The sequence below is a fragment of the Lygodium microphyllum genome, chromosome 17 (assembly GCF_053477565.2).
Source record: "Lygodium microphyllum isolate KBCC chromosome 17, Lygodium_microphyllum_v1.1.10, whole genome shotgun sequence".
NCBI lineage: Eukaryota > Viridiplantae > Streptophyta > Polypodiopsida > Schizaeales > Lygodiaceae > Lygodium > Lygodium microphyllum.
In genome coordinates, this window is record NC_141151.1 from 58,058,583 (window position 1) to 58,130,671 (window position 72,089).

Sequence of the window (72,089 nt, forward strand, 5' to 3'; positions counted from 1 at the left end):
AACTTCTAAATAATTTATTGCTTTGGGTTGAAATCAAAAGTTTTCTACTTTTATTATTTTAAGGTGTCTTTAAAGTACCCCACTTTTCAAAATGTCACACATGTAGTCGAATTAGTAGAAAGTCAAATGTTACATTGGACCACACATGGCAATGTCCCATTGGCCTATTCACTAATCTCATCATTAGTGAACCCTAAATAAAAGTTCATTTCCCAAGATCGATCGAAATAGTTTTGTGAGAGTAGGCCCACATGGTGGTGTTGCAATCTAACTGATTTCAATGCGGTGCACCTAGTTATGCCCATGAGAGGATGAATGACTAGATTGTGGAACTTAAACAGTTGCATGGTTTTTGCAACTAAGTGTGATTAGGGTTGTACATCAACGTGAAAGGATGAGGTGTTCTAAGGGTTTTTCTGCATCAATGTGCTGTGTTCTAGGGGTGTGGATGGAATATGCACGTGGTGAGACTAAGGTGAGAGGAGATAGTGAGTACACTAATATTGGGGAATTATCTCCTAAGTTGTGAGTGTGGGTGTATAGGTACATGGATCTAGAGGAGATAGACTTCTAGCCTAACTGCAACATGGTGATCCTATTGTCAATATCGGGGGTTGCAAGTGCACCTAGGGCCAAATGTGTGGCCAAGGTGGAGTTATTAGGTTAGGATTAGGTGTGTGACTAAGTGGCAAGGGTCTCACTACCTAATTCAGTATGTATGTTAGAGAGTCTAGTTTTTGAGATAAAGTCCTAGGCCTTAAGTTGTGGTTCTTTTTGCACATCTGGATCTCTTATTTGTTCTTTTGAAGTGATGTCTCCTCTCCTTCACCAAGTGGAGGCTATTTCTTCTCCACAAGAACTTATAATATCAAGGGTTTACTACTAGAAGGTTATGGTTCCTTCAAGGCTCGTGATTAGACTTTCTAGTATTGAAATAGTCAAAATTTTGGCTTTGAGAAGACGTTCTTTCTTGGAGTTCTTTCACTCCTTCGTGAGTTACCTAGGTGCTTACATTCATAAATCTTTGACAAGGTTTTAATGCCATTTGAGGTGGAAGCAGGGTGTCACAAAGGTAGGCAATGAGGCTCCTCACATAGTGCTTTCTACTTGGGTGGAGGATGGCTCTTCCTTACAGTATGTAGGGTGAGGGTTACAACCTAGAGTGTGTGTGCTAGTACACCACCATGTGTATTGGTTTTAGGTATGTGATCAACTCTAAATACCCACTAGGTATCCCAATATGTCCCTATGCCAAGGTCACTATGAACTCCACTTGATGTCAATAATGTGCATGGTCAATTTGGGGTGTCTTTACCTAGGGTTATGGCCATTAATAGTAGTCCTAATGTCCAATCTCTAATGGGAATTCAAGCCCAAATAAATTTGTGTATGCTAGAATAATCTATCAATGCATGAATAGTAAAGCACAGCAATTCAAGTAATACGTCTTTCCCAATTGTCAAAAGCTATTACATGATCAAAGTTACAATCCAAGTCTTCTTCCCCAAGCACTTGAAATACATTTGCTAATTTTTCTAAAAACTAAACATTGATTCAATTTAGCCTTCTCATTATTTTAGAATATTCGAAAGGATTTCTAATCCTTAGTCTGAAATGCTTTCAATCTAGTTGTAGTCAATTATCAAGCATTCAAATGCTATTTGATCAAATGTTCAACAAGATTCATGAATTTAATTTGAATTGGTCTCTTCTTGAAGGTTGTAGACTTGATGCTCTTCTACTATTCCAATGGCCTTTCTTCAAATTTTATTAAACGATGGAGGCCTCTCTTCTCATCAATGGCTTTTTGCGGTGGTGGTGAGAGAGTTCTCCATCACATGTATGTATTTGACACTAGCTATTGTCCTCATCTTTCCCTATGCTCTCTCTCACTTATTCCTCCTGCTTCATCCCTACTTTTGGATCTTGTCCCATTACAACTCTCTATCTTTCTTTCTCTCGAATGCTAGTACTACAAATGCCAAAAGCAACATCCCATTTTGTCCCCCTTGTTAGCTTGATTCTAAGTGCACATTGCGTTCAAGTGTCATTACCATCCAAATAATTAGTTCCTATTGAGAATTCTAGTGATAGCATACTAGTTCCTAGTGAGAATTCAAGTGTTAGAATTCTAGTTCCAAAGACTAGCAAGAATTTGAGTATTGGTATATTTGAGTGTCTATTCGAATTCGTCTTTCTAGGCACTCTCTTTAATTTATCACTCAATTCTTTAAGGGTCACTCATTTAATGGCCATCAATGTCTCTTTATTTTCAGAGATGCTAGCTTTATGGGGTCACTTGAATCTAATTGTATTCTCTTTGAAAAAGGTGCATTCTGCTGCTGCTGCTGCTCTCTCTCTCTCTCTCTCTCTCTCTCTCTCTCTCTCTCTCTCTCTCTCTCTCTCTCTCTCTCTCTCTCTCTCTCTCTCTCTCTCTCTCTCTCTCTCTCTCTCTCTCTCTCTCTCTCTCTCTCTCTCTCTCTCTCTCTCTCTCTCTCTCTCTCTCTCTCTCTCTTCTATTCAATTTTTACATTTTGTACATGGATATTTCCACATGTATATTATAAGTTTGAACCCTATTTCACATGTCAAAAGTTTGAGACACCCAGTTTTCTACAAAGGGAATAATACAATTTGCATGCAACCATCTCTCACCAAAAGTAATTACATTGTGAATTTGCAATGAAAATTTTATGAAATTTTTTGAGATATGGTCTCTCAAAAGCACTAATTCTCCTATTGTCGCTCTTAGTGCTAATGGTTGATAGTTAAAAACCAAGAAAGCCAACCTAATCATCCTTAAGAATGCATTTTCTCAAACCCTTCAGGTCTCTAATGCATCTTTATATGTTAAAGAATCCTACCCTAAGCTAGAGCTATAAGCAATTTGTAAGCTTTAACACTATTTGTATTAATGACACTTAAGACTAGAGAGAGTTGGACTTAAGATATGGCTTTTCTACCACAAAACTATATGTATTGTCTACTTGATCCAAAGTTTTACTCCAAGTATCAAGCTGTGGTGGGAGAGTCGATTAACAATGCCCTAACTTCTACGTTCTATACACCTCTCCACCAATCATTATGGTGAACCAACCCCTAGCTCCTATCCAACTTTGTGAGCTCCTTTTAGTTGCATGTACCACAACTTTAGGTGTTGATAAATGAGTTATTTGATAGATAGTCTTACGCCGTTTAACAAATCTAGGGATAAGCTTAACTTTTGGGTATGATTTGACATAATAATCTTTGACCATTAGTAAATTGTAACAACACAATTTCTAGCATGAATGTTAGTTTCTTGTGCCATTACTATTTGCATTCTAGTTTAAGGGTGTGTAGCCATTTATGGGGATTGAAAAACTACATTTGAGTATCCATGTAAGACTAGCCAAATCTCCCATTGCCTTTACACAATCCTTATTTCATATAAATCTTATATAGCCCAATACATAATCCAATTCATCTCATCAATGTCTCATGGACCACGATACTTTGTTGCATGTAGATAGCATGTGTATCTTTTCTGACCTATCTCTAGCTCAAACACTAATTTTGTGGTTAAATCATGTCACTATATGATGGCAAAATACCTTGAAATGCATTTGAAGGTAAAGCTCCCCATGACTTTATTTCATGGGCTTTTGAAAAAATGGGTAAATGCTCATTCAAGCTTTATGTATGCACACCATCTAATCATGCTTGAATCTAATTGCAATGGAGAGGTGGATAGGTCTTCCTCAAACCTATGGAAAGAGCAAAATCAATGTCTTTCTTCAAACAAAAAGAGACTCAAAGATATAACACGGAAAACAAACATTATAATGTAATTATTGCATGTTGGATTAAGGGTTCAATCGATTGATATTCAATGGTCCACCGTGGAATCTTCTTTAGCAAGGTGAGTTAGATATATTTTTTTAATGTGAAATTGCATACACCATTTTACATTCCTATAAATTGGAAAAAACAAATGAGCATTTTGGTATTTGTATCACATACTTGGATATAAATGAAGGATTCACAAAAGAGTGACAACAAGAAGCCAATAGAGTAATCTCCAAAATGCATTGTTTTGAGATTTTGCAAAATATAAAGAAATTTGTGGGGCTCACTTGTTGGACTTGCATGAAACACAACTAATATATAACAATTTGTCATAACTTAAAATGGCTAAAAATGATGCCTCTAGTGCAAAATTGTCACTAAATTAGGGTGGGATGCATTTTGCTATTAGGGGACAACCTTTGATTCTACTTTAGATAGTAAATGTATCAATATGCATGCATGTTTATAATGTGTGCGCGCGCATGCGTGTGGATACATTTGCATGCTTGTATGCATGTGAGTGCACAATTTGATGTATCTGCATATTTATGCATGTACATGGGTGTAGAGGAAGAGAGATTCAAGTTATATTCACACTTCATATATGCTCTCTTGATCTCATTTGCTAACTCCTTAAGTTTGGATGTACTTTATCACGAAACAAACCCTCATATGACATCAAAATATAAGTTTAGTGCTTGCATGTGTGAATATTATGGAAACTTGCACATACAGATGTTACAGGAATTTTGGATCTCAAGATCACTAGACATTTTGGATCATTGACCCCTTTCCACACTAAGTAAAGACACTTGTTAAATACCAATAATCACTTTTTACATTTAGGTGATCGCAATGTCTACTTAAATGCACAATTAAAACAAAGCCTTGTTCAACCTAGCTAACCTAAATTGTGAAAGCCCAAATATTTGCCAACTTCTCATGTTAAGAACAATTACGCTTTCTTTGTTGATACACCAAGAACTTTTTAATTGAAACAAATCAATTAGTTGGATTCACTCTCAATATGTTTACTACTATGAATACTTTTAACACACTAGTACAATTGAGATTTCAACCCTATAACCACAATTATATCCAAGAACAAATCCTTTCTTCCCAAATATTTTAGACCACATAGTGATAAGCACCAAGATGTGCAAGTAAAGAGACTTCCTTTTCATTCAACAATTGGTACAATTGCTCTCTTATTTATTCAATTAGAGAGGGGAAAAGAAGTCCTTTAGCTTTGAGACGGTGCAATAGCCAATAGCAATCACAAACTTTTGTTGCCATGTCCTAGAAAATTCAAGCCAATGCAGCCATAGCCCAATTGGTCTGTGTGGGTTGAGTTTCATGTTCTGTGAGTTCAAACCCTAGGCTGCACTCCAGCAGCACAAATAACTATAAACAGCAAACAGGAAATTCAAAGTAACGGATGCCCAAACATATGCACTCCTAATCAAAATGTAGTACACAACTGATGAGGACCTATGTGTTACATTTGAGCATCCCATAGCAGCATCTTTGAACAAAATAATATCCCTATGACTAGGCATTCATAAAATTAACCAGGACATTAAGCCAACACACTCAGCAATTTTACTTGGAATTGTGGCACAAATCTCATCAGTCTGGAGTTCTCACTTTAACTCAACACCGGGTTACCCATCTACCATGCCAGGCAATGCTATGAGAACAAGTCTATCTTCATTGCAATAACTTGCAACAGTCACATGTCCTGGCCCTTTGTTGGTATAGTTGTTATAGTCATAGAAACCTCTGCTATGAGAACAAGTCTATCTTCATTGCAATAACTTGCAACAGTCACATGTCCTGGCCCTTTGTTGGTATAGTTGTTATAGTCATAGAAACCTTTTGTGCTGTGAGCAGACCATTTCACAAATTGCAGAACCTTCCCTCCTCCAAATTCAGTTTTCGTTTTAGTGCATTCTCCACACATCGGAAGGATAATATTTTCTCCTGATTAGTGAGGAGGCATGCTTGCTTTGGTAGGTTCAAGGTTGATAATGAAAACAAAATATTGATATTTCTGCTCCCCGTTCAAGCAAAGCTTAACCCCCTGTTCCAGTGGCCACATGCATTAAAGGACACTACCATATGTGGTCACCCTTCAATACAAGCCTTGCATAATTCCATTGACAACACAACAAGAAGCCTCTAACAAACAGCTCACAAGACCTGAACACAAGTAAAAAAGAATTGAACCTGCACTCCTTAACATGAATTAGAGACTAAACCTGCAAAGCAAACCTCTTGAAACAAACGCGGGAATGTACTGTTTGCAGTCACACTCCTTTTCTTTGTTAACAAAAAGAAAGTCTCTCACAAAATAAGTGTGCCACACAACAGACCTCTCTAAGACATCTCCCTATAACAGCACCTGCGAGGAGAGAAAAACTCATGCTTACCTAATTATGTTTTATGCTGAATGATGCAACACAAGGTAGACAAAAGACATCATATGTATGAAACGAAAAGCTTGCAGATTAGAGGAAATGCATAAACAAATAGAAGCCATTCAGAGCTTACTGGAAAGGTGCACCACTAGCTTTATTGCTTTTTCTGTACAACCCTTGTATCCATATTTCATTTTAATTCTTCATGGACATGCAAACGCTTCATTGCAAGAACTTGCATATTGCATTTCACACATCGAAATGATGAACTTGCTATACACCTAGTCCTCAAGCAATAGTAGCAATATTTATGTTCACATGGCATTGCAAGGAAAGCAACTGTAATGGGGCTACTTTCACAAATGGGGCAAGCATCCTCCTTGATTATAGCTTTTTGTGATTGTGCACTGGAAAAGGGAAATGTAAGCGCTTTCTTTATAGAAGTGATATTGAGCAGAGGTAGAAGCAGCAGCAAAAGCTCCTGGAACAAAAAGAATGTGACAAGATTTAGATTTGTAAACATCTCTGAGAAATCTTACTATATCAAGGACAATCTCTAAATATTAACATGTATTAAACTCTCTGAAACTGCCACACACAAATAGCAATTTATCATAGGAGACTGGTGCAACAATGTAAAGAACCTCACATGCTGCGTGTCAGGTTAGTGTTTTCATACAAAACATCTGAGTGGCATACCTAACTCTGGGAAGTCAAGGGCATTAATGAATCACAGGCAGATAAGGCCTTGTTTCTGTAACAGTAGATTATCCCCAAAACGGAACTGCAGTGAAAAGGAATTATATATATCATGAAAGCAGATGAGACCTTGTTTCACTAAGGGTAGGTTCAAACTAAAAAGGAGCCACAATAAACGAGTGTGGTGGATTAGTTAAAAACATGATGCAGGCATCCTTTTCACACACGCTAGAGTCTTAAGACGTCTACAGGCATCCTTTATCCTCCTCGTGCTGCTACTTGATGTGTTTAGCTTAGTGTTAACCGGACTTTCAGAACCACAGAATCCATTAATTTCTCCACTCAAGTAATTTAATGTGTGATTTTCAGCTTCACCCTATTGGGATGTACAGTGGGACATTGGAGGAGTATTACCCCCGCTGATCATGGCATGATACACACTTGCCTATTACCACAGCTGATTCATGGCACGATACACACTTGCCTATTACCACAGCTGATTCATGGCACGATACACACTTGCATTCGTTTTCAAATACTTCACATTTATTTATTTTTAATAATTCATGCTTAAACATTCAGCAATTTGAGGTATTTGAAAAAGGTAAAGAGGCATTACCGATAACTCATGCCAAACAAGCTGTCTATTCATGTACTCAAAGCTGACTGCTCGATTCATTTTTGGATTCTCATACACCAGCCTTGCACTCAAAAAGCGCTCAACTAGGCTCCGATATCTGCAATCATAGCACATCCATAAGTGGAAAACTAGCCCTCTACTAAACTTTGAAACACTTGACAATAACTGTACTACTTAAATAAACTATACCGCCCAGTACGAAGGAAGAAAAGAAGATTTAAAAAACTTGCAACTTTATAAACGTTTTCCGCCCTCTGTAGAAAAACCCATGCTTTGCGTGCCCAAGAACTCTGCATGTGATAACAAGGCTGTTAAAACATAGAACCTAAAACAGGCAACTTCAATGACATTCATCTGAAGCATTCAAGCTACAAATAGATACTTTAGATCAAACTATAAAATGCCACTGAATTTATAAGAGGATAATACAAGCTCAAGAAGATAATCAAACAGAAATTAACATTTTTCTTCAGATCACATTTATAGGCATAAGTTCAGAAGCAGAAGCAGCATCCACATAGTGTTCCCACATATTTTGGCAAAAGAGGGTAAGAGTTTGTCTTAATTTCTCAACAATGACCTAAGAGGTACCATCTGATGTCAATATGTTATGGAATAAAGCAGCATTAGCAATTGATATAGCGTGTGCCCAACTCTTAATATTACAGAGCTTTATTAGTATGTTCTGCATTTCTTGCTCACTGCTTCACCACTAACCCAGATATTCCAAGTACCACTTGTTTTTGTTTCCTTTGCTGCTCACTGCTTTCAGAAAACAACCAAGCAACTTATTGCAGCCCCTAACACACACTAATTGTTAGAGATCTGGGTGCATCTGGCTGGATGAAAGAGCAAGTTCAATCTAGCTCATGTAATCTTGTCTTTATCAACCACTCTTACATGCAGGATCTGACGTGCAATCCAAGTCTCTACAGTGAACCTATCACTTTCAAGCACATGTTTAGAGGGGTAAACATGACAATGAAACGAGTGTAGGTGTAGAGATAAAAAAAATAGTGCATGAAGTCTCAACAACCCCCTGAAGCTGTTCCACCCCCAAAGAAAAAGAAAACTTCCTGTCCTTTACTTGTTGGAGAACTGCATTCGATGTTCAATGACAGGAGCAAACCATTGACCAGAATTGATGACAACTAGCCTGAATGCTTAGTTTTGAGCCCAAGGAGTGCTGAAAACAACTGAAACTCAACTCAGTGACATATCATGCAATCATGCACATGAAGCTAAATGAGGCTGAACTAATGTAAAATGCAGTACTTGGCAGTAATGAGGATGCAGGCAATAAAGCAACTTGCACAGAAACAAAACCACATATGAAACCGAGGCAGAACAACACACAAACTATGAAACAAGCTGAAACAATAGCATCAACACTCATGGAGGAGGGTGTTGAGAAACCATTCACCCATAGTTTGTGTTTTTGCGTTTCTGCATTTTGCATTTAGGGCTTGCAGCCCCAAAAAGGGGCGCCACCCTAGACCGACTATGCCTGTTTATAGGCCACTCTCTCATTCATTCCTAACGGTTGATCCTTCAATCTGTCACTCCCACTCTCTTCATCAGTCTTCTGACACCCTCTCTCTTCCATCATCTCTCTCTCCCCTCTCCTACCACCATCTCCACATTCTCCTGGAGCCAACCATCATCTCCAGTTGGCTGTGTTTATGGTGGCAGTGTGCTCCTCTTCAGCTGGCATCCATCCTCCATTGTTGGTGACAGCATCTTCTGTGCTCCTACACCTTGCATTTGGAGTCCACACTCTCGTGGTGTTAGCATCCACCCTATCTCGTGTCATCCTCCACCCTTCTGACGGCTCCACCTTGCATTTGGTTGCCAAGGAGGTTCCTCACCATCTGAAGTGTGTCTCTCTAGCAAGAGTCACCTTCATCAGAGGCAATTGCACCTTGCATTTGGTTCCTAGCTGCTTCCCACCCTTCAGACATCACTCCACAGCTGGCATTTCACTCCCAGAGGCTATCTTCATCTATGTTTTCAGCATCTGGCTCATCCTCACCACCTGGCATCACTCCCTGCAACTGGTGTCACCCTATCAGGCTTGCATTTGCAGACGGAGGCTTCATTAGTTGTCTCCCTGCTCCTAGGTACCACTCTTCATCCTTGCATTTGCAAACTCAGTGGCTCCTCACCCTTCGACGACAGTCTCCCTGCTCCAAGCGACACCTCCTCATCCTGCGTTTGCAGATCTCACGCTTCTTTGGCAATCTTCCTGCATTCCAGGGCTTCCTTTGTGCTACGACACCCTTGTATCAGATTCACTTCATCAGCATGATTCATCTTTCATCATCTTCTATGTTACTTTTCTCTCTCAGTGTTTGACATACACAGTGTTTTCCCTCGCAAACCCTACTGTCTCTCTGGTCACTTAGTCATTTTGACTGAGGGTGCAACCTAATCAAGCTGTTCCAAAGCAATCAGGCTGACGACAGCAAACAGACTCAATTCAGGGCAGACTAGAACTTATATTTGCAGACGGCTTTCGCTGATCACTGCTGCGGGCAACTAATCAGTGGACAGGCCAGATAATGGCTATGCAGCAGTTCCTCATTTGGGCACCAACCTGCCATGAGCAGCAATCTCAACTCCTTCAAGTTAGTGTTGAGAGTTTGTTTAGCTCCATTCTAGGTTTCCCCGTATTTTGTGGCGGAGCATCTTTTAGGGTTGGACCATTTTTTTTCCACCCACTTATTCCTATCGAGTGCATCCCACACCACTCCCAAAGACTCACTCCACTATTCCAACCTTTCCTCATTGTACATTCTGCTCATTCACGGTACATTGTTTATTCATGCTTCTTCCTCCATTCTCTGTGTTCCTCTCTTCAACTGCACACACACCTCCTATGGGCCAAGCATTCAAGAGTAATGATCACACAATGATGTGTACAATAGGGCCTTGAGTCCTATAAATAGGCCTCGGTTGTCCTACTCTAAAGAGTCTCTAGTACATTCACATTGAGTCACTTTATGACCACTATGACAAATGCTACTTGCAGCCATCCGGATGTCCAAGGATGTAAATATACTAACCCTACTCAACTATTTATTCCTATCATATGGAGATAATTCCTCTTGCTATGTTATAGAGACTCAAACAGTGTACTAGATACATGTTTTCCTCTTAACACTAGTCTTGTAATTTGCCACAAAGTGGCTGCAAGCCACTTTAGTGGCTCGGGTCCTATTTCAGTATATCTGAAATAACATATGCATATGATACGGAAATTGAATGCAACTTTAACAATATTGTAAGATAGTGAAACTAAAAATATGGAACAATTTTCAAGTGGAGATTCGTCTTCTATAAAAATTGAATTTTCAAAAGTACATGAAACAATGCAATGCTACTTGAACTCTTAAAAAAGTTGACAATTTTTATCTAATTGCAATTCTCTTAATGGGAATGCATGCTACACATATCAAAGTAAATTTCATGGAATTTTTAGCTTGATTTGAAAAAACAGTAATAGTAATCTAAAAACTACAATTCAATGTGATTCCATCCGCCTTTGTAGGACATAGTATGCCATTGGGTGGCCAACATGCACCCTTTGTCCAATGCCTTGCTCCTGGGTGATCAATTGGACTCCCTTGGCAAGATAACCATCTCCTTTGTAGTCTTGATAGGCCACTAGGTAACTGACGTGCACCCTTTGTTCGATGCACATCATTGTCTAAGTCTTTGTGTTTCAATCATGGTCATACTTTCTATGTTTCCTTGGTGCAAACCCTAGCATATCTTCACAGTGGAGGTACTTCCAAATTTTCTCCCCAATCACACATTATGCCTTGGTCTTGAGACTTAGCTCTGTCAGAGTCTAACAAAGACAAAGGAGCTCTAACTATTTTAGCTCCATCCAGGTGTGTGCATTTCCTTTTTCATTATGTGTGGAGTACAGCTGAAGCATAGGGTATCTTGGCCATTTCAACCTTTCCATCATCTAATGTAGGGCTATCATCTGCACTAAGTTTCAAATATGGAGGCAATGGTACACTAATAGCTTTCTCCCCCTCCATATTGAAACACTGCAGAACTTTTGTAACATACTCCTAAAGTGACAGATAAAAAAGACCCTTGGATTTGTCTCTGAGTATATGCATGCCAAGAATGTGATTGGTCTCACCAAGATCTTTTATATCAAAGCTATTGTGTAAACTCTGCTTCAAGGGTCCAAGGCATGAACATCCTTGCATGCAATTAGCATATCATCCACATACAAAACCAAGAGAATAAGGCTACCATCTACTGCCTTCTTGGTGTATAAGCAGTGATCAACTTGAAAACGATGAGATCCTTGAGATTACATGAATGTATCAAATTTATGATACCATTCTCGTAGTGCTTGCTTCAGCACATACAAACTCTTATTGAGTTTACATACCATGTGCTCTTTTCCCTCTACAGCAAAACCTTCAGGCTGCTACATATAGATCTCCTCAATTAGATCACCATGTAAGAAAGCAGTTTTTACATCCATCTGTATGAGTTCCATGTCTTCAGATGCAACCAAGTCCAAGATGGTTCGCAAAGTAGTCATTTTGACTACAGAAGAAGATTTCATCAAAATCAATTCCATGTTCTTGCTTGTACCCTTTAGCAACCAAGTCTGCCTTGTACTTTGACAAAGAACCAAAAGTCACTTTCATTTTGTAAACCCATTTGCAAAATAACACTTTTTGTCCTTTTGGCAAATGTACCAAATCCCAAGTGTCATTCTTTATGAGGGATTCCATCTCTAATAGCATGGCTTTGTGCCATTTCTTACTATCCTATCTGTCCATTGCTTCCTGGAAGCATGACGATTCACCACAATCTATCAACATAAGATAATCAGCCACATAGTTTACACCAGGAACAAACTTATCTGGTTGTTTTTGCACTCTGGTCGACCTACGAATCCAATGTTCAAGATTTGCTAGTTGTTCAGCCTACAAATCTGCATTAACAGCTTCCCGTTCTGCGGGTTCAACATGCTATACAGCTGGTTCAGGTTGTTCCAAAGGCATAGCACGTATTTGCTGCTATCTAACAGGCATTCTTTGCTATCCTATTGGTACGTCCTCCCAGAATACAACCCTTTTGACCTCCTCTGTTCTTTCGGGCTGTTTGTGCATGCAACCTTTCCAGAAGACAACATTATTGCTACGTACTACTTTTCTTTTCTCAAAAACCCATAATCGATACTCCATCTCACCTTCATCACCATATCCTAGGAAAATACGTTTGCACGACTTTGGCTCGAGTTTACTGCGTTCTTTCTTGCGAATGTGCACAAATGCCTCACAGCCAAACACTCTCAAGTAAGCATACAAAGGTGGCTTGCCCAACCACTCTTCTTGAGGGATTTCCCCTCCCAAAGACCTGTTTAGTGACCGATTAATCAAGTGTACAGCTATCATAACAACCTCTGCGCAAAATCCATGGGGTAAAGCAGCATGTGACAGCATTGTACGGACCTTGTCTTGAATGGTCCTGTTCATACACTCTACAACACCATTTTGGGGCAGATTATGAGGGGCAATAAGCTCCTTTTTAATCCCTTTGCTGTCACAAAAGTCCTGAAAAGCTTTGGACACATATTTTCCACCATTGTCAAAGCAAAGGCATTTTAATGTATTACTGGTCTGATCTTCATTAAGTGCCAAGAATTTTTTAAATTTATCCAAGGCCTCGTCTTTCCTACATATTGGATAAACCCATGCTTTGCATGTGGCATCATCAACAAAGGTAATGAAATACTTCTTTCCCCCTAAAGATAATCTTGGCATTTGACATACATCTGAATGTACCAACTCTAAGGGTGAAGACTTTAGAGAGATTTTTTGTGTGATGTTTGAGCATGTTTACCATAAATACAATGATCGCACTGTTCAAAATCAGCATAACTCAAGGACGGTAATAATCCCAACGAGAGAGCACTTTCATTCCAAATTGACTCATGTGTCCCAACCAGCTATGCCACAAAGAAACACTTGGCCGCTCAGTTATAGCAATTATATGGTCATGCATACTAGATACATGCAAAGGATACAAGGTATCACTTTTGGACCCCTTGGCAACGATGTGAGAACCCTTACAGATTTTCCATTTGCTATCTCCAAAGGTGGTGTGATAGCCTTCATTGTTACACTTGAGTGCTAACCAGAATGCGAGATTGGAGTGAGCAGAGAGAGAGCAGAGAGCTTAGAGAATCGTGAGTGTGTTACACGGTACACAAAGAATAAAAATGTATTTATATGTTAGGGTACAAGTAAAGGGTGTGTTCACACCTATAAGTTTATACACGAGGGAGTTTACATCCGAAGGGGCTTTATACCCAACAATCTCCCACTTAAAGGCCCAAAGTGGTGTCTGTAAACTATCCAACTCCCACTAGTCGAATACAATGCGCATACTGAGCCTTTGCAAGACTTTTAGTGAGAATATATGCAGGGTTATCTTGGGTTTTGACCTTGGTCAGTGTGACAAGGCCATCGTCCAAGACCTGTCGAATGAAATGACACCGGACATCTATGTGTTTAGTACGGGCATGAAACATGGCATTTTTAGCTAGACATACTGCACTCTAGCTATCACAACCAAGCACTGGAGTACGAGAAGAAAGACCAAAATCCTTAACCAAACAGCCAAGCCAAATAGCTTTCTTGGAAGCTTTTGTGGCTGAAATATACTCAGCCTCTGTAGTACTCAGTGCTACAATTTTCTGCAACCTTGAACACCAAGAAATAGCTCCATCAGCCAAAGTAAATACATATCCACTAGTAGACTTTCTAGTGTCAAGATCTCCTGCCATGTCCGAATCACAAAACCCCTGCAGCTCTAGTGTACCCTTTCCATAGCATATACATTTGTCTTGTGTACTGTTTAAATATCTAAAGATACATTTCACTACTTCCCAATGTGGTTTGCCAGGGTTAGATATGAATCTACTAACAACTCCCACTGCATAGGCAATTTCTAGACGAGTTGCAACCATGGCATACTTCAAAGAACCACAAGCTGATGCATAAGGTATGCCTTTCATCGCAGTAGCAACTGCATTATCTTTTGGGCAATCAGCTTTGCTAAGCTTTGTACATGGTGATAAAGGTACATCAAGAGACTTAGCATCAGCCATATTAAATTTGTTAAGTACTTTACTAATGTACTTGTCTTGTGAGAGAAACAACAAGTGTTGTTCTCTATCTCTTTTAATGCGGATGCCCAAAATGTGTTCAAGTGGTCCCAAATCTTTCATTGAGAAGGCTGAACTCAGCTGCCTTTTAAGTGTATGTAAAGTACTCATACTTTCCTGCAATCAGCATATCATCCACATATAAAACTAGCACAACAAGGCTTCCATCATCAGCCTTTTTAGTGTATAAGCAATGATCTGCATGACTATGTTTAAATCCACGGTTGAGTATAAAGGTATCAAATTTTTTATACCACTGTCTAGGAGCCTTTTTCAGCTCATATAAGCTGTGTTTTAGCTTACAGACTAAATGCTCTTTCCTTGGAATAACAAAACCTTCGGGCTGTTTCATGTACAGCTCTTCATCCAGGTCACCATGAAGAAAAACAGTCTTCACACCCATCTAATCCAACTCTAAATCCAAGAATGCAGTGAGAGCAAACAAAACACAGAGTGTAGTCATCTTCACCACCGGTGAGAAAACCTCTTGGAAGTCTATGCCTTCCTTCTGTGTATAACCCTTAGCAACCAAACGTGCCTTGTATTTGGGCTTCCCATCAATACATTTCACCTTATAAGCCCATTTGTTAGAAATAGCCTTTCTATCCTTGGGCAAAGATACAAGCTCCCATGTATTGTTCACATATAGAGATTTCATCTCTTCCTGCATAGCAAGCTCCCACTTTTTCTTGTTTTCACATGACTGTGCCTCTTTAAATGTCAAAGGCTCACCTTCATCAATCAATAAAATGCAATCCAAAGATGGCTGAAACCTCTGTGGCTGCCTTCTGACCCGCGTAGACCTTCTTACCCAATGATCCGTGTTGATAGGCAATGGGCCTACATCCTCAGGTATGTGCACACCATCAACTAGTGGCTGATTTTCAGCATTTTCTTGCTGCTGTAACCTGTTTTCAGCATGTTCTTCTTGCTGTCCTAATCCATCATGTGCATCAATTTACTGTCCTATGTCTTCAAGCTGTAGCATAATAGGTTGCTGCTCATTTTTAGCATCAAAAGGGACAGTATCTTCAGCTAATGGTTGCTGAATGGCTGGCTGTTCATGCTGAAACTTGATCTTCTTTTTTTCAAGGTCACCATCTGTAGTATTTTTCAGCAACTTTGCCTCATTGAATACTACATCTCAGCTGCGTACTATCTTTTCCTATCCTGAGGAAGCCTGTCACCAAGTGGTGATACTTTTTACAGTTGCTTTTCTTATTTACTTATATAAATAGGTTGTTTTTCTTTTCTTTTGTTGCTGTTGCTTTTTACCCCCAGAGTTCTCTTGGAATAAGCGAGATCTTTGCATGGCCAAAAGAGGCAGCCATTGGAACAAATTGGACTAATGGTTTGTCTGAGCCTTAGGACCAGTTCCATATTGAATGGGCACTGAAGAATAGAATGCTAGTGGTTTGGGACTCTGTGCTTAGCCACCGGAGATGGTGCAGGACAATGAGCCTAGCCAAGATAGAAGATGCACATGTGAGAATACTCACGGAATAAAAGTCATTGTAACTGAGCCACATTACACTTTTGATGTGGTCGCAATGATAAAAGTTGCACAAAACAACTCGAGGAATGCAGGGGTCACCATCCCTAAAATTTAGGGAGCTACTATTTTTGGACCCCAGAATCTGTTCGCGTCATTGTTTTCGTTTTTACACGAGGATTAATTCTCTGGTCTGTGCCGAGGTCAAATTTTGCACCAATCATGGAGAATTTTAGACCGAAATGTTTAAACAGGAAAATTGTTACATGTATGCCAGAGAGAGAGAAAGAGAGCATTTTTAAAAAAAACGTAATAGGCATAAGGGGCAGATGGAAGAATGAAGTTTGGAGAAGCTGAGGGTAGATTGCTGCAAGAAAACCAGTCATGGAGAGTACTTCTACGTCTCTGACTCAAGCACAGAGGTAGAGCTTGCTCCCTCTGATCACCTCTCTCTCTATTCTCAAAAGAAATGCTTTGCATGATGGATTGATTCCATCAAAGGTACAATTCTGTGTTTTCTCTGCACATGCTGAATAAGAACAGTGAACTCTGTTCATGCTGAATAAGAACAGTGAACTCTGCTCATGCTGAATCGTAAGAACAGTGAAGTCTGCACACATTGAATCGTAAGAACAGTGAACTTTCTTCATGCTGAATAAGAACAGTGAACTCTGCACATGCTGAATTGTATGAACAATTAACTCTGCTCATGCTGAATAAAAGCAGTGAACTCTGCACATGCTGAACAGTAAGAACAGTGTGCTAGACAGTAAGAACAGTGAATTCTGCACATGCTGGACATTAAGGGATGTTGATCTGGACATGCTGTACTGTTCCTATGGAGCTAGGATTTACTTAGAAGAGATGAAAACCAACTGTTCACAGGTTATGTATTTTGGAACATTACCATTTTTGTAACGAGGGAGAGAGGTCTCTGTTTATGTGTGTGTATGTAAAGTCCAGGTGTTAATTGAAGGAACTACCGCTTTATGTGAGTCATAGACCGGTTGCAAAGCCAAACTCTATATCCCATCTCTCCCTCGTCTCCATATCCCATGAAGATGCCCTTCATGGATTTCATGTCTAGTTTAGTCCTTTGATTTACAGGAATATGCACAAAAGCATCACAACCAAAGACACGCAAGTGTTCATATCAAGCACGTTTGCCAAACCGAACCTCTTCAGGAATGCCATTTTTCAACGCACGATTGGGAGAGCGATTGCACACATGAACTGCAGTTTTAAGAGCCTCTCCCCAAAATTGTTGTGGGAGATTAGCTGTGGACAACATGCATCTGACTCTCTCACAAAGTGTGCGATTATATCTTTCAGCCACACCATTTGATGCAGGGTTGTAAGGGGTTGTCAACTCCCTCTCAATGCCATGCATCTCACAAAATCTTTTAAACTCATTAGAGATATACTCACCCCCATTATCCATTCTTATAGCTTTTAACTTAAGCCATTTCTGTTTGGTAACAAAGGCATGAAACATTTAAAAAGTATCAACACTTCCTTTTTTCTCTTTAGTTCATACACCCATGACTTTCTACTGAAATCATTAATAAAAGTGACAAAGTATCGTACACCCCCATGTGAATTAACAGGCATAGTGCACACATCTAAATGTACTAAGTCAAGAGCATTGGACTTCTTAACAACACCAAAATAATAAGGAGACTTCACATATTTTCCATATATGCAATCATTACAAAAGTCAAGTCCACAGATTTTTACATCAAATCTCCTTGAAGAGGAGAAAACTTAAAGGCCTTTCTAGCTCACATGACCAAGTCTTTTGTGCCAAAGTTCCATCAGTGAATGAACTTCAGCCATAACCAAAAACTTGCCAAGTAATACTTTACAATGCAAATAGTACAAAGTTCCCTTTTTGTTGCCTTTAACAATCAGCATAGAACCCATGTGGACCTTTCAAGATTCACCACCAAAGGTAGTAAAATACCCTCTTGCATCAAGCTACCCAATTGATAGTAAACTTTTCTTTATGCCAGGTACATATCTGACATCATGCAAAATCAGCTCTTGACCATTTTCAAGGGCCAAGTAAATGGTACCTACACCCTCTATTTCACATGCATGATTGTTGCCCAAGTAAACCTTGCCTAGACAACCTTAAGTGTATTCAGAAAATGACTCCAAAGAGGGAGTGACATGAAAAGAGGCACCACTATCCACTATCCATGACTGAGACACCCCATCATGAGCTGAAAGTAATACATCAATCACCTCCTTTTTAGTGAATCGCATATCACCTGCTGCTACCATAATATCTCCATCATACATGAGGCTACAACAAGTATCTCTCCAATGTCAGAGAGTTCTTCAATAACCACACTAGATGCAACATTTACTTTTGCAACTTCTTTGGAGAAAGAGCTGTCATCCGTCTTTTTCTTTCCTTGTTGTTTCTTTCTTTCTTGCTCTTTCTTACAATAGCGACAATCGGGATTTTTATGCCCTTTACGTCCACATTGATAGCAAGTGACATCCTATTGTTTGCCCTTGCTTTTACTCCTACTTTTGCCTTTATTTCTTGCATTACCCCTCTTTTCTGACATGCCTCTCAAATGATAAGCTGAACCACTGCTTTCTCCACTGGACTTTCTTCCATAGAAACAGGGAACGCCCGTTCCGGCGCATAGGAACGGATTAACGCGTTCCGGGAGGTACGAGCCCAGGAAACGCCGGCGAAACGTTCCAGCCCGTTCCAGCCCGTTCCATCCCGTTCCCTGGCCGTTCCCTGGCCGTTCCCTGTTTGGAACGGCCGTTCCAGCCCAGGTATGTAAATTTTTAATTTTTTTAAAAAAAATTGTTGACGTTTCGCAGCTCGCTCCCACCTCCCGCTGTCGCCTGTCGCCTGTGTCTGTCCCCTCCGCCTGTCGCGTGTCCCCTCCGCCTGTCGCCTGCGTCTGGACTTGTTCCCTGTTCCCTGTTCCCTGTTCCCTGTCGCCTGTCCCTGCGCCTGCCCCGCCTGCCCCGCCTGTCCCCTGCGCCTGCGCCTGCGCCTGCCCTGCCTGTCCCCTGCGCCTGCGCTTGTCCCCTGCGCCTGCGCCTGCCCCGCCTGTCCCCTGCGCCTGCCTCGCCTGCCCTGCCTGCCTCGCCTGCTTGTGCTCCTCCGCCTGCTCCTGCTCCTCCGCCTGCTCCGTGCACCTGCGCCGCCTGCTCCTGCTCCTGGGACCTGCTCCTCCGCCTGCTCCTGGGACCTGCTCCTCCGCCTGCTCCGTGCACCTGCCCCACCTGCTCCTGCTCCTCCGCCTGCAGGCTGCTCGGCTTTGACTCTCCCACCTGCCTCTAAGTCTCCCGCCTACGTCGCGTGCGGCACACGGTACACTTTGGACCTTGGTTTTCATTGAACTTTGACGCATGGATGTTGAAATGTTGGCTGCAAATTTCTGTAATTACTAATTTCATTGAAGTTTACAGTTTACTGATTATTTGTCACTTCTATATAGATGGCAGCATTGACATCTATGGGATCTTCATCATCCTCAGCAGGTACTTCGTCAACAACAGGACGAAGTCGAAGCACTACTTGGTCATGGTGGGATGAGGTAGATGCAGGGGTGCCATTGAGAGGTGGAGGGGCTCGCCCTTGGAAATGCAAACTTTGCCCTTATGCTCGCACTAGTGGGGCTGATAAAGTGAGAGCCCATCTTCTACATGAGGAGGGGAAAGAGGTGCGTTTTTGCACCAATGTATCAATTGAGAAAAGGCAGGAGTTACTTGACCGCATAGCCACATCTATGGGGAATTCACATGCCAGGAGGACGCCAAATATAGCAGTGGATCCAACAACATGGACTCCAAGACCAGCAGGGCATGGTGCTTCATGCAGAAGACCACCAGGATTAGTGGCTACGCAGCCTTCTCGTGGGCCATCAATGGCAACAGGTCGTGGTGCTAAACAGAGTTCATTGCACACTTCATGGGAACCAAAGAAAAAAGAGGAAACAGATGCAGCAGTGGCACGCTTTTTTTACCATGACCATATTGCATTCAAATCAGCCAGGTCACCTTATTTTTTAAATATGGTGACAAAGATTGCAGAGTATGGACCCACATATAAGCCCCCTTCATCAGAAACTATCAGGACTACATTGCTTCAAAAGGAGAAAGTAGCCATAGAGATTGCAACAGCAAATATTCGCAATCAATGGGTAAGAAATGGAGTGACATTGATAGCAGATGGATGGAGTGACACACGCCATAGGTCCATACATGGTATTGTTGCATATTCTCGTGGAGATGTATACTTCATTGGTAGTCATGATGCTTCAGAGACTGGAAAGAGTGCAGATGTATTGGCATCCGAGTGGTGCGAGGCAGTGCAGGCTGTTGGGGCAGAAAATGTAGTGCAGTTTGTGGCAGATGGTGAACCTACAAACAGGGCAGCAGGAAACATTTTAATGGCAATGTATCCACATATCACCTTTAGTCCATGCATGGCGCATTGCTTGAATAACTTGTTGAAGGATATTGGGAACTTGCCATGGATTGCATCTCTTGTTGCGAAAGGCAACAAGATTATCACATTTATATGTAATCATCAGTACTTGCATGCTGAGTTTCGCAAGAGAAGTGACAAAGAACTTCTTAAATACTCGGATACACGATTTGCATATAACTTTCTTATGCTTGGTCGATTGCACTATTGCAAAGGTGCAATTAGGGAGCTATTTGCTAGTGATGAGTATGAAAATTGGACTGGGGCTGCCACTGCTACTGCTGTGTTATGTAATGCATATGTTTCTGATAGAGATTTTTGGGATGAGGTTAATCGCACCAACCAAATGGTTGATCCTATTATGCACATGTTGAGGCTTGCAGATGGCATGGATCCATGCATTGGGAAGATCTATGAAGGTATGGATCGCATGATTGAGAGGTTAGAGAGTTTGGAACCAAATGCAGATAGGTATGAGCAAATCAAGGAGTTATGCATCAGCAGATGGAATGAGTATGACTCTCCTATGCATGCTGCAGCATATGTGCTTGATCCTGAGTTTCAAGGAAAGATGCAAGAAAGAGACCTTGAGGTGGTCAAGGCTTGGAACACATTGCTTGCAAGGCTTTATCCTAGCCGTGAAATGCAACGCAAAATTAAAAATCAGCTCTCTGTATATCGACAAACATTAGGGATGTTTGGTACAGAGGATGCACTAGAGGACAGGACAAATATTGGGGCTGCTTTATGGTGGGAGGACTATGGGGCAGAAGCTCCAGAGTTGCAGAGTTTGGCTATTCGTATTCTTAGCCAAACAATTAGCTCTTCTTGTTTAGAGCAACTATGGAGCTCCTTCAATCACATTCACTCAAAGAAGAGAAATCGTCTTGGTACAATGAAGACGAATGACCTAGTTTATGTGAGCTCCAATCTTCGCTTGCTAGCTCGTACATCAGTTGCAAAGGCTGATTCTTTTATATGTTGGGAAAAAGATGACGATGATGATGATGGTGATGATGATGGGCAGGATGTTGTTCAGCAGGATGAGCATTCAGGCACAGTGGAGCCATCTTCCATGAATCAGAGCACTTAGTAGCTAGCCTTTTGGAACTTTAGAGTATTGACTTGGAAATTGGAGCTCTTGTAACTTGGATCTTTACTATTTAGGCTTTAAAGTTTACTGTTTAGTGCATATTTTGTGTTTTTGCAATGCACACTTGTTGCCAGTTGGACTTATGCAACATTGTTGATTACAGTGTTGAATTATGAATGCGACAATCCATTGCTGGTTACAATGTTTTGAATCTTTATTATTGTTGAAAGTTGAAACTTGATTATTATGTCTCTAGAGTCTAATTTCATGAATTATAATTCATGGTTGATAATAGATATGATCTGTCTCTCTAGATTCTAAGACTAGTGTTGACTCTCTCTCTCTAGAGGATATATATATATATATATATATATATATATATATATATATATATATATATATATATATATATATATATATATATATATATATATATATATACCGTTCCCTCCGTTCCCGTTCCCTCGCTTTGGGCGTTCCCCCCGTTCCAGGGGGTCCCGTTCCCGTTCCCGTTCCCCGTTCCTGGTAACTATGCTTTCTTCTAATCTCCTCATGGAGAATAGAGCCCCTAACACCATCGAAGGTTAAAGCAAGATTGTTGCTCAATGAAACCAAAGACTCCTAGCTATCAGACAGAGTCATCAACAAGAAAATGGCCTTCAATTAATCATTGAAGGGCTGCAAACCAGAGTCCTGTAACTGGCTCAAAAACCTTGTGAAAGCACTCAAATGCTCCGATGCAGGCTTAGACTCATCCAACTCCATGTTTACAAGCTTGCGTATAAGGTGAACTTGAATTACTGGAGTTGTATTTTCATAAGTGTCCATCAACTTTTTCCATATTGCATAAGTTGTATCAAGACACTTAATGTCCGTAAGTACATCATCAGATACAGCCATTTTAATGTATGTAATGGCCTTCTTGTTGAGTCTAGCCCAGTCCTCATCTGTCATAGCTGCAGGCTTGACTTCCAAAAGAGTATCATCACAATCTTCGAGAAACAAAATGCCTTGCATCCTATCCTTCCACAAATCAAAACCAGTGCCATTCAAGAAGGGATTTTGTGTCACTGCTGCTTGAAGCATTTGCAGCCATTGTTCAGCAATGAACCCAAAAAAAAAAAAAAACTGCAATTTATAACAGCAAACAATGAGCTGAATGTTCAATTAATATCAGCCCAAATTTTCAAATAATGAGTACAAGGTTTAATCCAAGTACATGTACAGCAGTAGGACTGATGACTTTCAACAGTATAACTGAAATTTCAGCGCATACTCAAAGCATACATCACCCCCAGGTGACTCCCACTTCAGCAATATCACCAAAAGTACATCTACAATAATCCTAGATCTGCAAATGATCACTAAGACTGCTGCAAAATGATTGTTCAGCAATACATCAACTCAATGGAAGCTGCCCAACATATGTATTTCATACATATGTAACCAAGTACTTCTGATACACAAAAGAAACCAAGATTCTCTGCAATTTCTTCAATGTTTCATAAGTGGGGAATGAATCTCACTGGTTACAGCACCAAGATTGCATCAACAATGTTTCCAATGTACATTTCAGACCTTATTTTTGCCAAAATTTTCAAATTTCAGCAAAACCCCCAAAATTTTACTGACAAATCTGAACCGATTGCATCAATACATCATCACGACCATCAAGTGTGGGCAAATGTTGCAGAAATTTCACAATTTCTGAAAAAGCCCCAAATTCCAGGGTCCAAGAGTACACAAATTTCCAAGAAATTAGCTCAATCAAGCGAAAATTTCACTTGCATCTAAAAATCCCCAGATTTTCCAAGACTCCTGCACTCAATGTCTGCAATTTGTGTCTGGCACCAAATCTGCGAAAAGCTCCAAATTTGAAGGAACAGACTTGCACAGATTTTTGTTATGTGCTTGCTCACACAAACACCCGGTAAAGAAGAGAGAGGAAACCAAAAAAAATTCCAAAGAAAAAAAAACGTTGACTTGACCACATCCCGTCTGCCGCCTAGTGACGTCGACGATTTGACACCCGACCCACCTTGGACAGTCGCCGCGTTTTGGATCTGATCATGTGTCCATCACGAGCAACGTTGACCCTCCTTGTTGCGTGCAAGTCCCGGGCTTTGATCCGTCATGCAGTCGCGCTCTAGTCAATCATGTTGTCTACTAGCTTTGCCTGTCGCCTATCTCACGTTGCAATCGATTGTCTGTCTGCTCTTCAACAGCCCGCCAGACTGTTACGCCTGCTACAAGCGTTACCTCAACTATCGCCTATTTGTCCCAATGATGACGAAGAGCACTGTTTACAGTGATTGCCGCCTTGCACCGTCAAGCTTTAATACCAATTTGTTGCACTTGAGTGCTAACCAGAATGCAAGCTTGGAGTGAGCAGAGAGCTTAGAGAATCGTGTTAGAGTGTACTAGTGTGTTACACGGTACACAAATAATAAAAATTTATTTATATGTTAGGGTACAAGTAAAGGGTGTGTTCACACCCGTAAGTTTATACACGAGGGAGTTTACACCCAAAGGGGCTTAGTTTATACACGAGGGAGTTTACACCAGAAGGGGCTTTACACCCAACATTCATCATCTAGTTGCCTTGTGCTTATCAAGCTCTTCTTGAGCTGAGGTACATGTCTCAAATTATGCAAAATAAACATAGAGCCATGCTGAAATTCCAATTTCAAACTGCCAATGCCTGCAATTTTACATACATAGTTATCCCCCAAGTGAACAACACCATGTACACCACCATTGTAATCAGAGAACCACTCATGATGTGGTGTGACATGAAAGGATGCCCCTAAATCACATATCCAAGTGTGCATATCATCCTCAGAATCTGCAATCAATGCATGTGCACTCAAAGAAGACGCAAGAAGCACATCACCATCACTATCATTATCATGAGTGACTACATCAACCTCTTTGATTTTCACATTGCTCTTCTTTGCATGCTCGTTGTCCTTGTTTTCAGTCTTTTTGGCTTCAATGTTTTTGTTTTTGCCCCTCCCTTTCTTCAATCAAAAACAATCCCGTTTGTAGTGCTCTTTTTTGACACAATGATGGCACTCCACATTTTTTCCACGAGATTTGCTACTTGCTCTATTTTCAGAACTGCCCTTGTGCCGAAATCTGCCTCTAGTGTGTAATGCATTAGAAAACTTGTTTGCTGAGTTATTCTACCTACTGAGTTCTTCCATCAGCAAAGAACTCTCCACATCAAAGTATAACAGCTGAGCATTCTAATTACTCAAATCTATCTTGAAAGTATCCCAACTTTCAAGCAAAGTGCATAGCAAGAAAGTAGCCTTGAACTCATCATCAATATGGAAATCCAAAGCAATCAGTGTTGGAAATAAAGGATTACCGTGCCTTTTATTATGTTCGGGTGTGAACGCACCCTTACACTTTGTACTTTATATATATTCAAAACCTAAAATGAGGTACACAAGTCATTGTACCAAACATCAAGTGTCATGCTCACTCTCTACTGCTCTCAACTCCTCTCATTTGAACTCTCAGCTCAACTCAGCTCGCAACAGACTTGGTATCTACAAACCGATATTAGAGCACATAAGTTGTGCACGTTTCACAAGGCTCATAATAGGCGAGCAGGAACTTCAGGCATCAGCTGTCAGTGCATGATACGTGCAGAAGAGATGGCACGGGCAACAGGCCGCAGACAAGGCAACATGTTCGACAGTAGTCGACAGGTCGTAGGTTATAGAAAACAATCGCAAGCAACCAAGCTGCAAGCGAGGCGACCAAGCGCAGGCGACACAAAACGGCTTGTGAAATGGGCTACAGGCCACAGCGCGCAACCGGACGGGACTGGCTTCAACAAGTGCTCCAACGAGAAAGGCAGTGGCCTATCAGACAGGTCACACGTGAGGGCCATGACCAAGTGGGTCGTCACGAACTTGACGGTCAACGTTTTTTCTTTCTGAAATTTAAAAGAAAAAAATGAGGTTTCCTTTCCTTTCCCTATCGGACGTTCGCGGGTACAAGCAAAGAATACTAATCTGTGCACATTTGCTCCTGAAAACTTGGAGCTTTTCTCGGACTTGGGAATTTCAATGCAAAAGTGGAAAATCTCACAATTGCCCATGAAATTTTGGGGTTTTTTCACATTTCGGTGAAATTTCTTCAATTTCAGTGAATTTTGTGCACACACACCCGAAAAATTTGGGGCTTTTACAAAATTTCATCAATTTGTGTAAGAATTTCCTACTCTATGCACTTGGGTACTTGAATTGATGCAATTTGAACAGATTATCTTCTTAAAATTAGGGGCTTTTAACCCAAATTGTCAAATTTGTGCTCGGGAATGCCCTTGGAGCAAAAATTGCAATGAAAATTTGGAGATTTCACATGTAACTCATGGCTTGGTCTCTAATTGTGTCAAAAATTGCTTGAAAAGTGCAGCAAACAGCATTTTTTAATTCTGAAAATTCATTTGCAGATCTGAAAATTTCTGCAATCTTAGGATTTTCATTGTTGGTTGGTACTCTTGTGCATTGTGGTCACTTGTGTCATATTTGGACTTGCCTTTGGTGACTAGTTAGTCAAATTGGGGCTGCAAATTATGGTTGGAAACAGTGACACCAGCACATTAAGAAGCTTGAGGGTGCCCATAATTTTGCCGTCTGGCAAAAACAATGTTACAATGTCTTGGTGCAGAAAAAACATGTAAAGCCCATCAAAACAAAGGGAATCAAACCAGCAGACATGGAACAAGACGAGTGGAAAGACTTGGACGAACTTGCGCGCTCTACTATTGAGCTCTCAGTGTCAAAAAACTTGCTCTTCAACATTGAGAAGCTGAATTCAGCATATGCAACGTGGCAAAGGCTTGAAGAATTGTATGCTCAGAAAAGTACAGCCAGCAAGGTTTATTGGCTGAAAAAACTGATGGACTTTCGCATGAAAGAGGGTACAGCCATGTCTGTACACTTGAATGAGTTTAACTCAATTTTCAGTCACTTGATTGCTTTGGATTTTCATATTGATGAAGAGTTCAAAGCTACCTTCTTGCTTTGCACCCTACCTAAAAGTTGGGATACTTTCAGGACAGCTTTGAGTAATTCGAATGCTCAGCTGTTATACTTTGATGTGGAGAGTTCTTTGTTGATGGAAAAACTCAATAGGCAAAACAACTCAGCAAACAAGTCTTCAAATGCATTACACACTAGAGGCAGATTTCAGCATAAGAGCAGTTTTGAAAACCGAGCACGCAGTAAGTCTCGTGGCAAGAATGTGGAGTGCCATCATTGTGGCAAGAAGGGGCACTACAAATGGGATTGCTTTCAGCTGAAGAAAGAGAAGGATAAAAACAAAAACAATGAAGCCAACAAGGCTGAAAACAAGGACAGACAACATTACAAAATGAGCAATGTGAAAATAGAAGAGGTTAATGTAGTCACTCAAGATAATGACAGTGATAGTGATGTACTTCTAGCTACTTCTTTGGATACACATGCACTGATTGCAAATTCTAGGATGGCATTCACACTTGGATACTTGATTCAGGTGTGTCCTTTCATGTCACACCACATCATGAGTGGTTCTCTCACTACAATGGTGCAATACGTGGTGTTGTCCACTTGGGGGGATAACTATGCATGTAAAATTGCAGGTGTTGGCAATGTGAAACTGGAATTTCAGCATGGCTCCATGTTTGTTTTGCATAATGTGAGACATGTATCTTAGCTCAAAAAGAGCTTGATCAACACAGGGCAACTAGATGATGAAGGCTATCACACCACCTTTGGGGATAGCAAATGGAAAATACGTAAGGGCTTCCGCGTTTGTGGCATAGCCGGTTGGGGGACATGAGTCAATCTGGAATGAAAGTGCTCTCTTGTTTGGGTTATTTACCATGTTTGAGGTATGCTAATTTTGAACAATGTGATCATTGCGTCTATGGCAAACATGCTCAAACGTCACACAAAAAATCTCTTTCGCTAAAGTCTTCACCCTTAGAGTTAGTACCTTTAGATGTATATCCGTACACTTGATTCATCGATCACCAAATAGGTCTTTGGGAGGGGAGTTCCCCAAAAAGTGTGATCGGGCAAGCCACCTTCATATGCACACTTGAAAGTGTTTGCCTACGAGGCATTTGTGCACATACGTAAGGAAGAACGCAACAAACTTGAGCCAAAGTACTGTAAATGTATTTTCCTAGGATATGGTGATGAAGGTGAAATGGGATATAGATTATGGGATCCCGAGAAAAGAAAAGTAGTACGCAACAATGATGTTATCTTCTAGGAAGATCACATGCACAAACAGCCCGAAAGAACAGAGGAAGTCAGAAGGGTTGTATTCCAGGAGGATGTACCAATAGGATGCATGTGAGACAGCAACAACTACCTACTGAAAATGTCCCTGAGAAGGCAGGGAATGATGCTGTAAATGATCAACAAGATCTTGCCCATGATGCCCCACAAATTCAGTAAGAACATGTGCACCTAGAACAACCTAAAACAGTTATACAACAAGCTGTAAATGCAGATTTACAGGCTGAACAACCAGTAAATATTGACCACTGGGTCCGTAGGTCGACCAGAGTGCAAAAACAGCCAAGTAGATTTGTTATTGGAGTAAACTATGTGGCTGATTATGTCATGTTAACAGATTGTGGTGAACCGTTATGCTTTCAAGAAGCAATGGACAAACAAGATAGTAAGAAATGGCACAGAGCAATGCTATCAGAGATGGAATCTCTCATGAAGAATGGCACTTGGGATTTGGTACTTTTGTCAAAAGGACAAAAAGTTCTACCCTGCAAATGGGTTTACAAAATGAAAGTCACTTTTGGTTCTTTGCCCAAGTACAAGGCACGCTTGGTTGCTAAAGGGTACAAACAAGAACATGGAATTGATTTTGATGAAATATTTTCTCATGTAGTCAAAATGACTACTTTGCGAACCATCTTGAGCTTGGTTACATCTGAGGACATGGAACTCATACAGATGGATGTAAAAACTGCCTTCTTACATAGTAATCTGCATGAGGAAATCTACATGCAGCAACCTCATAGTTTTGTTGCAAAGGGAAAAGAGCACATGGTATGTAAACTCAATAAAGTCTCTATGGGCTGAAACAGGCACCACGCGAATGATATCACAAATTTGGCACATTCATGCAATCTCAGGGATTTCATTGTTCTCAAGTTGATCACTGCTTTTATACCAAGAAGGCAACAGATGGCAACCTTATTCTCTTGGTATTGTATGTGGATGACATGCTAATTGCAAGCAAGCATGTTCATGCCTTGGGACTCCTTGAAGCAAAGCCTACACAATAGCTTTAATATGAAAGATCTCAGTGAGGCAAATCATATTCTTGGCATGCGTATACTCAAAGACAGATCAAAGGGTCTTCTTTATCTGTCACAGCAGGAGTATATTACCAAAGTTCTGCAACATTTCAATATGGAGGGGGATAAAGCTATTAGTGTACCATTGCCTCCATATGTGAAACTTAGTGCAGCCCTACATCAAATAATGGGAAGGCTGAAATGGCCAAGATACCCTATGCTTCAACTGTTGGTAGCTTGATGTATACTATGGTTGCTACACGTCCTAATATTGCATTTACGGTGGGAGTGGTTAGCAGATACATGGCATATCCTAGCAAAAAGCATTGGGACGTACTAAAGGGTATCATGAGATACCTTAAGGGCACAAAGGATTTGTGTATCTACTTTGGTAAGTATAAGTCATCTGTTGTCGGTTTCATGGATGCAAACTATGCTGGCCATCCTGACTGCAGGAAATCTACTTCAGGATATATGTTTATATTCACAGGAGGAGCAATCTCTTGGATATCTAGGCTGCAAAAGTGTGTTGCACTATCTACTACAGAGGCAAAATATGTGGCTGCCACAGAGGCCTGCAAAGAGGCTTTATGGCTCTCACAATTGGTGAGAGAGCTTGGGACAGTCAGAGTGCTATCATGCTAGCACAAAATCCTGTCTTTCATGCAAAGACAAAGCACATATAGGTGAAGTATCACTTCATCAGGGATGTACTTAACAGTAAAGGCATTGAGCTTGACAAGGTACATACAGATGATAATTGTGCAGACCTTCTCACGAAAGGTCTCCCAGCCGAGCGGTTTGCTTATTGTCGCCAGATGATGGGGGTTGGATAGTATATGTGTCTTTCAGCTTTGTACATACATAGACTTAGCTGATTCTTTCATCTACCTTCAAGTACGTTGCCTTAAGTGGGAGGTTGTTGGAAATAAAAGGTCACCGTGTCTTTTATTATGTTCCGGTGGAAACACACCCTTACACTTTGTACTTTATATATATTCAAAACCTAAAATGTGGTACACAAGTCATTATACCGAACATCAAGTGTCGTGCTCACTCTCTCACTCTCTACTGCTCTCAACTCTTTCCATCTGCACTCTCAGCTCAGCTCAGCTCACGACATACTCGTCTACAATCAGTTGACTAAAAATTGGGTTAAACTCATTCAAATGTACAGACATGGCTGTACCTTCTTTCGTACGAAAGTCCATTAATTTTTTCAGCCAATAAACCTTGCTGGCTGCACTTGCTGAGCTCGTCTAAGTCATCCTACTCGTCTTGTTCCATGTCTACTAGTTTGATTCCCTTTGTTTTGATGGGCTTTACCTGTTCCTTCTACACCAAGACGTTGTAGCATTGTTTTTGCCAAATTGCAAAATTATGTGCACCCTCAAGCTTCTTAATGTGCAAAAGATTACTAATGTCACTGTTTCCAACCATAATCACCAAAGGCAAGCCCAAACGTGACACAAGTAACCATGGTACACAAAAGTACCAACCAGCAATGAAAATCCCAAGATTGCAGAAACTTCAAATCTGCAAATAGATTTTCAGAATTAAAAGGTGTCTTTTGCTGCATTCCTCAAGCAATTTCTGACACATTTAGAGACCAAGCCATTAGTTACATGTGAAATCCCCAAAATTTCACAAAAGCCCCAAATTTTTAGGGGGTAATCTGTCCAAATTGCATCAATACATGTACCCAAGTGCATGTACCAAACATTTGTTGCACAGATTGAAGAAATTATGCAAAAGCCCCAAATTTTTTTGGGTTCGAAGTATACAAATTTTAGTGAAATTGAAGAAATTCCACTAAAATGTGAGAATCCCCAAAATTTCTCGGACAGATGTGCATCAAATGTGCAATTTCTAAGTCGCATTGTCTTGTCCTGCACTGAAATCCCCAAATCAGAGAAAAGCCCTAGTTTTCTTGGGCAAATTTTCACTTTGTGCCTTGGCATGCGAACGCTCAATAAAATAATTGCAAAATTTAAGGAAAATTTTTTGAAAAGGAAAAGAAGATGTTAACGGATTTGTCCTGGCGTTGACTAGGACCCGTCCCGTCAGACCTGATGCCTAGCCCGCGAACTCTTGCCGGATTGCCTGTTGCCTATCAGTGTACCTGTCGTCTGCCCACCAAAACTACCGCCTGGGCTACAGCTTGTCACTTGCTACCTATTGTGTGCCCCTGCGGCACCTGCAACCTGCCCACTGTTACCCGTTCAGCACGCTACGACTCCTGTGACACCACCTGCTACCCATCAAGCCCGCCTACAACACCTGCGACAGCACGAGTCGTCTGCTCATCCTGACAGTCTACTGCCTGCCAATGAACTTGCACACCACGTGTCACTGTGAAGATGCTCACCTATCCCATGGCCTGACGCCTGTCACTAGTTCTGATACCAGTTTGATGGAGCCAATCGGATCTGAGAGTGAACGTGTCGGATAACACACAGAGTAGAGAACAGTGAGCACAACACACTTGATGTTTGGTACAAAGACTAGTGTACCACTTTTAGATTTTGATAATATATATAAAGTACAAGAGTGTAAGGGTGCGTTCACACCCAAACACAGTAAAGGGCACAGTGAGCCTTTATTCCCAACAACTGGTATCAAAGCCAAGTTCGAGGCAGTTGGTCATGAGCTCGCATCCCAAGGCAGCTGCTCATGGACTGCAGCAGCAACAAACTGTTCATGAGCAGCTGCACGTACATTGAGGCAACATTTTTCAGGTCAAGTTGTCAAATTTTCCAGGTCTACATGTGTGCACAGCAATTGGCGACTGCATTTACTGCAGCGACAACAGCAGACGACTACAATTATTGCAGCATCAGCAGTCATTTTGACTACGCGGGATCAGCCGACAGCAGAAACTAGTCTGTCCAGGCAGGCAAGAGCCTACAAGTGGCTGCGTGACAGCAAGCAGCAGCAGCAGTAGGTGACTGCATGGCAGTCAAAGCAGGTCGAGCACCTGTAAAAGTCCTCATTTGTGCAGAAATCTTGCTTCCCAAGCGGTACTATGTCTGAAATACAGCACTTTCTTCAATTTTGAATACTGTGACTGAGCACACTGATTGGATACATCTGTGTAGTTGCTGGTTCAGCCTCTGTATTGGCTGGTTGTGCATAAACAGCAATGGTTTATTGCTTATAAAGCAAGGACAGCAAGTGTATTTGTTGGTTACGCTTGGGTGTTTGCAGATTCTTTTGCTAATATCTGTGATTTTGGCAAAATGGCTACTACTTCTTCCAATTCTAACACTAAAAGTTTGATGGAAATCAAACGTTTTGATGGTCAAGGTTTTGATCTTCAGAAAGACCATATGCAAGGTATTATTTTCTTGAAAGATCGTGAAGATGCTTTGCAACTAAACAAGCTTGTACAGATGTCTAATGAAGATTGGGCCAAGGTAAACAAGAAAGCTATGGCCTATATCAAAATGGGTGTCACTGATGATATCCTTACAAATATCAAAGGCTTGGATACAGGTTATGTTGTATGGCAGAAATCGAAGACCACTTATGAGATTACCACGCCTGTCAATCAAGTTCATGTAATGTGGAAGTTGGTGAATATGCGGCTAGATGAGTCCAAGCTAGCTTTTCTTGATCATAACACTACCAGACTCGTGGGAAACACTTGTGGTTTCTTTGAGCAACAACCCTAGCCTCACATATGATGGTGTGAGAGGGTCTATTCTCAATGAAGAGATTAGAAGAAAATCCAATGGGGAAGGCAATAGTTCAACATACAATGTTAGAGATAGAGCTGACAAGAAGAATGCAAATGCAGGACAAAGAAGCAAAAGTAAGATTAGAGGGAAAGAAGAGTAGCAAGATATCACATGTTATCAATGTGGCCATAAAGGTCACAAGAAGCCTAATTGTAGATACTTCAAAAAGGAACAGGAAAGACAAAACAATGCAAGAGACAAGAAGAAAAAAGAGGAAAAGGCTGATGCACCTGAGGCTTCAGAGGACAAAGAAAAGGTCAATGTGACCTCCAGTGTTGTCATTGAAGAACTGTCTGATGCAAATGGTGATGTACTTTGTGCTATCAATGATGCTCTTGCTCTTCATGTTCAGGACATGCAGATTACTAAAGCAGTTGTTATTGATCCATTATTGACAATCGATGATGGTTTGACACAGACATGGATAGTAGACTTTGGTGCTTCATTCCATGTAACTCCATGCTTGGGGCGTTTTGCTACTTTTGACGTAGGCAACTATGGCAAGATTTACCTTGGCAATAATCATGCTTGCAGTATTAATGGGGTTGGCACGATACATTTGTCTTTGGACAATGGTCAAGAGCTTGTGCTCAAAGATGTCAGATATGTACCTGGCATCGAGAAAAGTTTGTTATTTATGGAACATATGGATCTGCATGGTTACACTACAATGTTTGGTGGTGGTTTATGGAAACTTAAGAAGGGCTTTATGCTTGTTGTAAAGGACTGCAAAAAGGGCACACTTTATTGCTTGCAGTGCAAAGCCTTTCCCGAAAAATTTCTTGCCATTGTTGAAATTGGTTCTCATTTAGAGCTTTGGCATAAGAGATTGGGTCATATGAATCAAAAGGGATTTGAAGTCCTTTCTTCTTTGAAAAGACTTGATGCTAAGGGCTCAAAGCTCGACTTTTGTAATGATTGTCAATTTGGTAAGCAAGTGAGAAATTCTTATTATTCTGGTGTCGGGAGGTGCTGCATATTTTGTCTCATTCATTGATGACTATTCCAAAAAGATTTGAATATATTTGTTAAAAAAGAAAAGTGATGTATTGACTGCATTTAAGTCATTTCATGCATTTGTGACCACTCAAACAAAGAAAAAGCTGAAATGTCTCAGAAAATATAATGGGGGTGAGTTCACATCTGCTGAATTTAAATCCTTTTGTGACTTTTATGGTATCAAAATGGAGCTTACAGCTCCATATAGCCCTTCTTCGAATGGAGTGGTAGAAAGATATAACAGGACATTGTGTGAGAGAGTGCAGTGCATGCTGTCCACTACTAATCTCCCTTATGAATTTTGGGGGGAGGCATTAAAAACTGCGCAACCATTCTCCTAACAAGTCCTTAAAGAATGGCATCCCTGAAGAGGTTTGGCCTAGCAAACCGTCCTCATATGACCATCTCGTATCTTCGGTTGTGATGCATTTGTACATGTCAAGAATGAAATGAGAAGCAAGCTTGATGCTAAGTCCACCAAAGGTGCCTTTATGGGTTATGGTGATGAAGGTCAAATGGGCTATAGGGTATCACCAGGTCGTGATACTTTTTGCAAGTGCTTTCCTTATTTACTTATATAAATATTTTATTTTTCTTTTCTTTAGTTGCTGTTGCTTTTTACCCCCAAAGTTCTCTTGGAATAAGCTGAGATCTTTGCATGGCTAGAAGAGGCATCCATTGGGACAAATTGGACTGATGGTTTGTCTGAGCCTTGGGACTGGTTCCATATTGAATGGGCACTAAAGAATAGAATGCCAGTGGTTTGGGACTAAGAGCTTAGCCACTGGAGATGATGCAGGACAATGAACCTAGCCAAGACAGAAGATGCACATGTAAGAATGCTCACGAAATAAAAGTCACCGTAACTGAGCCACATTACACTTTTTGATGTGGTTGCAATGATAAAAGTTGCTCAGAACAACTAGAGGAATGCAAGGGTCACCATCAAAGGTACAGTTTTGTGTTTTCTTTGCAGTTGTGCTAAGGCAAGAGCCTCACTATCCAGGTTTAGGAGCAATTGTTGGCTTCTCCAATGTAGGAACTAAAGGAAGTAATGACCATGCCACACAAGAATAGGGTTTATCAGCTTTGATTTAGTGTTATTTTGGACATGCTCGATAGTAAGAACAGTGAATTCAGAGATCTGCAGATTGCAATTCAGCACATGAACCATTGAGTTTTGGTCACAGAAAATGCTTTCCTAAAAGGGATGTTGTTTTGGACATGCTGGACAATAAGAACAGTGAATTCAGAGATCTACAGACTGCAATTCTGCACATGAATCATTGAGTTATGGTTACTGAAAATGCTTTCCTAAAAGGAATGTTGATCTGGTCATGTTGTACTATCCTTATGCAGCTGGGATTTACTCAAAAAAGATAAAAACCAACTTTCACACGTCATGTATTTTGGAACATTTCATTTTTGTAATTTTCCATCTTTTAATTGATAAAGAAATACCGAGAGGGGCGCCGGTCTTCGGGGCCAATCTGGTGTTAAGCCAGGGAGTGAGGTCTTTATTTGTCTGTGTGTGTGAAAAGACAGGTGTTTATTGAAGGAACTACCGCTTTATGTGAGTCATAGACCAGTTTCATAGGGTATGGTTACCTCACTCCAAGAAAATTATACACAGCCGAGATGATGTGTTCAATGAGGCAAAGTTGCTGAAAAATGCTTTGGCCTCTGATGAAGACTCTAAGAGAGTCAAATTTCAGCATGTAAAGCCACCCACTATGTCATAAAAGGAACCTCACGATGCTTTACTACAAGCTAAAATTGATGATCAACCAATTATTTTTGAGCCAGAAGAAGTTGGACAGCAAAGAGATGCTCATGAAGGTGCTGGACAGCAAGATGTAGGTGCTGGTCCACTAGATAAAGGTGCTGAACAGCATGAACAGCATGCTGAACATGGTTTGCAGCAGCCTGAAAATGCTGAAACTTATGTGCCTCCTAATGTAAAGCCAATGCTAGAGAATGTAGATCATTGGGTACGCAAGTCTACTTAGTTTAGAAGGGAGCCACTAAGATTTGACCCCTCTTTGCATTATGTTATGCTAACAGATGAGGGTGAACCTCTTACTTACAAAGAGGCAAAGTTATGTAAATTCAATGGTAAGTGGTAGCTTGCAATGCAGGAAGAAATAAAATCTATGTATGCAAATAATACTTGGGATCTTCTACCTCTACCCAAAGGAAAGCTCTTCCAAATAAGTGGGTATATAAGGTAAAAATAGTTGATGGGAAACCCAAGCACAAGGCAAGATTAGTTGCCAAAGGTTCACAGAAGGGAGGTATTGACTTCCAAGAGGTCTTCTCTCCTGTTCTAAAGTTAATTACTTTGCATGTGCTATTTGCTCTCACTGCAGTACTTGACTTGGAGCTATACCAAATGGATGTGAAGATAGCTTTTTTGCATGGTGATATAGATGAAGAGACTTACATGAAACAACCTAAAGGTTTTGTAGTTCTTGACAAAGAGCATTTGGTATGCAAACTGAAACGCAGCCTGTATGGACTGAAGCAGACACCATGACAATGGTACAAGAATTTTGATACCTTTATGCTCTCTCATGGGTTTAATTGCAGCCATGTAGACCACTGTTCATACATGAAGAAGGATACTGATGGCAATCCTATTATACCTGTTCTCTAAATAGATTATATGTTGCTAGCTAAAAAGACAAAAACTAGTCGTGATCATCTCAAGGATCAACTAAAATCAATCTTCTCTATGAAGGATTTGGGAAATGCATAGCATATCTTGGGCATGAGGATCAGCAAAGATAGAAATAAAAAATTGTTGTTTTTATCACAAGAAAAGTACATTGAAAAGGTACTTGACCGGTTTAGCATGGCTGAAGCTAAACAGTAAACCTCTTAGAGTTCCTTTGCCTCCATACATTAAACTTAGCAAAGCCATCATTCCAAAGAATGAGATGAAAGCCAATGCAATGAAGGGAGTTTCTTATGCATTAGCCTATGGTTCTCTTATGTATGCTATGGTTGCTACTTGTCTGGATATTGCTCATGCGGTGGGAGTTGTTCATCACTATATGTCTAATCCTGATAAAGCACACTAGGAGGCTATCAAATGTATCTTCGAATATCTTAAGGGTACACAAAGAAAGTGTATATGCTATGGGCAAGGTGCTTTGAGGTTGCAAGGATATTGTGATGCTGCAGACATAGCAGGTCACTTGGGTACTTGCAAGTCCACTAGCGGGTATTTAGCATTGCCAGATGGGCAGTTTCTTGGTGCTCTAAATTGCAGAAAATCGTAGCACTGAGTACTACCGAAGCTGAATATATTTCAGCTACTACTAAAGCTTCCAAAGAAGCTATTTGGTTGAGCAAACTTGCTGAAGATTTCAGCATGTCTATGAATACTCTAGTGTTGGGATGTGATAGCCAAAGTGCTGTATAGCTAGCTTAGAATGCCATGTTTCATTCGCGCACCAAACATATTGGCGTGCGGGATCACTTTATCCAATAGGTTTTGGATCACTTTATCCAATAGGTTTTGGAAGATGATCTAGTCACATTGACCAAGATCAAATCACAAGATAACCTTGCAAACATGCTCACTAAAGGTCTTGGCAAGGCTCAACATACACATTGCATATGACTAGTAGGAGTTGGTTAGAGGTTCACTTTGGACCTTTAAATGGAAGGTTGTTGGGTATAAACTATAAAGGCCCTCTGTTCACTTCCCAAGTATTGTATTTTTTATTTGTGCGTGTGAATGCACCCTTGTGGGTAAAAAACCCGTACGGTATAAATACATTATTTATCTTTGTGTACCAACACATTGCTGGTACACAAATCATGTTTACTCTCCCTCTCTCTCTACTATCGACTTCCCTCTTGTACTTCACACCTACACATTCTTCACATTTGCTATTGCCATTTATTCGCTTCCACCTTCAACTCTCCTTCATTAGGCTGATCTAGTCAGCCAAATATGGATGGGGTCAACTATTTACAGCCAGTCCCCCACTTGATTAGCAAGATCATTCATCTTTCTTTTGGAAGTTCAGCACACTCCATGTCCGGCATTCTCCGCCTCCGATGCAACCATTGTCTTCAACCTGATCCAGTGCCCTCACTAACACCTTAGGCTGCATGCAAGGACTGATAGGCCGCCATTGTAGTCAGCCTTCCATTCAGATTCAGTGCAAGTTATCATTTTGCTCTCCTCTCTTGTTCTCTCTCTCTTCTCTCCATGTTGGTATTTCTCTTTCATTGTGCACTCTCACAGCTCTCCTCCTAGCACTCCATACAATAAAAATGGGTTAGGTCTCACATCTCACTAAACCAATCTAGCCAAAGTCACTACACCTAAAGAAGACAAAGGTAACCATACACAAGGCAAAAAGGTTCATCGCTGTCTACAAAGGCATAAGCACAAGCATGGGCATTCTAACTCTAGCTCCATAAATATACATAAATCTCTCTTTTGAGCTTGTATATCCAACCTAGGTAAATAAGAATCAATATTGGGAACAACAAGTAAAACAACTATAAACTTCACTTAAAATGATATCATAACCTACAAAGGGAAAAGATGTCGCATACTTGGAGGAATGTCCACAACTTTAACCAAGGATGAAAACAAGAAATAAGTTTTTGTGACACTTAGATATATACCTGCCGACTGTCACCCCATTGTTGAAATGCAGAAATCGTCTGCAACCGAGCCCATCCATAGTGACCACCAACAAGAGCAAGGCAATACCCAAGCTTCTGGGACTTTGTAAGCCCAGGACCCTCCAAACCTGTCCGGACTGTTGAAACAAATATTTCACAGGGTGTAAGATTATCATGCACAATAACCTCAAAATGGTGTGAATACAATCAACGAGAACAAAATATTTGTTATAGGCCAGAGATCCCTTGGGAACAATGGCAATCAAAATTCTTCTCTAACACCTCTGAAATCTGAGTATTTGGACATAAGCCAGCCCACTCACTTGTCAATGCTTTGATCTTGACTGTTCCTTTTTCTTTTTCCAATGGCTTATCTAACACAGACGACTAACAAAGTGCTGTACCTTTGCCAAGACTGGACAGAGATTTGTACGCCCTCTCATTCCGGTACCGCAGGTTCATGAGGGCATTTCCAGGGGTGGGCTTGTCCACCCAGATGGAGAACCTCCAGATCAAAAAATCAAGGAAGGCATCCAGTTCTGGCTCGTAGCGAGAAAGAGAACCTGGCTGCAACAAAAACAGTGATTTTCAGTGTGCGAAAGGTTGTTAGGTGCGGAACGACGATACAAAGAGGATCAGGAATAACTCTAAATTTCAACAACAGAGAAAAAAATAAGGCGTGCCTGCATCAACGAGAAGACCTTCATGAGCTGCTCCTTGAGCATAGCTGTCATTTCGATGTCAAGCCGAGCGGCATCAAACTGGTTCACCCTCGACACGGGGATCCATGGAGGAAACTGCGATTGCGGCACAGCATACCAGGTATTACTGCTTAGTTATTGTAAAGGGCAAACTCATTGAAACCTTGTGATTACCAAGGAAGAGAAGAGGAAACAGGAAGGGCAAAGAGGCTTAAGATTACCTTCCGAACAGAGTGTTGTTGCGTATTGTTGGTTGCCATGGCAGAAGACTTTCGAGGCGTTCCTGAACTGAGAAACCTGGAGTCTCTCTCTCTCGCTCGCCAAGTCTGATCGGACCGCAAAGCTATCAGGTAATAATAATTACGATCCGGTAAAGCGGCGACCCTCAAGTCCTCAACACTATCTCCCACGGGTCCTCTACTTTTTAACAAAGTAAACCGAGACGACATAAAAAACTCGCCCACCAATAGTAATCCCAACCAATCGGAAAAGTGGGGGTTGACCAAGGAACAGTGTCTAGAATTTTCACGCGGTTTGTTGCGATGACCAAAAGTGAATCCATCCAACCTTATAAACGCAACCAGCCTAGAGGAATTGATTGCATGGGCTGCCAATGCAAGGAGACGATAGATTCTATGGGGCCCATCTTAAATGGGACATTCAACGAAGCCACTTGTAGGGTCCCGAAGCAAACTAAATCTAATACAAGTTTTTGAATTGTAGATCAAAAGTAAACCCAGCCATTGTGGTAAACTCGGCCTTCGAAGTAAACTATGCCAACCTGGAACCGAAAGCCGAAAACTCTCACTATAACCCGTAGGAAACTCTCGGTATAGCTTGCAAGAAACTCTTGCACACAAGGCGCAGGGCGTATTTGTGAGATATTTTGAACAGAGGTCTGAGGCCCATATTGCTACCAAATATGAGCTCACGACATCATCTGAACGAAGGTTTGAGGTCGTTTGCCATTTGTTGCTCATGGCTTCCACAATAAGGTGCACATCTCTCTCTCTCTTTCTCTCATGTTTGCATTGGATGCATTGTGACATTGGCATGATGTTTTGGTCGTACATACATATGTAGTCAACACACATGGATTATAGAAAGTGACATTGAGATCGATGATCTTGACACCGAGGAAGAAACATCAAATGGATCATCAAGCGATGAGGTTGAGATGCTTGATTTTTTTAGTGGAGACAATGATTTGGCACCACAAGAAAGCACTATCAATGCACCAAGCCCAGCTACCTATACCTCATCGAAGTACTTCTCTTTCTATAGAGAGACTTACGGCTTGATAGTCAGTGATTTGAGTGGGCAGAAAGCCATCACATTGGAGGTGCTCAAGCAACTCCATTAGAGGGAGTTGTTCGACTTGAAGAAGTGGAGAAGAATCAAAGAAGGTCTTTGCATTGGTAGAAATGGTGATGGACACATTATATTGGCCTTGAAATCAGAGCCATCATTGCGCATTGCATGTATAGAGGAGTGGGAGAGCATATTCCTTGAAAATCACATAAACAAGGTTACAGGTGCTCACAAGGGTATCAATGTCACAATTGATTCCATCAAATCCACGTAGTATACTGACTTGAGAAGGCATGGCATTCCTCTTGCGTATGTGAGAGATCTCATCGGTGGGTGTACTGGCAAGGTGTCCACAAGGCCCCGTGGTTATGACGGCCCATTTCTATTTCATGGGAAGGTTTTGGAAAAAAGAGCACCCATCTTGGAGCTTACTATAGATAGATCTCTTATCGAGCGAAGGCTTCAAGAAATCATGCTTGAACACAAAGTTAGGTTGGGCAAGGTCCACTTGACCAAAAAGCATGGTTTAGGGAAGACAATAGTGGAATATGCATGTCATCGCAGTGGTAGAGCAACTCAAAAGGGCTCCCAAATCCATAGGTTGCAAACCTCGAAGAAATGTGGTTGCCCTTTCAAGATGCAAATCGAGTACAAAGACGATCTCCATGATGTCACTATACGGGTCCATGGACCACATGAGGGTCATGTACCTGGATCTCGTGCTGACTTGTATCACTTGCCGGTGCATCCAACTATGATTGATTACTGCAAGGATGACCTGTTTGACATTGGGACATATCGCCACATCACCAAGATGAGTCTAACTAAGAAGCGGTTTCATTTGAAAAATGCATCTCCGTTGGATCATGCCATTTATAGGTTCTTCATGATATCAAGGGAGGTGCAGACACTATCATACCAAATGCAAATTGAAGGTATGTTACCTTCTAAGCCATTGCTCTTTGATATTAGGTTGCTTTTGAGCGTCAATGTTTTGCATGTCCTGCAGGCAAACTTTCGAAGGATGATTGGATGGCAATGTATTTGGAGGCTCTCCATCTATGAGATCAAAACAAGGTATTTGTCATATTCTCATTAATGTTTATACGCTGCAAAAATTAGTACATCTATTTGATAGTGTCATCTACATGGTCCTTTAGGTACTCTGTTACCAACCATACAATCCTCATGCAAAAGAGGACAAGGACAAACCATTCGTACTGATAGTCTAGGACGAATGGATGTTGCAAATGAGTAAGATGTTCTCAAAGAACAATGCTTGGGCAATCGATAGCACATTCAAGACCAATGTGTTTGGTCTTTTGCTTTATGCGGCGGTTTTACCAAACCAGCATGGGGTGGGTATCCCTATTTGGTTTATGATATGCACTAGTGACAATGGGTCAAACCAAGAGATTATGGCTTTGCAAATCACCATAAGACTAGTCCTCTTTAGGATGGGAGATATTCACCCTGCTGCCTTGGTGATTGATGTCCTAGTCAGAGCTGGAGGCGCTCTTGAAAGTGGTTCTGGAAGACCCTCATTGTTGAACCACTAACTACCTTGGTGGCAACAAACGTCAACATGCATGCCATATTATTCTATGCCGGTTCCACACAAAGAAAGCATGGGTTAAAAATCTATTGCCACAAGTACACATTTTCATAATCATTTTACTTTTAAGCATTATCTTTTTGTGAATTTCGTGAGCTTGACAGTGAGTACTTCACATGCTCTTGCGTGAATCAAGGTCCCTGCAAATAAGCGCGATCATGTGTATGCCTCTTTGTCCAATCTTATGCATTGCCCTACAGAGTCGCAGTTTGATGATATGTTTGAGCAATTGCTTCATCATTATTCTAGTCATCCAAATGTGGTCCGATACGTTACCAATGGATGGTGTAGGAAAGATTGTATTTGGCGTGCAAGATGGCCTAAGTTTGGTCGCATGTTTCCACATGGCAATGTCGACACAACCAACCTCATTGAGAGACTTTGGCAATATATCAAGTATACTCTACTTGATGCTAGGATCAATAGGTCCATTTTGGATCTACTGCACGCCCTTGTTGGTGGCTCGTCATCGGGGTCTAAAATGGGTGGATCAGCACTGGAGTTTTTCAAGTAAAAGCAAGAGATAGGTAATGTGATCAATTTCCATTCTATTTCCACGTTTCACCTTTCCTTGAAACGCATTGTTGTCTTGTACGTGTTTGTTATGCCAGCCGATTCTGAGCGCTTCAAAGTCTATGGGTCAAAGAGTCATACGTCTAGATTGGCAGCAAGGGAGAAGATTCTTCAGTGGTATGAGCAAGATCCCTCCTCTCTTCAAGTCATTAACAAGGGGATCATGTTGTTTAAAATGGTGAGCACAACCCAACATGCAAAATGGTATCATGTAAGTGTACAGTCAAACTACAGTGATTGCCTTGATTGGTCGACTGACTATAAACATCTTCATGGTTTGAGGCTCATCTTGAAGAGCCATTTTCGTCACCTTCATGAGGTTCTGCCCATCATCGATAGTGCACATGCCTTTGATGACATGAAGGAAAGACCAGGTAGCGATGAAATCCCAGGATTGGAGAGACCAGGTTCTGATGGTGGTGTGTAGGAAGGGGATCTTGTATCCTCCATCGCAGACTTTAGAGGGCTCCTTCAAAGGATCAAGGATGGGATTCCATCCTACACACCGCCATAGATAGATGCTTGTATGCGTCAATTGGAAAGTGCTAAAGAGTCTCTTGTTCACATGTTCACTCCACAGGAGATTGACATGCCTAGGAAGGGTGGGATCTATCAAATCCAAGAAAATGTCACACAGACACGCCTAGGGTATGGCAAGGATCATCATCCTCATCCAAACGAAGGGGGGAATCCTCATCACAACCCAAGCATCCATCTATCACAGGTGTGTTAAGGCACAAGCATCAACAAGGAAGGGGCCGTGTGAGGTTTAGCCCAAAACCTCACATATATTGTCCTCATTGCTGCACCAAAACATTTTTTGTGGACCCTCTGGCAGTATATTCATGCCATACTTGCCATGCACTACTCCCTCTATCCTTGCAGTATGCTTCTCGTCTAGCGGGGTCTATCTTGATCAGTAGGGCGGTGTGACTGTATGGTGAGTCCTACATTGGCACTTGTGGTATTTTTTATTGCACCTACACCAATGAGAATGAGGAGCGACAATTTGCTCTCTCATTCCCCGATGAGTCCACGATCATAGAAGTTTTGGTATCTAGGTTCAGGATGTTTGTATTGTACACATGATTGTCCATTTTCGCAGAATCCCATTGGTGTCTCATTGTTGATTTTGATATCTCATTCTTGCATATGTTCTATTCATTGTATAAGTATCCTAAACATGAAAAACCTTAACATAAGAAATTGGAATCCAAACACTAAAGCCTAAACCATTACCCCAAACCATTAAACCCAAAGCATTAACCCTAAACCATATCATAAGATCCTAAAGCATTAACCATGTGCTCGTTGTGTGAGGATGTGAAGATGTTTGTTGCTTTCGTTACATTTGTTCTATTCATTGACATAATAAACCATGACATAAAAAACCTTAACACTAAAGCCTAAACTATTACCCTAAAGCACTAATCCAAAAGCATTAACCCTAAACCATAGCATAAGAGCATTACCTTTAACCATGTGCTCGTTACGTAAGGATGTTCGTTGCATTTGTTCTATTCATTGACATAAGAAACCTTGACATAAAAAACCTTAACATAAGACCCCGTGGAATCTAAATACTAAGCCTAAACCAAGATCCTAAAGCATTCACCCTAAACCATTAACCCCAAAGCATTAACCCTAAACCATATCATAAAATCCTAAAGCATTAACCACATACTCGTTGCGTAAGGATGTGAGGATGTTCGTTGCTTTCGTTGCATTCATAATAAACCTTAACATAAAAAATCGAAATCCAAATATTAAAGCCTTAACCAAGATCCTAAAGCATTAACCCTAAACAATTAACCCCAAAGCATTAACCCTAAACCATGTGCTCATTGTGTAAGAATGTAAGGAAATTCATTGCTAGCATGGAACCTTCGTTCTATTCATTGCAATAACCATAAAGCATAACACCTGAAACCATAAAGCATTAACATAAGAAACCATTTTTGCACCATTCTCAAACCATAAAGCATTAAATCCAAACCATAAAGCCTTAACCAAGATCCATAAGAAACCTTGACATAAAAAAACTAAACATAAGAAACCTTGCATAAGTATCCTTACATAAGAGACCATAAAGCCTTAACCAAGTACGCGACAACAACCAAAATCTGTCGCAACAACAAGTACATGACTATAAGTAGTTCAATGAGTAGTCTTATGTAATCCATGTCGCATAACATAATCCACATCAAGTACTCATAATCCATGACAAGTGAGTTATAATCCATGACAAGTACATGACAACAAAAAGTACTCATAACCATAACATAATCCACATTTAGTACTCATAATCCATGACAAGTGAGTAGTCCATGACTTTCACAAACCAAGTACATGTCCACAACTAAATAATCCACACAAGATCACCTCTCCAACACTCCAAGTGCCCAGTGGTGAAGGTCCTCCTTCAAAGATATAACATATGCGGTATTGAATCATTTTCTTGTTAACTGCAATACGATAAGTTGATTATGGATTGCCAAATGCACATTAGACCATTCAAAGTCGCATAGCAAAAGGCAATTATACCAGTGTAGGCTTACACAGTTCTTGGTTGGTTTCCCAACCACACCACCCTCGATGAGTAGTCTTATGTAAGACATCACGTAGAATCCACAGTCTACTATATTTGTTTGTTGAGGGGCTCGTGAAAAGAAACACTTCATCTTTATGTAAACAACCCTATGTCACATTTCTAAGTGACATCATTACTTTAACACTATAGTGGCATACCTTAATGTGGACGGGCTTCATTTTATCCATGTCCGATAGAAACTTGGCACACTCTGGGTCTATACAACGCCTTGATAATGCAAACACGGCCCTGAAACACACACACAAAAGCAATGAACAGAATACACATGTGACACAATATATTACATGGATGCATATAGATTGTTAAGATACATGTGTACATAGGGTAGACACTCCGTGAAATCAATGCATCCCAACGAGTCAAGGCGCCTTGATCACCAGGTAATTTGTCAACCCTTTTTAGCATAGGGTTGAAGACCACAAATAGGCACCAATGTGACCTATACATCAAAGATTGCTATTAAACTCAATGCATCAAAGGGCTATGATCTGTCATTTCCATTAAGTATGCATGTAGGAACTACAAACCTCACAAGTATTGGAAGAAATATAAATGTGGCCCTCATGGGATCGCAGCCATCAAAGTAATTTCTCAATGACACACCATCATCTTGTGGCTCGACTATATTAATGTATGGAAACCATAGACTATCCACGAAACATACATCATGCATGTGCTCTCTTGGAATCGCATACTCCATCCAATTATGAATGAAAGCCAAAATTAGTTTAGTAAAATAATAAAACCCCAAGCCTTAATCATCAAGCAACCACCAAGAAAGCTGTAATTAGTTTAGTAAACTTACATGGCGAACAAATTCATAGTACGGGTGGATGCTTCCTTTATGCACCACAATGTATCCAACAAAGCATAGTCAATACCCACACGGAGTTTTGAATATAGAGCCACGAACATAATCCATAAGTTGTAATCCATAACCCTAAAGCATTAACTTAACATAATCCATAACCATAACCTTGACATAATCTGTTACATAATCCATAACTATAACATAATCCATAATCCTAAAGCATTAACATACATAACCATAACATAATCCACAACCCTAAACCATAACCATAACATAACATAGCCTAACATAACCATAGCATAACTATAACATAACATAGCATAACCATAACCTAACATAACCATAGCATAACCTAGCATAACCTAGCATAACCATAACATAATTCATAACCATAACCATAAGTCACAAACTTGCCCATAAACTAACATGAAAATCCATAACATCGCTAGTGGATGGAGGACCAACCTGCAACAAGCTATCCATCTCCATCTGAAAGTTTTGCTCCACTGTTTGCAACTCAAGATGGTGATCTAGGACTTGACCCTCATCCTCAACATTTGAAAGTTTTGCTCCACTGTTTGCAACTCAAGATGGTGATCTAGGACTTGATCCTCATCCTCAACATGAGGCACATCCTCAAACTCTCGTGTGCGAGACCGTTTCTAAGGAAGGCAACTTGTGAGTGAATACACATATATAAAAAACGATAAACTCAGGGCCAAGGTAAAATAATTGCATTCGCATATGACACTATAGAAGGGAAAACAATATCAGGTAGGAGACTTACATGTTTTTTGTAGCCACCGACTCTGAGTTCTCTACACATGCTCATCTATTTTGGAATCATATTTGTCCATCTATCCACTCACAAATGTCTCCACATACTCCTGCCTCTCCATGGTACGCTCAGCATCTTTGAGCAAGTCCCATAAAGAGCTCGTTCTCACATACTGAGCCTTCCGGTACGTACCCCACGCCAAACTCATATTTCTTTCAAGGTCAAAGAACCGAGCCTCTACCTGGTCGTGCCAAGTACCAATGGTATGGCGAGCATGTTGTGTGCCTATGGGGCGATCGGTCTTTCGACATGGAATATCAAAGTGGATGCCATGGTCAACCTTCAAGTGATCTATCATCCTTGTCCATCTCTTTATGTTTATATGCCTCTTTGGACAAAGAATATCAATATGGCACTGACGGGCAAGAGACCCATCAAGCAATGTGATCTCCCTGTACGGTGGGTTTTCCTATGTAAAATGACATTCTATTAAGTATCACAATATCTTAGGAGTGTGTCTTGTGATAAATGAATCTAACTACATAAGTGTAGCCAAGCTTACTAACAATATCGAAAGTAGAATAAGAACTTACCTGAGTGTAGCTCCGCACATCTCTTTCGATGGATGTCTGAGATGCACTTGTCGCAAGAACCCCTCTACGAGCACATCAAGAAGATGATGCAACCTAAAAAATGTAAACCGAACCACACAATACATGAGAAATTAATAATGAACGTCACGAAAATCCTAAACTAATATTAAATAAGGCATCTTACTCTGGTATCCAACGAAGAACGGCTGCGAGTGCGTGGAGCCATTTGCCCAATGTAAAAGCGTGCATGCCTACTCATAACCATAGCATAATCCATGTCACATAACATAATCCAATACATAATCCATGACAACAAGAAGTGAGTAGTTCATAACTACTCATAAACAAGTACATGTCAACAAATTCCATAAGAAGTGAGTACATCTTGCTATTCAATCTTTAAATCCTACATAGTAGTCTCATCTTCCAAAATTTCTTCTAAGCTCAATTGCAAAGCAAGATTTGCAAACTATAAAACTAATTCGATCTCCTCAAATTCAAGAGCATATTACTATGCAGTATCCAATTGGCCAATTTGGTGCTCAAACTTGCATAAAAGCTTTGTAGTTGCAAGACATTTGTTGGGTTTCATAACCCACTCCATGAATGTCCCACAAGTCATAAAATATGTATCTTCAATTTAAAAAAATTCTCCTTTAGAGCTTTCTTGAACTCATCCCATCCTATATCTTTTACATAAATTTCATTTATGTATGGCTTTAACTCATGCACTACAAGCTGCACAAAATACTACACAATGAACTTTTTAATCATTCCCTACATAGGAAAAAAAAAGAAATTCCCTATTTATTGCCTAGTTAAAAATACACATAAGTAGGGAAAGCGAGTAATAAAAAAAAGAAACATTTCCTAGTTAGAAAAACTAGGGAATCACATAGGAAATCTAGCTATTTGCACTCATGGGCATACTTCATATACATGTGCTCTAAGTAGAGTGCTCAATAAAGGGCATTCATAAGGATTGGTTTCCTATCTTTATTGATTATGCCAACATCACTTGGAGAAACTTTGCTACAGTGAGGAATGGCCATGCAATCTACATCACATGGAAAATACGAAAATTAGAAATAAAATGTATTGTTGCTAGGAGATTTCTATCATCATTTGTTGATGCTGTAAAAACTAGTTCTTGAGTGCAACTAATGTCTCCAATAGAGGCCCATATGTATTGCGCCTTGTCTTTCACCATATATCTACTGGTCCTGGAAGGGAGCGACGGATCGAAGGTTGGACTCGAGAGCTATGGCGGGAGAGCAAGAGAAAGAAAGGGAGAGACTAGAAATGGGAACTCCAATAGTCACAATGTGTGACCGGGCCTTCCTTTATTCAAACTGTCACTAAAAGAATCAAGAATAAAGTGACGGTGACGGGCACCCGCCACCTGCAGTGTGCAGTGGCGGTGACTGTCAGTGTAGTAATACACGGGCAGCTAGGCAGAGGCGCCTTTACCCCCAACAACCTCCCACTTAAAGGCAAATCTGCCCCAGTGAGGATGAAAAGAAAAAGAAAAAAGACAGTACAACATGTACACATGTACAACAGGATGAGGAAAGACGTCATCTCATCCCACGCCCATCAACCTCCTAAGGAAGGCAAAACGCTCTATAGAGAGGCTTTTCGTGAGCAGATCTACAGGATTCTGGTTAGTCGAGATCTTGACAAGATCAACAGACTTGTCCTCAACAATCCCACGTATGAAGTGATACCTCACCTCAATGTGTTTTGTCTTTGCATGGAAGACCGAATTCTTGGCTAACTGAATAGCACTCATAGAATCCGAATGCAGTGTAGGGATAGCATCAATACCAAGGTCAGCAACTAAACGACCCAACCAAATGGCCTCCCTGCAAGCCTCAATGGCTGCAACATACTCGACCTCTGTAGTAGAAAGGGCCGTGCATTTTTGCACCCTGGACATCCAAGAAACAACACCTCCAGCATAGGTGAATACATAGCCAGAAGTGGACTTTCTACTATCTGCATGTCTTGCATAATCAGAGTCAGTGTACCCCACGACTCCTGTATCCTGGCTACCATAGCATATGCACATATTTGCAGTGCCCTTCAGGTATCTCATGTTACGCTTCACGGCATCCCAATGCTTCTTGCCAGGTGTGGCCATATAGCATGCCACAACACCAATTGCAAAGACAATATCTGGATGAGTGGCTATCATGGCATACATAAGACTGCCCACTACGGATGCATAGGGAATCTTGGCCATCTCGGCCCTCTACTCATCTGTCTGCAGACAATCAGCATGTGATACCTTCACATAACAAGGCAATGGATAGCCAATAGGCTTTACGTCCTGCATGCGGAAGCGCTCAAGTACTTTATGAATGTACTCCCTCTGTGACAAGTAGAGGAGTCCCTGATGCCTGTCACGTCTAAAGTGCATACCAAGTATGTAAGTGGCCTGTTCCAGATCTTTCATCTCAAAGCTCTTCTTGAGCTGAGCCTTAAGAGCATCTAGCTCATCATGAGCTTTCCCTGCTAGCATATCATCCACATAGAGTACCGAAATCAATAAAGAACCATCACGGGCTTTCTTCATGTAAAGACACGGATCCATAGCACTCCGGCTATAGCCCTGTGACTGCATAAAGGCATCAAACTTATGATACCACTTCCTAGGTACTTGTTTCAAGCCATAAAGACTTTTCTTCAATTTGCACACTAGGTGCTGCTTGCCAAGTTCTGCAAAGCCCTTAGGCTGCTCCATATAAATGTCATCATGCAAGTCCCCATGTAAGAAAGCCGTCTTGACATCCATCTGGTATAAATCCATGTCAAGCTAAGCAACCAAAGCCAAGACTAAGCGTAGGGTGGTCATCTCAACCACATGAGAAAAACCCTCGTCAAAGTCCACACCATGCTCCTGCTTAAAACCCTTTGCTACCAATCTAGCCTTGTATGCTGGCTTGGGGTGTCCAGGGGTACTTTTTAGCTTGTACACCCACTTGCATGGCAAAGCCTTCTTGCTCGTAGGGAAGAAAACCAAATCCCAAGTGTCATTCTTATGCAGGGAGTCTATCTCAAACTGCATAGCCCTCTCCTAGGAGTGACTGTCACCCCTGCCCATAGCCTCATCATAGGTGGAAGGCTCTCCTGCATCTGTAACCAAGACATAATGCATCGAGGGCTGAAATATATCAGGTGGACGTATGTCTCTAGTAGACCATCTCACGGCAGGCTCTGCAGCCTGCCCAGCTACTTGTCCAACACCCTGACCATGAGCATCTGCTGTTGCAGCTGTAGGCTGTCCAACTGGCTGTGCGGGAGCTTTCGACTCCTCCTGAAATATAACCCTACTGATCTCAACAACTCTCTCAAGCTGCCTATGCATTTTCTCTTCATGGAAGACTACATCATGACTATGGATGACTTTCCACGCCTATGGATCCTAGAGATGGTAACCCATCTCACCTGCATCCCCATAACCAAGGAAAATGCGTTTGATACTCTTGGGATCCAACTTACTTCTCTTGTCCCTGGGCACATGGCAAAATGCCTCACATCCAAAGACACGGAGATGCGCATAAGAGGGAGGTTTTCCAGTCCATACCTCCTCTGCAACCTGGAAATCCAAACCACTAGAGGGTGATCTATTTATGACATGCACAACTGTACTAACTGCCTCAGCCCAAAAGCTCTGTGGTAGGCCTACATGGCTAAGCATACTGCATACACGCTCCTGGATGGTTCTATTCATCTGCTCAACCAAACCATTCTTGGGGGGAATGTAGGGGGCGGTCAACTGACGCTTAATACCTCTCTCATTACATAACTGCTCAAAAGCATGTGAGACATACTCACCCCCATTATCTGTCCTTATGCATTTTATCCTATACCCAGACTGGTTCTCAACCAATGCAAGCCATCTCTGAAACACAGCCAAGACATCGGATTTCAACTTAATGGGATAAGCCCAAACTTTCCGTGAAAAATCATCTATGAACGTAACAAAATACTTTGCACCACCCATAGATTGACAAGGCATGGGCCCACAGACATCCGAATGTACCAATGCCAAGTACTCACTCATGCGTAGCCTACCATACTTCTTATGCATAAACCTAGTCTGCCTACCATAAAGACAATGCTCACATGAATCAAAACATGCATAATCAAGGGGCGGTAAGTACTGCAAACTAAAAAGCATTTTCATTCCCTTTAAAGACATATGGCCCAAATGGGTATGCCAAAGAGATACATGTGGAATAGAACACGGGTTCAAAACATGATCAAGGGAAGAAGCTGATACAATCAAGGGGTAGAGACTGCCAGCCTTTCGCAACCACAAGTTTGCCATGAGTGATCTTCCATGCAGAGTCTCCAAAACATACATGATATCCTGTGTCATCAAGTTGTCCAGTTGACATGAGACTGCGTGTCAAAGCAGGTACACGATGTACATCCTACATAACAAAACTGCTGCCAGAAGGAAACTGCAGTCTAACATCACCAATGCCCACAATATCAAGAGAGCTGTCATCATCCAAGCACACAAAACCCAAAATAATACAGTATGAATGAAACCACTCTTGGCAAGGTATCACATGAAAGGATGCACCTGAGTCCAAGAGCCAACACTGTTCATACATAGAGTGTATCTCTGTCATCTGCGAAGCACTAGAAGAAGCTGCTAGGATATAATCATCATCATCAACATTCTCAGGCTGCATAACATTGATCTCTTTAATTTTAACACTGGACTTTGCAGGTACTATGCTACGATCAAAAGACTTATCCTACACTTTGTCTTTCCCCTTATCTTTGTGCCTTTCATTGCACAATTCATGGCATTATGGCCTAATATGGCCCTTTTTCCCATAATGGTGACAAGTAACATCTGCATTCCTGCCACGAGATTTGCTACATGACTTTCCACGAGACTTGGACCGAGATTTCTGAGAATCCTGTCCACGGTCACTACCACTGCCATGGTTTCCATATCCATCATTCCTGCCTTTAACTGTCATAGCATGAGATACACGAGAGGTATCCAAATTCTTACGGTTAACCTCTTCCCGCAGAAGAGCACTCTCAATATCAGATAATTTAGGTAGCAGTAGAGGCACATAATGCAGTGCGAAATACATCCCATGACTCATTAAGAGTACCAAGCAAGAAAAGAGAAGTGACATCCTCTGCAAAAGTGATGTCCTGCGAAGTCAAGTTCTTGAGTATAGCATGGATCTGGCTCAAGTGAGTAGACATAGTCACATTCTCCTTCATGCGCAGATCCATAAGCTGCTTCAGTCAATACATCTGACTCGCTGAACTTTTCTTGTCATAGAGATTTTTTATCTTTTCCCACAACTGCCATGCACTCTGTTCTTCCTCAAAGACATTATAGTGAACTTGTTCTATGAGATATAATACAATAGTGGACTTGCATAACTCATCAAGCTCAAGCCATTCCTCATCTGGCATAGTTGCAAGCGGATGCTTGCTTAACCTCAAACGTTTGATCTGCGATTTTTGCACCAACATCTGCCAAATCTGGCTCTTCCAATAAGAGTAATTCGTACCATCAAGCTTAGTGATGTTGAAAATAGCATGATCAGTGACGATTTCGCCATAATGCAGGCTGGAAGACTGTAGACAGTTTAAAACTGCTTGTTGTTTATCGCAGAAAATGACAAAAAAATCACCAAAATCAAGGAAAAATGGTGAAGAAAGTGGAACCAAAGCTGCTGCACACCAAGTACTAGTGAAAATACATCATTTTAGAGTGTTTCAGCATGAAAAATCCATGTCAGTCCATACATATATACTTGCTGTAATAAATTTCAGATTTCAGTAAAAGAGAGCTAACATTTCCAAAATCGGATCCCAAGATAATCAGATACCGCCAAGACCAAAGCCGGCATCATGTGGGCATAGCTTAAGCATATGACGGTCGAGAAGCATGAATCCAACACCCAAGTATGTCATACAAACATCTGCCAGTGAGTAGCACACCCCCCAGGGCAACGGGGTAAAGTGTTTCTACCACTACCAAAACTTGACACAAGTAGGTGTCAGTTCATAAAGATACGGATCCAACACTAAGACTTAGCTCATAAGCATACAGTGAACCAAGACATATGATGTATCATCCCAAAAGGTAAGAAGTCCCAAAGTCTTAAGTGTCTGTAACAGCTCAATAGCATGTAACGGCTCAATGCATAAAAGTACCACCTGCTCAATGTCTGATAAGCATTCAAGAATGCTCCCACTGGCACAAAAGTCGTATGTACGAGCTCAAGAGCTCAAGCCAAGGCAAGACACAGTGCCAATGACATAAGTCCAAGACAATACATCAATAGTACATCCCGAACATGTAAGCGGTAGAGTATCCGTATGTAGCATCCATAAGCATGTAAGACATCAAGTACATCCCAAGATACAACTCTGGCAAGCCAATAAATAGCTCAAGTAAGCTCTGAAAATCCAAGGTCAAGCCAAGACCAAGATCCAGCAGCAATAAGCTCCAAACAATGTAACTAGCATGTAGTAATGGCATAGGTTAAGCATGTCAAGATCGGTCAGACATAAGCAACATACATGCCATAAGTACATCTAAGACGGAGCATCCAAATGCTTTGCAAAGCAAGCTCAAGCTCAACCAACGATCCCGAATCAAAACCAAGCTCTATGTCGAGCCCCAAGTGTCAATACATCACCATATATGCCCGAAACATAGTCCGAAAAGCATAGGCATAAGTATACATGAGTAAAATGACTTCAGCCCAACTGTGCACAGCAGTGATTTACTGTTTAAAACTGAGAATTTTAGCACCAAAATCAGCTCCAAATGGTTGCCAAACAATAGGCATACATTCCCCTAACATCCGGGCATCAAACGGGACCAACCGGGCATCAAATGACAATGTCAAACAAGCTATAGCATCAATTGTCAGTGTAACACTGTCATAAACTGCCTATGGACTGTTATGATAGTCCCAAAACAGTGTTAAATCAGTCCAAATGCTATGCCAACACATCAACCATTAAAATCAAGCATCAAAGCATGTTCATATGCCCGAAATGGAGCCTTTCCAAGTGCCAATGGAGGGGGAGAGCTGCTGTTGTGACTATCAATGCTGAAGACATATATGAGAGGGATGCATGATTCTGCCAACTGTAAATGCTGGTCTTGGGGCTGCAAAAAATGGTGGCCAAGCTTCGGAGGGGTCCGATTAAAGCCAAAGAAGGCCTCAAACAAGCTCGAGCAAGTCTTGTTCAAAGGCAAGTGAGATATGAAGCAAGGGAGCTTCAATGGTGGCTGCCCCAATCTTGTTTACAGCCTGTGAGACCTAAGAATTGAAGTAAACCCTGAAGAAAATGATCAAATACCTTTGATGTAATGCCCTGAAGGTACCCAACAATGCCTTGAAGTTGCTCGGGAAGTTGTGGAGTGACGGGAGCTCGAAGGAGTCCGATATGGCTGCTGGAAAGGAGACCCAATGCAAGTAGGGAGTCGATGGGATGCTCAGAATGCCACGAACCAAGCTCAAGAGTCGGAAAGCAAAGCTCTGATACGAGTTGAAAGGGAGCGACAGATCGAAGGTTGGACTCGAGAGCTATGGCGGGAGAGCAAGAGCAAGAAAGGGAGAGACTAGAAATGGGAACTCCAACAGTCACAATGTGTGACCGGGCCTTCCTTTATTCAAACTGTCACTAAAATAATAAAGAATAAAGTGACGGTGACGGGCGCCCGCCACCTGTAGTGTGCAGTGGTGGTGATTGTCAGTGTAGTAATACACGGGCGGCTAGGTAGAGGTGCCTTTACCCCAACAGGTTCTTCCATCGATCAAAGCCATTAAGCACTGAGGTCTTTCCTAAACAACTACTCTACAAGGCACACTCCTTATCTAGTCTTTATACAAGCTCCCTATGGAAAGATCCTTAGCTACATTAACAAATCTAGCTTGTTGCATCAATTGTGTTTAAGGGCCTACCTCTTGTTACCTATTGAGGCAATGGACCTATACATCATTGGATCCTTTGCTTTGGCCTTTCAGGCACTATATGGTCAAGATTGCCATATGCCACTTACTTTTTCCGATCCTACCCTAAGGGTAGAAGCTGCAAGAAAAATGTTAGAATAAATGGATGATCAAATCAAGATTATTAGACAAGATATTCAAGCTACGAAGGATCGACAAAAGGCTTATGCTGATCTGGAAAGGCCAAAATGAATCTTCAAAGAAGGAGACATAGTCTTTGTCTGTGTCCATCCAAAGAAGAGTTCCTTGTCTTTGGGAGAATTTAAGAAGCTAAGTCCAAGATATTGTGGACCCTACAAGGTTCTCAAGTGCTTAGGACTAAGCGCTTACAAGATAGAACTCCTTGAGAATTTGAAAATCCACAATGTATTTAATCTTCGCTTATTGAAAGCATACGTAGCTAATCCTAACCATATCCTTGATGATCAACAATTCATAATACCTAGACAAGGAGTCCTTGAGCTACAACCTGACAAAATAATTGATTTAAGAGAGAGGAAATTGAGAAGTAGAACCCTTAGAGAATATCTTATCTAATGGAAAGACTACCCTGAAGAGGATGCTACATGGATAGATGAGAATGCTCTTTATCAACAATACCTACAGTTTCTCTCAAGATGAGGACATCTCAATTTGTTTAAGGGGAGGAGGATGTAACATCTCCATGCCTTCACATGAATAAATTTTTAATTAGACTAAACTGCTAGTTGGTAAGTTAGTTTATACGTTAGTAAGCTAGTTAGTAAGTTAGTTAGTTTATAAGTTAGTAAGGTTAGTAGTAACATTATATAATTTATATGTTATATAAGTTACTTATTATAAACATTATTGTGAGGTGCCTCCTCCAACAGATTCAGAGGATAGTCCTCTTAGTAGTTGACCAAAATTCAAATCCATGCACACCACCATCCAGTCTCCCCATGGAAAACCTAGGACTTAGTTGAACATGGGAATCTCAGTTCTACTTCATAGGGGAAGCATGGACAAGTCACCCTTAACAACAATCTAATGCCCACCTAAGAAAGACCACTTTGTAATCAATCAAAGGCAAGAGTGAGGTTAACGCCACACTTGGTTCAAAGAGAGTGAGAGAGGGGGAGAGTGTAACTTGATCTCCCTACCCATAAGGTAAAATCTTAGCTTTAGTCTCCTAAAACAATGTTGAACCCGATAATTAATCCTATTGATATTGGGAGGGTCACGATATAATTAGCTCTATCTAAAGTTGAAAAGTTACCTGACTTATTGGGTCCACCCAACCATAGGCATTCGATCGTCTCAGGATCGAAGCCTCCTACTTTCCTCGATTGGGTTTGCTTTAGTTTTCTAATTAGCAAAGCATAATACCACGTTGTTTGGACATATAAAAAACAAATTCCTTTTATTACTCAATTAAACTAGGCTCGTTAAACTTAATCTTTAGCACATAACAAACAAATCAAAAATTAAATACTTTATATAATAACAAACAAAACCATCACTCCGTAGAGTGGTACAAAACCGTCTTTCCACAAAAAGACATTGTCTAGCCTAGGATAGGACCTTCCAATCCCTCAGGATTGGGTTGTATGTGATCACACTCCATTTGCGGTCAATAGGGACTTTACTGGCTCAGAGCCCCTCTAAGCTTCCTTGAGTCTCAGGAACTGTCCTACATAGCAAGGGCACTTATCACTCAGCCCTTTGCCCTCTTAAGTGCTCGAGTGATCAAAAACCAAAAACGCCTACCTCCCTTGGGAGCATAGAACCCCCACTTGCATGTGAGTTTTTCCACACTCCACAAAGTGTTAGGGAGCATTGGGTTCGGGATCCCAATATCTCGAACCATCACAATCCACAACTTGTTCAACTGGTTATCTCCGTTCGGCCATCCATCGTGATTATGGGGTATGACTGCAACCTCGGTTTATTGTGGAATAACTGGTCCTTCAGGTTGAATGGATTCAGGGGTAACTTCCGCTTGTGCTTCAACTTCGTGTTGAGTTTCCTTAGCAACAAATACTTCCTCGCATTGGGGAGCTCTCCGAGCATGACCTCCCTTAGTATCTCGATGTCTCTTGGGAGCCATGGAAGAGGCTTGATGGATTTGAGTAACACTTCTGCATAGGTGTGGAGAGAGAGGGTTGACTCATTGCAATAGAGCTTTGTCACGTCAATAGTAGAGAGACTTCTGCATGGATTGTTGTTCTAACGTGACACTCTATTCCTGTTTATATAGTAATCGGGGCGGGGGAGGGGGGTAAAAGAGAGAACGCTTAGTTTTAGCATTTTTTGATGACATCATCGATGATGTCAAAGAGAGGCTCCATTTTTTGAATGTAGCATGGAGATAAAGACACGGTGAGCACTGCGCATCGCGTCGTTGAGCGGCGTCACTTCAAGGCTCACAACCAAGGCGGCAACCAAGGCATAGAGCTTGGCATCTTGGCCTTGGCATACTTCGCAATAGGCTACGAAGGCTTCGTTGGCGTCATTGGTTGCATGCGAGAAGCTTCCACTAGCTTGTAGGAAAAGCTTCATGGGAGGTCACCCATCCCAGCAATGTCGTCACCTAAGTGCACTTATCTACCAAGTGACTATCCACTAGGCTAGTTCTTTTTGTTGTTCTATACTACAAACATAGTTTTAATAAGCTTGTCTTGGGAGGGTTTCCCAAGCCTTCCTTCCATGAATTGGCATATAATACCTCATCAATTATCTTCATAGTTAGAGCTAGTTTTAAATATGTGCAATCTTTACCATTTTGTTTTCAACATAAATCAATTTTTGGAATGTATATCCACAATGTGTATTAAAATAAACTAAGTAATGGGGACATTACATTCTTTCCTTCTTAGAGAAATCAATATGTCCTCATCTTGAGAGAAACTGGGGGTATTCTTTCATAAGGGTTGCCTCATCGATCCAAGTGGCATCCTCTTCAGGATAATCCTTCCATTGTACTAGGTGTTCTCTTAGGATTCGGCTACTTAGAGGTTTCTCCCTTGTATCTAGAATCTTCTTGGGTTGCATTTCCAGAACTCCTTGGGTAGGCATGACCATTTTCTTGTCATTAATCACATGATCGGGGTTTGGTACATAAGGTTTCAGTAGGCTTATATGAAATACATTGTGAATCTTGAGATGGGGTGGCAAGTTAAGCTTGTAGGCTTTCCTTTCCATTACTTTGATTACTTCATATGGTCCAGAATACCTTGGACTAAGATTTTTGTATTTCCCCAAGGATAATGAGCTCTTTTCAGGCCTTACACTTAGAAATGCCATGTCACCTTCCTTGAATGTTCTTATGGATCTTTCAAGATCTGCATAGGACTTTTGCCAATCTTGAGTAGCTTGAATGTCATGTCGGATCAATTGGATTTTTTGGTCCATCTCTTCAATCATAGCCTTAGAAGCCTCTACCTTGAGAGTGGGATTTGAGAAATTTAGAGGTGTATGACATTCTTGCCCATACAAGGCTTGAAATGGTGACATCTTGATTGTTTGCTGAAAGGCAGTGTTATAAGCAAACTCCACCAAAGGTAGATGTTCAATCCATCATCTCGGTTCTTTGCCACAATAAGACCTTAGAATATCCTCAATGGTCTGGTTCACCCTCTTAGTTTGGGAATCGGTTTGAGGATGATAATAAATATTGAAACATAGCTGCATTCCAATTGGAATAGGCAAGTCCAAAACTTCTTTGATAAAGACTCAAGCAATGTTAGATGACTTATAGGTTGTTTTGATTGGGATCAAGTATACAAATCTATCAACCACTACCATGATGGAATCATATCCACCAGTAGTAGTAGGTAATCCAATAACAAAGTCCTTACTTATTGACTCCCATTTCATTTGTGGAATGTCCAAGGGTTGTAACTCTTTAGGCATCTTGATCCTTTCTGCCTTGACTCTTTGACAAGTCAAGCATTGAGTTACATACTTTAATACATCCCTTTTCAATCTTGGCCAGTGATAGCTCTTATGAACTACGTTGAGTGTCTTGGCATACCCCAGATGTCCTGCAATGGGGTTGTCATGTGCTTCCCATAAGATCTTGGCCTTCACTTCTAGTCCTTTTAGGACACAAAGCGATCGTGGTAATATAGACAACCATTGCTAGCACGATAATCCTTAATCTTAGACCTTTCTTTGTCAAAGCTTCCTCCTTTAAGTACCTTAGCCGTCCTTCATATTCCTTATCCTGAGAAATAGCTTGGCGTACAAGCTCAAGTACAAGGTTATTAGGTGTGGATACGGTTCTTAAGCTTCGAACTTCGACAATGCTATTAAGAAATGCTTTTCAGCTTAAGGCATCTGCAATAGTGTTGTCCTTCCCTGGATGATATTTGATTTTCAAAATCAAACTCTTGCAGTATCTCTATCCATCTTCTTTGCCTCATGTTTAGGTCAGCTTGGGTGAAGATCCACTTAAGACTTTTATGATCTGTCACTAAAGTGAATTTCCTTCCCAATAGATAGTGTCTCCATAGTTTTAAGGCATGGATTACTGCGAGTAACTCAAGGTCATGAGTTGCATAGTTGGACTCATAGCGATTTAATTTTCTAGAAGATAGGCCACTAGTCTTCCTTCTTGTACTAGCACCCCACCGATTGCAAGTCCACTTGCATCAGTGATCACCTCAAATGGTTGACTGAAATCACAGAGTTTTAGTATACGTGTAGTGGTTACAGCTTCTTTAAGCTTATCAAAGCTTTCTTGATACTCAATGATCCAATTGATTACTGTATTTTTCTTCAAAAGATTTGTTAAGGGTGTAGCAATGAGGGAATAATCTTTGATGAAGATTTGATACCATTTTGACAGTCCCAAAAATCCTCGAATTTCTTTTACTGTCTTAGGTATTGGCCATTCTAGGATATCTTTTACTTCTGTAGGGTCTGTTCAGATTCCATTAGCGAAAACAATGTATCCAAGATATTCAATCATGTCAATGAGAAATATGCATTTACTCATCTTGCCATAGAGTTGATTTTCATAGAGTGTTACTAGGGTGATCTTTAAGTGACCTTCATGTTCCTCTATTGATTTGGAGTACACTAGTATATCTTCAAAGAATACTAGCACAAAATCATCTAGATATGGTTGAAAGATGTCTTGCATTAGACGGTTGAATGTGGCTGGGGGGCATTAGTCAATCCGAATGGCATGACAAAAAATTCATAATGACCATACCTAGTGCTGAAGGAAGTCTTTGGGATATCTTGTTCCTTGATTCAGAGATTTGATAGTACCTGGACCTTAGATCAATCTTGGGAAAAACCTTGACTTCGTGTAGGAGTTCTAAAAGTTCATCTATCCTGGGTATGGGATACTTGTTCTTGACTGTAACCTGGTTTAGTCCTCTGAAGTAGTCAATGCAGAGTCTAAGTGTTCCATCCTTCTTTTTCTGGAAGAGGATAGGCGCTCCCCAAGGTGAATTACTTGGGCGGATAAATCCTTGCTCTATCAGTTGCCTCAGTTGCTCCTTAAGCTCAATAGCTTCAAGAATAGACATTTTGTACGATCGTTTTGATACTAGTTCGACTCCATGAAACCAATTCTATTTCATGATCAACTTCATGATTTGGAGGCAGTTGAGTTAGTTCTTCTAGAAAGACATCCTTGAAGTCATTGATCCAGGAACGTAGAGTGACTTCATTAGTCTTTTTTACCTTATTCAACCGGATCATGTAGATTGGTTGACCTTTCTTCAATCCTTTCCTAAGTTGGCTTGCCTTGGCTAGTTGGGGACTCTAGTTCTTCTAGCTTTCCCATATGCCTTTACGATTTCTCCTTCCAAGTCTTGAAATATTATTTCCTCTTCACATAGAATCTGGGCTTTGTTCTTCTTGAGACAACCCATTCCCAGAATGCAATCGTAGCATACTAGTGGTAGGATTTGGAATTTTGCTTCAGTTGTATGGCTATCTAAGTCAAATTGAAGTTTCCCCACAGTTTTAGTTGAGGCGATTTCCTTCCTGCTCTAGCCAATTCTACTGTCATTTTCCTTGTCCCCCTGGATTCTAGATGCAATCTTTTAATTGTTTTGGGTGCAAAAAAGGAATGAACGCTACCACAATCAATCAAGATTATAATCAATGTACCTTTGTAATAAGTAACTGGAGATTGAATTACTGAACATTGGCAGTCTGCTCCTTTCCTCTCCATGGCAGCATGAATGGATCCTCTTTCGATTTCTTCACCTAATGTGCATTCCTCAGGCTGTACAATCATGGTATTTACCCAAGCACTAGCTGCTCTTCCACATCCATGGATTGGGTTGTTGTTTTCGTTCCCTTGACCTCTTCCACCAACCTGGTTTGGGTTAGGATTTTGAGGACGGTTAGGACAATTTGCCCTTAGGTGTCCAATCCTTTCGCACTGGTAGCATTGGCTATTGCCTATCCCATTTGGTCCTTAGGTGATTGCATTAGCTCTACCATTCCCTCTCGCATTGGCCATGTCGACACTACAATTTGGGTAGCCCCTTCCATAGTTATTTACTGGGCAGTTCCTTTGGCCATTTCAGGAAATTTCATTTGCCATAGGCTTTGCTTGCATAAGAGCATCTTTGAGAGTCATCGGTCTCATTGATTCAAGGTGAGTGTCCAAGGGTAGATTTAGTCCTTTGGCAGACCCTTGCAATCTGTTGAGACGTTGTCATTGGGGGTGCATATTTGCGCAGACTCACAAACTTAGAATAGTATCCTTCCAAGGTTAGGTTTAATTGTTGTAAGTTGTAGAATTCGTTCATCTTGATTGATTCAAAAGATGGGGAAAGATAACATCTTTTCATAGCTTTTTTTATTTGCTCCCAATTTTGGGAAGCTTCTGCTACCCCTTTATCTTGGCAAAACTGTTTCCACCAAAGCTAAGCTTTGCCAGTAAGACGAAGATGAGTAGTCATGGGCTGATTTGCAAGCAGCTAGGAATTGTCATCCATAGCCTCAATCCAAGCTTCTGCATCTTGCTCCACCTTGGATCCTTCACCGCTAAACCTAGGTGGTGGTGTTTGCTTGAGAAGAAACTTCTTCTCTTGGAGTTCATTGTATGTTTCATCGATTCACTCTAGTTGGCGATTTTGATTACCACACAAGTTGAATGTTAGATTTGATTTTCCAAGAGTTAAAGTGCCTACTCTCTCTTAGTCTACTTTAGAAAATAAGCTAATATTTATTTATTAAAAGAAGAAATACAATGGAGATTAGTCATGGACTTTGAGTAATGGTACATTTACAAAGTAAGGGGGTTTTTAAACTATCTCTAAGGCTCTATAAATTGAGGGTAAAGGAGGGTATCCTCTGACAGAGTAGCCACCGATGGACTACTACACGATTAGGAGGTATAATTTGGATGACTTGTTCATACACCCCCAATGATGTAGGGTCACTGTCTCCCCATTAATTATCATAGTATCATTGACCCTCTGCTCTTCAAATAAGAAACATTGAACTAGTTTTAGTTCTTCAAGCCATTTCAACAACTTGAGATGGACTTTCACATCTGCTTACATAGTTGAGTCTAAGTAAAACTAAGGGTCGTCCTGCCGTCCCCAAGTTGGGGCTCCAATTGTAGCCCCTTTGTAAGCTTAAACAATTCCATAGATGAGTCTTCTCTAAGATAGCCATTCTGCTCTCTCTTAATTCCAACATGTTTGACTAGCAACAAGTAGTGGAATACATGATCTCAAAAATCAATCGCATAAAGTGTACTTTATCATTAACCTGTCAAAGTAACTCAACTCAGGCTCTTCAAAAAGTCTTATGGCTATGACATCTCAATCAAAGGATGAGATGAAGGTGTTAGAGTGCAAAAATAAGCAGGCAAGAAATAGGTACGAAGCTCCTCCATCTTGTTTGATTTGCCTTGGAATATAGTCATCACAAGAGGCTCTTGAGGCTAGTAGGGCTTTAGTCTCCAACTATAATGAAACTTGATGAGTACAAAGAGAAGCGTTTATATTGTAAATAAGGTGTCAAACAAGGTGGAGAATCCGAAAAATCTAAAGCAGAAGTCAAGGCCAAGGCAAAAGTGAAACGTAAGATGAAGGCATGCCAAGAAGAATCTGGAAACACAAGAAGTGCAGAAAATTCCTAAATCAAGGTGAAAGGCGCAGAATATAAAGTGCAAGTCAATACTTTTGTAAAAGAGCACAAGGCGCACCATGATTTACTTTAAGAGCATCGGGCTCTCACCCGTGTAATTTGTAAAGGTAGATGGGCAGTAGGAAGGAAGCTAGGAAGATAGAAGGACAATGGGAAAAATGGCTTAGTGGCCATGTAAAAAAGGGATAAGGGGATGACTGCCCAAAAGGGATTTAGGGTTTTGTATATAAAGTTGAAAAGTGAATGAGAAGCTCATTCTTGTGTGTGGCTAAAAGTAGCTCTCCTCTTCCTCTTCTTCTTCTTCTTCTTCTTCTTCTTATTCTTCTTCTTCTTCTTGAGCTTGTGCTTGAGAGAGGGAGTGTGAGAGTGTGAGGGAGCGAGTGTATGAGGGTGAGGGACCATGGTGGAGAAGCTCTCCATCTTCTCCTCTCTTCTTGTCTTGTCTTGTCTTCTCTTCTCTTATGGGCGGCAATGGACCTTGGAGCATGGAGCTTGAGGATTGAGCTTGCTTGAAGCTTGCACTTGGATCGCGGAGCTATCGGAGTGCTCGAGAGAGGAGGCAACTTTATCGAGCATGGAGGTAAACTCACTACACTCGTAGCGAGAGATAGTATGTCGGCTATGTGAGAGGTAGATGAGCTTGAGATCCCTTAGATGAACAAGGTGGAGAATCCAAAAAATCTAAAGCAGAAGACAAGGCCAAGGCAAAAGTGAAACGGAAGATAAAGGTGCACCAAGAATCTGGAAACACAAGAAGTGCAAAAAATTCCTAAATCAAGGAGAAAGGTGCACAAGAAAAAGTGCAAGTCAATAGTTTTGTAAAAGAGTGCAAGGTGCACTATGAGTTATTTTAAGAGCACCGGGTTCTCACTCGGTGCAATTTGTAAAGGTAGATGGGCGGTAGGAAGGAAGCTAGGAAGATAGGAGGACAAAGGGAAAAAGGGCCTAGCGGACATGTAAAAAGGGGGATAAGGGGATGACCGCCCAAAAGGGATTTAGGATTTTGTATATAAAGTTGAAAAGTGAATGAGAAGCTCATTCTTGTGTGTAGCCAAAAGTAGCTCTCCTCCTCCTTCTCCTTCTCCTCTTCTTCTTCTTCTTTTTCTTCGTGCTTGCTTGCTTGAGCTTGAGCTTGAGAGAGGGAGTGTGAGAATGTGAGGGAGCGAGTGTGTGAGGGTGACCGTGGTGGAGAAGCTCTCCATCTTGTCCTCTCTTCTTGTCTTGTCTTCTCTTCTCTTATCTTGCTCGCGAAAATGGAGCTTGGAGCATGGAGCTTGAGAATTAAGCTCACTTGAATCTTGCACTTGGATCGTGGAGTTGCCGGAGTGCTTGGGAGAGGATGCAACTCAATCGGGCATGGAGGTAAGCTCACTACACTCGTAGAGATGGATAGCGCATTAGCTATATGAGAGGTAGCCATTAGTGCTCAGCTTGAAACACTTGAACAATAAGCAGTCAGTGGGTCTTTGCGGTTGAGCCCCAACATTTTGGTTCTATTGCTAGGACCAACGGATTCAAGCCTTGAACGCTTGCGCGCTCGAATCGAGCATTGAAGTAGGGTATTCTCTGAATCGATACTTGAGGTAGATAGGTAGGAAGCAAGGGAGTTTGAAGAGCTATTTGATCTCCTGAGCAATTAAGTTTTTGGTTTTTTGGATTTGAAAAAGCATGTTGGAGTAGCACATGTATTTGCATGGTGATTTGGATGCATTAGGGTAGGAAAAAATAAAGAAAAAAGAAGGAAAACAAGCATTAGGGTTTCTACTGTCATAATAGGGCAAGAGGGTTTGATTTGTTTGCCGATTTGCATTTTGGGATTTATTTGCAATTCCAGGTATACAACTCTTCCTCTCTACCCATAGCTTTGATTTGGAGGTGCATGCAGTATGTCGTAACCTAAATCGTGTGATTCAAGCAATTTATTATTGCTTTGGTCAAAATCACACCGTGTTTGATGGCAAATCCGGGCCAAGTCCTAGAATCAGCCCTCGTGTATTCGGTCATTAAGCTCACCGCCATTTGGATGCTTAGGACTCGTCCTGGCCAAATCAACCATTTGGCCCATCTTACTTGGACACTTGAAAATTTGGCCCTTGACCCAACCCCACTCGGACTCCGCTGGCAATTTCACCATTCGGACCAACTTTGCACTTGGCCCACTTGACTCGGCCCTCGGTTGTTCGGCCCTAACCCATTTGGATGAACCACTTGGCCCTTGGCTCGATCGATTCAGCCCACTACCATCACCCATTTGACCCTCAAACAACTACGTTCGGACTGGCCGAATTTGACATTCGGACTAGTTTCATTCAGCCCTTGGCCATTCTGACGGGCCGAATCGGACATTTGGCCCCTGTTGGATCAAATTTGGATCTTATCAAATATTTAACATGTAGACTCCGAAACGGATCTAAAGACCATATACAGATGAAAGTGCATTATAGATCTATCACTAGGTTGAAATCTAGAGTAAGTAATTCAAAACTTGGCTACGAACGGTTCTTCAAATCGTGCATGGTGTTTATCGTAATGGCCCTGTGGTGGGCCAGGGGGGACTACCCCCTTCGCACCTCCCCCAAGTAGGTCCTCCAAATTAGATCTTAGTGTAGTAATGGCTCCAGACAAGCATAGATTGTTACTTGCAAAACAACAATCAAAAGCCCATACCCGAACAAAGATAAACAGAGACCCTAGAACCTCAATGGGCCAATCTAGCCAACAAGGGCAAAAAGGTCACACCACAAAAATATGCATATGTTACATTCAGACTGCATCTAGTCAAAGTGAAATGCAACAACATCAAGCTACAACTGCTACGAGGATGACTAGACATGATAGTCCGAACGATAGATACACCTTGAATAGCATTGCATAGATGACCCAAGACATCAGTGGAGAATCCACATCTCGTTGTGGAGTTGGGTACTAAAAGACATGCATCAGAAGGCTTGAATTTATAAGCCAAGACCCGGAAGATGAAGACATAGTACCACTTGTTTATCTTAGGGTCAAACTCACCGCAAAAAGAGAGCATAGTGTCAATGATCTCATCGATGAAGGAGCAGATTTTAATATCTTGACCTATGAAGCATGGACCCTACTAGGCCACCCAGGGCTCACGCCAACTAATGCAACTCTTAGTCCTTACAAGGGACACCCACAAGCACTTATAGGGAGTGCAAAATCCTTGTAACTATTGAAACTGAAAGCTTGCATGTCCTATTTCATGTTCCTCCAAATAGTGTTGATTGTGGAAAGTAAACTCTCCTAGGTAGACCCTTCAAAAGGGTAACGAAGTGTGAGGCCAATTATGTAGCATAGAGGATACACTTGACACTACCGGGTGTGAGGATAATCACAACCTTTACTAAGAGTGGCTTCATCAAACCTCAAGGAAAAGACAAGGAATATTCTAACATACCATGCAAGCCTAGTAATGAGAGCAAGGACTTGTTGAAAGAGTTGATATAAGTACATGTTGAATAGAGAGAACCAAGGAGCAAGGCCATGCTTGAAACAAGAAGGTCAAGAGGCAATCCCAAAGATAGGCTTTGGACTTACAAATATCATAGAAGTCAACAAAAGAAGCCCAAGCCTTATAGACGAAGATATCGATGGAGAGCTAGCACAATGGCGCGATGGATATTCAAAGTGTTATTGTGTGCTCAAGGGTATTATGCAAGTAACTGATGGATTTGGGTGCCAAAGCCCCTGCTAAACCAGCTCTATCAGCTGAAGGCCAGATCGCATCAAAACCAAAGAAGCGCAAGAGAAAATCTAAACAAAAATCCAAGTCTTGAGTCAATAACATTGGAGTGATTGAGCCCCTCACGATAAAAATCAAGAAACCAAACGGGTCTATTCGAAAGGTAGATCCTCAGCCTAGCGTGCTTAATAAGAAAATATCAAATGTAACCATCGAGCATGCACAAAGACCATTAGTGCCCAAGGAGCCTTTGACTAGAGGATAATGAGTACCACACATGCAACGTTGCTCATGATTGCTCAACAAAGAAAATGAAAAAATCGTCTAACAAACACGAGAAAATCTTCCAGTCAGTGCCAAGTCCACCTAGGAGTCCCAAATCTCCTACACCCTCTTTTCCTAAATGGACACATAAAGCATAATAGCAGTTGTCAAAAGTACAGCTGCTCAATCCCAATCTCTATCTCCATCTGAGCTTCTAAATGTCTAAGATGCGGGACATGACACCACCCTTAGTTCTTAGCCTAAGGATACACCTCTGCAATCCACCGTGACTATCTCTGATCTACACAAGTGAATGCACAAAGGGCAACAAGATACATGACCACTTCTAATCTGCTTAAGGACTTGACACTGCAGTTTACCAATAGTGGCCAGGTCCACTGAACTATCCCCTACTACTTCCAATTAGGAATCACAATAGTCACAGCCTTTGGTCGTGATGGTGCCCCTTGCGGAACACGTCCTTAGCAATTCACCTATGGAAGAGGTGTTGCAACCAACATCCTTGACACCTCTAGCACTTCCGAAGAACCTAAAGCCTAGGCTTGAGGAAAAATCTCTCGAAGATTTTGCCAAGGAGAAGTTGCATCTGACCAATGAGCCAAAGATGAAGTGCTTGATGAAGCTCGATCACAAGCTGGCAACCATCACACGTGTGTACATCCATGTGGACATTGGAAGGCCAACACTAGAGCACACAAAGCTCATAGCCAAACCCCTGACTTGGGACAGCAACAACATGTTTGCTCCCGCTATGTAGCTATTACTAATGAAGTCATAAAGGACATCCGAGTCCACATCTAGAGAATTGCACTTGATAACCTCACTTTATACTGCTCAATGTGAAACAAACAAGGAAAATCTTGAAGCAATCAAATGAAAAGAGAAAGAAAAAGGCAACTTTGTGTAGAGATGGTACTCCAACCAGAGTTTGGCAGCCGAAATTGGCCACCGAATAATGACACTCGCTGAGCAAAGGAAAGCTCTTTTGACATCAATACATGATCCCACATACATTGCCCTGACCTCATTAAGAGTGTTGGCAATGGTCCATGAGGTCCAGCTTTCTGCCACTGTCCAAAAACATCCCTTGTATGATAAACTACTTCTAGAAGAAGATCTACACATGGCTAGTAGGCTAGGAGTAGGGAGCATGATACTTGATGTTAACACATATGTCTTCTACCTCACTCAAGATCCTGCAATCCTAGATATCTATGTTTCCCATCAATACAACCCTGACTTCTTCATTTGGTTTGGTCCAAGCCTACATGAGAGGAACCCTAAGCTGTCTCTTGGTTCTACACTAAAGTCACTCGAACCTCCAGAGCAAAAGAAAAACAACTCTAAACACAACACCCGCTCTGATAAGAAGCAATGGAGACATGTTCTAATGGGTAAGGACAAGAGCCTAGAGCAAACACTTGTTGACCATGAGCAACTACCAATACAATTGGATGAGGAGCTAAATAGAGGGGAATTAGCTGAAGATCTAGACTCTCTAAGAAGAGAGGCAGTTGTACCCTCACTACCTAGCGAGGTTGTTCAGCAGGCCGTAGCTATGTCCCATAAGGACACACTAGAGAAAGAGAATGCTAAGGCCCAACCAAGCACATCAACAACTGACCTAGTTCAAGGTCTCAAGTCTTTAAGAGATACACCTCAATTGCCCTAGAAAAAGAGGAGAAAACAACAAAAACAACAATACTTGCAAGTGGCGGTAGACACCAAGAAGATTGAGACCAAGGGTGCTGAAGAACTGAGGAATGAAGCATCAAGTCCACCCACAAATGAACCCATTGCCACCTCTCCTAGTAGTGGTGAAATCTCAAACACATCCATGTGTTCCAATAAGTCAAAGCAACCATTACCATCAACGATTGCTTGCAACACTCAATCCATTGATGACAATAAAACTTGCATTGACCAATCAAGAGTGGATACAACACTGTCACAACAAGGTGTCAAAACTATACTAGTCACATCCGAGGAGAACCATGACACAATAGCAGCAAAGTCATAGGAGAAACATGAAAACCCCAAGGACATAAGCAATCCTAGCATTGACCAATCTTGCTCATCTAGCATGAGCCCCTAGCTATGCTAAAGCCTAGGAAAACTCCTAGAACCTTGCATGAGATAGCAACCGAGCAAGCCTTCATAAAACATAGAAATGTCACAGAGTGCTTGACCGAGTTGGAGGATAAACTCAAAGTATTTGCACATGCTTATGTCCTTGCAAACATGGGCACATTCTCTGCGGAGCAGCTTGAGGAATATTTGCCATGTTTGCTATCCTGGGAAGAGCAAGAATATCTTAACAAGCACTATGACAAGCTCCTACATGAATGCATGCAACTCATCTTTAATGAGGAGGCAGATGAACTACGCTTAATTGTGACATTCAACGAAGTGCTTTGCCAACCAAATCTCTTTGAGATAGAGCAGCTAAAGTGATGATCATAGGGTCAAGTCAATTTGAAAAACATTGGTTTGAAAACTGCGCAACAATGGCCGTGAACTTGGAGCCAGTCTGAGAGGAGTGATTGGCCAAATGGTGGTCTCAAAGAGACCCAAACCTATGTGTGGCACCAACTTCCTTCCGAGTACTAATTGCTATTTGGGCTATGGACTTAGCCAAAGCTAGCCAAGAGAACTTTTTGATTGATAAAATTCTCACTGAGGAGGAGCTACATGTTGCCAATAGACTTGGACAAGGTACCATGCTACTCGATGTTGCAAAATATATGTTGTTATTGAGTAGGCTGCCACGAGTACTAGATGCATGTGCCACACTCCACTACAATCCTGAGTTCTACAATTGGTTTTTATTCTCATGAAGTGACATGGATTTATAAATGTGTATATAAGTTAACAATGTGTTTTGTGACTGTGTATAGATAACAAAAAAAAAAAAACCAAAGCCAGCACACAAGCAATGATAATCAGCGCATGTGATATGCATCAAAGTCAACTCCATGGGATTCAGATAAGTGATGTCTCTTTGAGCTGCACCTGTTCATTATGGTTGAATCATATGACTTGCATGTACTCTCATGAGTTGCCAAGTGAATGCAGGATGGCACATGTCTCTGTACAAAAGTGTTCAATGTCCAAGTCACCACAAGACCACCAACCCCACAAAGAACCATTATGGAGAAAGCGACATAAATGCTAAGAATAAAGAGCCATGATGGAAGCCCCACTGCTGGAAGAGAAAGTCACCCTTACAGAAAGCACACATTGCATTTGAGCATGGTCCAAAGCCTAGTCATTGGCTACTATCTCTTTCTTGGCCAGACTCTACATCAGGGGCAAGATTAAGGTTGCAAGCTCTTGTTCATGGCAGAAGAGCAAGCAAAGTATGACTTAATGGTGGAAATGAGGGGTTTCAGCTAGTTTACATTCAAGCTTACCCTAAATCTAAAAGACGGCATCATGGAGGAGCCAACCATAAAACAACTCTTGGACCATTGTAGTCTACAAAAGTACGTAGAGAAGGCTGGGAAAGCTATCAATTATAGTAAGTGCACAAAATTTTCAAGGAGCTTCGATGCCAAAAGAAATTGTGGCATGAAGATGGTAAGAAGAGGTGAAGAAGCTCGTCAAGTAGAGGTGGAGTTGAGCCCTACAATGGTGGACAAGGCCCTGGGTTTATTAGCCAGTGGTAGGACTGAGAAACACCCAAGGAGGGATGTGTATAATATGTTGGGGGGAGCCATCACCAATCCAGAGACAAGAGGGAGACAAAATCCACAAGGAACAACAAGATAACATGGAGAGAGCTACTAATAAAAAGGAGAATGGCCAACCATCTCAACAGCAAGAGAGCAAGAGGACAATCTGTGAGTAGCAGGGCTAAAAAATTATCAAGTCAAGTGGAAAGGAAAGATCACACTCTCAAAATCCCCATAAGAAGAACTTGATCCACCTCTAAAGAAAATAGAGAGTTATAAAGGGTGGAGGAGGAATCAAAGAGATTAGAAGAAGAGCGCAAGCAAACATTAGAAGACGAGGAAGAATGACTAAGACAAAAAGGGAGGAGGAGATTACTTTAATGAAGATGGAATCAAAGATTTAGCCTATAAGGAGAATGAACTAACTCCTTGCAATAGAAGCATTGCAGAGCTTTATCACTTGGGGTCACAAGATTCTTGTTTATCTTTGGCAGGATTTTCTTGTTTAGAACAAATTGCCCTAGGATCCTTTTAGCAGATTGAAGTGGTCCTCTATCTCAAAAAATCTATTTTCAAATTGTCATCTTTTTAGATTTGGACTAAGATCCATGGACAATCGGCTTTGCTTGTAACACTAAAGAATACTCCCAAGCTTCGACATTCTGGTAAGACCCAATCTATATTAGTCGAGAAGTCAACAACTTAAGGGAATTTCATTGCAAATAATAACTATCATTCCTTGCTAAAGTATCC

The 72,089-nt window shown here is 41.2% G+C and overlaps 1 protein-coding gene across 1 annotated transcript; it reads right to left on the bottom strand.

The window, feature by feature from the left end:
• Positions 1–6,351: 6,351 nt before the first annotated feature.
• TED3 (Pex2/Pex12 N-terminal domain-containing protein / zinc finger (C3HC4-type RING finger) family protein) lies at positions 6,352–39,671 on the bottom strand. The gene is made up of 7 exons (XM_087697458.1): positions 39,489–39,671; positions 39,250–39,363; positions 38,971–39,133; positions 38,567–38,703; positions 7,777–7,877; positions 7,567–7,684; positions 6,352–6,729 (listed from the first exon to the last, which is right to left on the bottom strand). Exons 1-7 carry the CDS (start codon positions 39,525–39,527, stop codon positions 6,439–6,441), a joined length of 963 nt encoding a protein of 320 aa, XP_087553584.1. The 5' UTR covers positions 39,528–39,671; the 3' UTR covers positions 6,352–6,438.
• Positions 39,672–72,089: the final 32,418 nt, after the last annotated feature.

Excerpts from the sequence above, each read along its gene's own strand:
- TED3 (XM_087697458.1), bottom strand. The coding sequence starts at position 39,527 with ATGGCAACCAACAATACGCAACAACACTCTGTTCGGAAG. Across the intron at positions 39,364-39,488 it reads AACAACACTCTGTTCGGAAG|TTTCCTCCATGGATCCCCGT; the intron begins GTAATCTTAAGC and ends CCGCAATCGCAG. Across the intron at positions 39,134-39,249 it reads AGGTCTTCTCGTTGATGCAG|CCAGGTTCTCTTTCTCGCTA; the intron begins GCACGCCTTATT and ends TTTTTGTTGCAG.